The sequence below is a fragment of the Amaranthus tricolor genome, chromosome 5 (assembly GCF_026212465.1).
Source record: "Amaranthus tricolor cultivar Red isolate AtriRed21 chromosome 5, ASM2621246v1, whole genome shotgun sequence".
In the NCBI taxonomy this organism is placed as follows: domain Eukaryota; kingdom Viridiplantae; phylum Streptophyta; class Magnoliopsida; order Caryophyllales; family Amaranthaceae; genus Amaranthus; species Amaranthus tricolor.
In genome coordinates, this window is record NC_080051.1 from 12,941,771 (window position 1) to 13,013,859 (window position 72,089).

Sequence of the window (72,089 nt, forward strand, 5' to 3'; positions counted from 1 at the left end):
AAGGAAGAAATCAAAACAGACCTGCTGCCTCTGCTGACCTCCTTAGCTGATGTTCACTTTGATATTGTTGTCCCATTTGTCCCTCATTTGCCAATATATGTGTATATGTTGTATGTATTGATGAAAAGCCAAACTACAAGCTTGAGCCTCCCATTCTTATCCTTACCATACTCTTGTTTGGTGTGCATGGTAAGGATAAGAGAATGAAGTAATGAAGTAATGGGAATGAAATGTTGTAATGGCAATAGTAATGAAGGAATGGATATGAGAATTGGTAATGAAGATTCTTTTGTTTGGTGTGCATGACTAAAGAATGGTAATGGAAGATAATATTCCATTGATTGCATTTGGTTGTTAGTAATAAAAAATGGTAATGACTCTTAGTTTCATTATTGTATATTTGTATTTAAAAGCATTATTGTATCTAAATTATTCTATCTAATGATTCTTTTTTTAATAATAATATTTTTTTGGATAATTACATACATTACCTTTTTTTTCTTCATTATTTTTTTTCTTCAGCTTGAAACAACATTACCTTATTTTATTACCACAGTAATACTTCATTACCATTACCGCCTAATACCATGTTGTTTGATGGTAATGAAAATGGCCCTTTTTGGTAATTTCATTACCTTATTTTATTACCATCCATTACCATTGAAGGCATCCAAACAACCAAAATTTTCATTACTTAATTTTATTACCATTACCGCCCTCTAATACCATGTACCAAACGGGCCGTTAATTCCATACTCAAATGAATAGCTCACACATACAAACTCCATTAATGTAATTCCTTCAACATTGTAATGAGCTTTCAAGCTCCTCTATCCTTTAAACACATAATAATACACTAGTCTAAAATGGTGGATGTAGCCTCATTAATGGTAAACCACCTTAAATCTTGGTGTTATTGTTTGTTTTTATTTTTATTGCTTAAATCACCTTAATACTTGCATATAACCATGGTTCATTAGTGCACCTTCAAGCCATAATCTTTAACCTTTCGTGCCACCTTTAGGCCAACGCTTCTGCATTCATTAGTCTACTTTAACAGAGTGCGTAATTTAAATGTAGACAAAACACGAATGGTTGTTATCGAGGTTTAGCTATGAAAATGATCGCCAAATACTTACGATGTTAAGAACAAACAACAATGAGCAAAAATAAGTTTGACAAAGTAACAAACAAGGACACAAAAATTTAAGGAGGTTCACCCAATGATGGCTACGTCCTCCGTGGTGTGTAGTTATGTTTATATTATATCAAATGAATACAAACAACACTTCAATATGAAGAATTACAATTGAGATAGAGATAACAACAATAGGCTATGTGTTTGGCTTAAGGGTTGTATTTGATGTGTTTTTTTACATACTTGAAGTGTGGGTATGAGAGCCCTATTTATAGTGCTAGGTACTTGAAGATGAATGGCTCACATAAATACATAGTTAATTTAGGGTAATGAATACTATGAAATAACTCTAAGAACTTGAAAAGGCATTATCTCAAGAGTCACACACATGAGACTCTTCACCTTAATCTTCATTAACACCAATAATTCCCATGAATACTCTTCACCTTATTACACCCTTTTGGATTCCACAACTCAAGAGTCACACACATGAATTCAACCCTTTAATGTGCACTCAAGTCACACATTAGTATAGTATCATTTATAATCACATTAGTATACTACCATTCATAACAAGCTATCAATAGCCTACTCTCTACTTATGGGTTCTTTGCCAACCTTTAGGATTCAATTGATGAGATTATCTTAATTGGAACCTAATCCACTAATAAGATTATCTTACTATCTTCTCATACCACGTTCTTTCCCTAAAGAACGGTTTACAAGTTCTCTCTTAACTAAAGATCTATTACAATTGATGAGAGTTAGAAACAATTGAAGAACAAATTACAACTCTTAAGTAAATTCTTAACGTTATAGATTTGAATAGAATTGTTGAATCAACATCCTACTAGTGCTGATGAAGCTTCAAATATATAGTATGCCTTATACTCGCTATTGCATAAGAATAGCTTCATCTACTTTAAAATCTAGGTTTAGTTGCTTGTTGGATTTTAGCTCCAAAGCCTTGGGCAATATGCAAATTCGAATTTAGCTATTTGTTAGGCCAAGGTTTCTTTAGACCAATTCCAACCCTGCAATGTTAGTCCTAAAAGTATCAGTAACCTAGTATTTAAATTATTTTCCTAAGTCTATAATTTATATTAAAAATCGATGGACCAATTAAGGATTATTTAAAGTGAAGTTAAATTTTTCTTATTTTTTTATTTTTAATTTTAATTTTAATTGTTTTAATTTTTTAACCAATTAATGATTATTTAAATTGAATTTAATAATGAATTTATGAAGTTAAAATTTTTTAATTTTATTTTCATAATGTTTTTCTTGTTTCAGAATCAAACTCTTAACGTTTTAAAAATTATAATTTTCAGACCACTATAACGTTCATTCCACTGTGATACTTTTACAATTAAAAAGGAATTTATATTAGAAGTAAAATCTTTGTTTAGTAGAATTAATGTAATCATATGTGCGAATAATCCGTGTTATTGATAAATTAAAAATGCTTATTATTATTAAGTTTAGAATATTAGTAAATAAGAATCATCATCATCATTATCATTCTACCCAGTGTATTCCGCTCATAGAAAAACTATGGACAGGGTCTGGGGGGAAGGATGGCAACAACTCATATCCATAAAGGAGAGCGCGGCCAAAGGAGTCCCCCGACTCGAGAACGATAAAGAGACATTAGCAAACAAGAATCAAATAACTTAATTTTTTGGAATAACTTTATTTTTTATTATATTTTTCTATCTTTTATGTTATTTTGGTGAAATTATTTGTTTAATTCTATTATGAACTTATTAATGGATATAAAACATATAAAGATATAAAATGTGATGCATATAATTACGGAGACTAAAGTAAATAAAATGCATACACACATAATATTGCAATAAGTAGAGATAAAACCATCCATATAGGCGATAATAATGCTATATTAGCCAATCCATATAGGTGGTCTTCACAAAATAATACTATCCAGTCCATATAACTAGGCGGCCATCACAAAATAATTAATATTAGCTAGTCCATAAAGGCGGTCATCGCAAATACTAGCCAGTCAATATAGGTGGATTAATATAAGGAACATAAAGATTAAAGGCATTATTTTAAAAAATTATTTATAGATTAATTGTCTGAAAGTGTTTAATACTAGTTCTTTCGTCTTCGTTATTTTTCCTTTATTACTTTCTAGTGGTACTGTAGGATCATTAGTAGGTTTTACTGACGGGTTATCGGTAAGATGTATTGACTAATTAGTAATTCGTTGTGTTGGTGGATTAATTTTTAATTAGGATTTGCATTGAGTTTTCATTCGTGTGAGTATTATTTAAGTTATGTCTTTGGAGGTGGTTCAAACCACTATTTCCTGGATTGGTTGAAACGATTATACGGTTTTTTTTAAGAATGAAGTATAGAATGGTATTGGTAACACATTGAATAATAATGTTGTTACCGTTTGATTATGGGTCCACCATTGTGACTAAAAAAATATAGTGCAAGGTTTTGAGAAGAGAATAAAAAATTACCTTTTTGGATTTTTTAAAGGGAAAAATGGTGCAAATATGTTCAGAATTAGGTAGAATATAGAAAGAAAAGTAGTAGGAGGGAATGCATTGTACTGCTTATAGAACAACAATTATCACTATACATATTCAAGCACTATTCATGTACTATTCATATAGAAAATCTTTTGCTCACCGACAAGAAAGCATTTATCTATATCTATTCCTGACAAAAAAAAGTATTTTATGATGTACTACTACCTCTTTATTTATTAAAAAGTTACACTTTTCTTTTTTATATAAAAGTGTTTTTAATGAAAATCAAAAGTGTAACAAATTAGAAAAAAAAAATAATTCAATGTGTTGACACTTTTGCTAGTTATTACTCGATGTTTAGTAATGTTATTCATTTTGAAGTATATGAAGTAAGATAGATAAAATAATGGCAATATGTAATAAGAAAAATTACCGTGAACAATATAATATTTTGTTAATTTCTCTATAATAATATTAACTATTGATTAACCATGAATAATACCAAATTTAAAGAGGTGTTTCACTAGAAAATAACTAACATGTTAAAAATCAAACTATAGGTGATTATAAGACAAAAAAATGGTAAATTAGTTAATAAACTAAAATTGGTATTATTCTAGAAAAATACACCTTAAGTTGATATTATTCATGATTAATCGATAGTTAATCTTATAATAGAAAAATTAACAAAAAATTGTATTATTCACAGTAATTTTTTCTATAAGAACAATCGAGAAGAACATTATTCACGATCAAGTACTTATACTCCGAAATTTTCCATTTCAAGAAAAGGAAGGAAATAGGATCAAACTCTTATGACTCATGAGACGTTGACATCGAACCTTTATACACAAGAGTACCAACCATTTAAAGTACTTTTAAACATACATAAACGGAAACATATATTGATTTTTAATAAAAATAAAACTGAAACATATCAAAAGAAAACGTTGACTATTTGGATAATGGGTGGCAAATTATTTTTTTAATTGAGGGTTAGTTAGAAAACTTTACACATAAAAAATAAAATTAATTCTTCCCGTAAATTTGAGAGCCGAACTTTTATCACAAACATAAAACTAAATTCTTCATTCACTAAGTTAATTATAATCAGTTGTCAAATAATTTTAGAACCTTATATGCTTATTATATTATTTGAGGTCCTAATTATTTCATATCAAAATCGGCCTTCTAGCATATTATCTTGATATATAAGAGATATTTATGACGGAGTAAATGATACTAATTTTAATTAAATTTAGATATAACTTAAATATTTTGCTAAATAATATGAGTTTTTAATGTTTTTTTTGTAAAGTAGTTTTTATATCAATAATAAAAAAACAAAAAGTGTATTATATTATTTATTACGCCTTAAGCTTTTAGGAACCCTTTCAATATTTTGCTTTGGGGCCAAAAAAATAAACAGGCGGCCCTTAATATATTATATACTCAAACACAAAATATATACTTCATATATATATATATATATATATATATATATATATATATATATATATATATATATAATTTACGCTTTTTACTTTGGGCTCTATATAATCGAATACGTTAAACATGCTTAGTTGGATCCTATAAAATTTTTCAACACAAACGTGGTTCCCACGTACATGTGTATACACACTTAAATTAAACGTCAACGGCTTCTTCCACTTGTAAGGTGTAGTATAAATTTGCAATCTTAAATCTATCAGCATTCACTGACCTGAACTATAAATATTTGTGTCTTTAAAGAGTGAAAGTTTCAATTAAAAAGAATATGGGTTTCTTTCAAACTATAAACAAGTGCTTGCTTCTATTGTTATTGTTGTGTACTTTTTTTGGTGCTTCCGCTCGTGCTTCAATCTTTTTCTCAGGTACTTTCATATTTAAAATCATTATTTTATATTAATCAAATTTATTCACTCTATTCTTTTGAATTTATCACTTGTGTATTGTAAATCTTATTTTATTTGATTTAAATCGAATTAAATTAATATAAATGGAGATGGTATTTATGATCAAACAAGTGTTCACATCTTTCGTAAAAAATAAATATGTGCTTTTACTATTTATTTTTCCTACTTGAAAATTATTCTCCTATTAAAGAAGAGAATTGAGTAAAGGTTCAAAATTGTTGAATCAACTATTTTGCACAAAATTTAATGCATGGACTTTATTATTAATATTGTTATTTATTTCGAACTTTAAGTAATATTTGATGTATCAGTCTTACTTTTTCATTACGTGAAATTTTATGTTGAAAATAAAATTAAATTAAAAGTGATCTTGAATCAATAAACTTGCTAAAGATGAAAAAATAAATGGATATTGGCTAAAATTGGTGACGTTAGATAGATTTTTTTTTTTTTTTTGAAAATGACCCTAGATAGTTAATTTAGTCCATTATTAAGTTGCAAAAAAAATTATAAGGTCAATAGAAACAAAGTATATATAGTTATATGAGTATTAATTTGGAAATTTGAAAATATTATAATAATCTCTAAAAAAACACCATGTTTGGCTTTTTTGTGAGTTCAAGAGTTGCCAAAACCAAGGTAATTGAAACATTCAGAAATACTCATTCCCATTGTCTTTCCCACCGATAGTTATAAATGCATTTTATAAAAAATTATTATAATTCTATAATAAAATTTTGTATACCGGGATAAATCTAATAATATATTATATGAATATATTTTAACTTGTTAATGTCTAAAAAAATAATACTCTGATATAGTAATAATTAATATGTGTACAGTGTAATCATGTAATATAGTTGTGAGTAGTATAAGTAAAACAAATTAGTTATTTTATTCTAAGAACAAAAAATATTGAAAAGAAGAAGGGTTTTTATGTGTGTGTGTGTTAGAAGGGTTTTTAATGAATTAACTATGAGATCCAATTCACACATATATAAGATATAAGTGAAAGGATGATATTATGATTAACATCATATTATTGAATATTACATCACAACTTAATTATTATCCAGCACGTTATTATTCATTAATTAAAATATATTAATAAATTAACAATTAAATTATTATGATGTTAATTATAGATGAAAAAGGAATAAGAGTGACGAAGCCAAGAGCAAGAATGTTGAGGATGTATTACATTGATGATTATGGCAATCCACAGGCTAACAGCGGACATGATCCTGGCAATCGCATGGGCAGCGGTGGTCGACATGGCAGAAGACGATCAAATCGTCCCTAAACTTTTTATTAATATTATTATTAGTATTAATAACTTGATTCCCTTCTGAACTTTTAATTAATTAAGATTAAGATAATAAAGTTGTTTATTTTATTTTATATAATGTTTGCTTAATTAATCATATATGTAATATGTACGTAGCTGGTTGACTAATTAGCTAATAGTTAAATCCTAGCAATGTGATAATGTATGACGTGATGTAGCAGTTTATGTTGAGAGAACTCATCTTATTTGGGTATATATTATTATATAGTCAAACTTGTTGCATGGCCTTTTAAGTTAATGTATTCCTACTATTAATTAATATCTATGTTATCAATTAATAGCTTTTTAAAAGATAATCAATAAATAGTTAATATTAGAAAATGTTAGAAAATAAACAAACTAATAATCAAAGACAAAAATAACACATAAATTACTTGGTTTATTGATAAATATTAAATAAATCAAAATAATCATATATAGGTAAAATATAATAAGATTTACTTAATGTACATTAAATATCTAAATGGAATAATAAATCTATGTCCAGGTGGCCCAAAGATACAAATATGTAGTTCAAAATAGAAAATTCAAAGACTTGCTATATATATGAACAATTTTTATTATTTTTAGTCTTTTTTGTCCTGTAAAAATATATTAATATTATGAAAACTGATTGATAACTTAATTTATAGACTTAGATATTCTTAAATTTCATTTGAGATATTGGTTAAAAAATATTCAAAGACAATGTTTTAATTAATAGGTATGTAAAATGTTTCATTCATTTATTTATACATCACTATAACTTAGTATTAAGATTTTATATGGATTTATCTCATTTTGAGTAGATCACATACAAAAATTACTCCTAATGTTTTGATATCGTGACAATAAGTTTTAAAATATGTTAGATGAACTTCTAGACTTCAAAAAAGACCAAAATTGTATTCTATTTTTGTTGTGTATTGTTTTTGAATCATCAAACTACATATAATCCTTGTTCTACTCGGGTTGACCACTATAATTTTTAACAAGCTTAGTATACTTATCCATAAAAGTATGATACAAGATATTCTAACACTAATGGCTTAGCTTTATAGGAGTATGTATTCGCTTTATATCTAACTTTGTTACTACCGTTTCCATGCAACACATTACACATGAAATATCATATAATTTATATTATAAGATGACAAGGAATGAAGAACAACACACTTATCTCAATGTAGCTAACACTCATTTATAGATGAATTTTGTATTTTTTTTTTTTTTGAGTTGCTTAGTGGGTTTTGGCGTTCTGCTATCTCAAGGCATTCATTAATAGTAGAAAGCGGGAGTTATTCCTATTTGATAAAGCATTAGATTATGAGTAGTTGGCGTGACTCAACTGGATTATGTCATGAAGATTTAGTAGTCCCCTAGGTGAGATCCGTCGGGATCACTGTATGGGGGGGTATGAGCATACTTTTGTCATTGGGCGCCGAATGCTCGATACTGCCTCTTGACCGAGGTGTTACCAGGCGGGCTTTGAAAACCCCAATATGGTGGCCTCTTCACTGGGTTAGTACCCCAGTGTGTTTTATTTTCCCGAAGGTAGGATTCGAGAGGGTCGGCTGGAGGGGGTTTGAACTCATACTTTTCCATGGGCGCTGGATGGCCGATAACGCCCTGGCCTTGTCACTATGCCATAAAGTAAAGAAAAGATTCGCTACTCTTGAATATTTTTCGATGGATTAGAAGTTCTGAAAAGGAAATGGTGGAGTAAATAGGAAGTATTTAGATAGATGAGTAGAATCTTTATTGTCGTGCAATGTTATTATTCTATTCAGTTATTATGTGGTTCTTACTACTATAAATTCGTTGATTATTGACGTGTACAGTTTGTTTGTATTGTTGATGGCTTGTCTTTGATGGCCCTGCTATGACACGTTGGTCTATGATCTTACGTTGAGCAACGAGGATATCATAAACATTAAAGGTGATGGAGTTTTTTGCATTGCATACGGGGGGAAATAAGTGAGAATCTTGAAGTGTACAAAAATCTTACTATTATTAATTCTACATGTAGTTTCTTTTTCAATTAAGTTGTTTATGTTTGAGTTTGGGGTGCATGTCCCCCTTTGTATAAGTTATTTCCGCTGCGTTGTTTTTTTTTTTTTTTTTGGTTTGTATGATTTAAATAGTTTGTTGTTCTTTTTCTTTCTTCAAACTCAAGCGTTTACATTGGAACTACAATCCATGCTTTGCATGTCAACCAAGGACTAGTCGATGGTCATTCCGCCATGATATTTTGTTATAAGGCCGATAATGCCTCTTCTTTGTTATGTTTTATTGATCGTTGTTTTTTTTAGTGTGTCCAACTTTGGAGCAGATGCTGCCGAAATTTCCCCGCAATCTTGTTTGGGAGTTTCTAATTCCTTTTATTAAATCATCCAAAAACTTTCCTTTTCCTTTTTCTATATTTATTTTATATTTTATTTTTAATGTAACACCCGAATTTCCTCCGTTCCCTTGTAGTTTTGGTTTCATATAGAGAGTCGAAAATTCAGGAGCGTTACATAGGTACATTGAGGCTATACAGGATATGTATGACAGAGTATTAACTGACATTCAAACAATGATGGGGATAACAGAGTCTTTTCCAGTCAAGGTAGGATTACATCAGGGATCGACATTAAGTCCTTTTATTTTTACGGTCATTATGGAAGAGAATTCTAAATCGATCTGTGAGACTGTATCATGGTGCATGTTATTTGCTGAGATATCGTATTGGTAGCAGAAACTAAAGAGGAAGTTAATAATAAATTGGAAGAGTGGTGGGCAGTTTTAGAAGTTAGAGGATTGTGCATAAGTTGTACGATAACAGAATATTTGCAATGCGAGTTTAGTGAGACATCGTAGATAGGGGAGCCAGAGGTGACCATTGGTAAAGAAGTAGTTGCAAGTACAACCAAGTTCTGGTGTTTGAGATCAATTATTCAGAGTAATGAGGTGATTGATGGAGATTTTACTCATCGAATACAAGAGGGTTGTCTCAAGTGGCGAGTATACTATATGATAGGAAGTTTCCAAGTAGGTTAAAAGGTAAATTTTATCGAGTTGTAATCAAGCTTGCTTTGCTGTATGGGACAGAATGTTGGCCCGAATAGAAGACTTTTGAACATAAGGTGGAAGTTACAGAAATACGTATGTTGAGGTAGATGTAGGGCAACACAGTGATGGATAGGATCAGGAATCAATAGTTTAGAAAGAAACTAAAAGTTACCCCTATTTCAGCAAAGATATGTGAAAATAGATTAAGATGGTTTGGGCATGTGCAGAAAAAGACTTTTGACGCCCCCGCGAGGAGGATTGAAAGCATCATTGTGGAGAATAAGAGAAGTCGAGGAAGACGGAGGGGAGGAGAACGTGGGAGGAATAAATAAAAAATGACTTGCATGATCTACACCTCTCTGCAAACCTGACTAAGGATAGGAGTTGTTGGAGGTGCCTTATCCATGTCTTAGACCACTTACCCCATTTTGCCTATCTGTTGATGTTCTTGTTTATTTCTTTGCCCTTTACATATCATTCTTTTACTCGTTTTTATCTAGTTATAATATTTGTCTATATGTATTTTATTTATTTCCAATTTGTTATGTTTAAGGGTCAAGCTTGTATAGTAAGATACAAGCTAGTAGTTTAAGTTTCACTAACCCTTCTTCGTTGCAGAGAACTATCATTCTATAGATCAATCTCGAGCGGGGGACTCTTTAGTCATATCCTCCTTTATGGGTATTAGTTGCCACACCCCTTTCCTTCTCAAACTCTGACCATAGTATTTCTATGGGCGGGATACATTAGGTATAATGATGATGATGATGATGATGATGGTTTGTTTTAGTACATCATTCATCAATTTGATTTTCGCCTTTTAATTGGTCAAACAAGCATAAAAAAAATACTTGGTAATAGTGTTTAAGAAAAAAAAATATGAAAAAATTTATCAATCGTTCATTGCCAAACACACCTTTAAATTGAAGTAGAAACCTTTACTTACACTATGTTTGGATAGCAAATTAGGAGAGAAAAGAAAGGAATGGGAAGGGAAAGGGAAGAAAGGGAAAGACGGGGAAGGGATAAGGAGGAAGAGTGTACATAGTTTGTTTAGAAGGGAAGGGAAGGAAAGGGAAAGGGAAGGAAAGGGTTTTCCTTCCAAATCTTTCTACCTTAGGAGAGACTGTGTTCTTAATAAAACTTGTCCATATTTTTCTTCCAAATTTCTCCCCTCTAAATCTCTTCCCTATTATTTTGTTATCCAAACAAGAAATTTCTCCTCCTTCTAAATCCCTTTCCTTCCTTTTCCTTTATTTCCTTGAATCCAAACACACTCTTAGATTTGATAATCCTATTTGCATGTAACCGTCACATAGAATTTCATGACTGAACGAACAAAACTAAATACCTTGATCATTATGACAAGATGTTTTATATTAAAAGACCATAATACCCAAAAGTCAAAACTATCACTTGTTCCACAATTCTTTATATGATAATGTCAACTGTAGGTCTGGTTTGTATACCCTTTGTTGGGAAACTAAAAATTCCCAAGAAACTTGACACCAATTTCAAAAAAACAAATGGAAAACAGAAATTGACAGCTACAAAGTTTACCAACAGAAATAAACTTTTATTACATGAGTGATTGCTATCCTCTCCCAGTTATCTCTATAAGTGAACAGCTGAACAGTATGAAATACCGAAGTATATATTTGTGATGCTTTTCCTTATTTCCTTGTTTGTACTGGCTCCTATCACCTACAAAACGATTATAGTGGGAGAATCCTGAGATCGATACAAGTTCCGTAAGGGAAAAACACAACACTCATATGCACTTCATGAAACGAGAGGATTGCTAGGTACTCGATCATAAATTTGTCAAATATGCTGTTTTAACATGTACAGGAAGAGTATCATTTTTCCTATCAGAGTAATGTTCGTGATTGTATTTCTAGTAAGACATCGCACAACTACTACGGAGCATCTCTTCGAAAATCATGCCAAACTGTTAAGAGGAATTGGACGATGAAATCACTGATTCCCATCTCCCAAATCCCAATGGTACAATTATTTGATTTACTTCACCACTGTATACAATGGTGCATTCTAAAACGTAAGCAAGTTTATAGAGGAGATCATCCTCGGAGTTATATAATTTGTAGTTTAGTCTTGCGAAGCCCTCGGGTTAAGCAATCAAAACTTGAAAACTGATGTCAGAAAGAGCTCATTAGATAATCCGAACTTATGTTAGGCCGACAAGAGTAGGATATCAGAAAACATAAAAGGAAAGAGAGTTTCTTACCGTGGCTAGATCTGCTGCTATGCCAGTTTCTATATCCGGCTTATGTCACGGCCAAACAGAAAAGTAGTTAACCAATTAATGGCCACATAAAGTCGATTTCTCCAGCTTAAAACTCGAGTAAGATATGCAGAGCGCCAGATAAACCAACTAGGGAAACCTTTCAAGGACAAGCCTTTCGCATCCTGTAAAAAATGAACTATTGAGTGAGTAATGTGTTAGCTGTTCCTAGCTAGAAGGAACTTAAGGTTTTTACTCCCATCACCTTGCTCTGCCTAATGTCTACAAGTGCTTTGTATCTTCCAATAGTTGCCATGGATCCTAAATGCTTGTACACAAAAGGTTCTCCCAGATCAATATCCGCTGCGCTGTTTGCACGCCCTCCACCAGCTTTACCAAGCCTATTTAAAGACTTCGCCAAATATTTTCCTTGCCGCTCTGCTACCTGTTGTACGAAGGAAAATTCTTTATTTCATTTGGAACAACATAAAGGATCAAGCGCGTCAAAATTTTATCAGACCTCAGCTCAATGTGACAGAAGCTAAAGGAAAAAGAAATGAAATAATAATCTTCCTAAAACTGAAGTCAAGAAATTGCGAGTGTTTTATCGAGTAGATTTATTACCTAAAATCGACCTAATATGTACCTATTATAATCATGTTGACAATCCAATTATAAGTCAAGGTGATAAAGATACTGGCACTTTTTAGTTTGTAGGGGGTTGAAGGGTTCTGATATAGATGGGCGAGAAAACGTTCAGCTCGAGTTTTACCTGGGCCAAAGCAGGGAGAACAGGTTTGCCGGTACTTTCAAGGAAACCAGCACAATCACCGATTGCATACACATCTTGAACAGAAGGAACACGTAACCAATCATCGATGCCAATCCTACTCAAAATTCAAACAACTGAACAATTTCAGAAAAAGAAGATTAAGTAAAATCTATAAATTCATAGCAAATATCTGACCTTCCACCAGGTGACTTTTCAACCTCAAGATTCTTCACAAAAGGTGAAGGACCAACACCAGTAGACCACACTAAAAGCCCATAGGGAACTTCCGAGCCGTCACTAAGAATTAACTTGTCAGGCTGTACGTCTTTGACAATTCCACGGACTAGCCGAACTCCTGTCTGAGAAACTATGAAATTAAAAAATGAATAATAAAGTGAATTTTTACAGTTACATCAATGCCTTTGCACTAGTGTTTAATAAACTTCTAAAACAGATTCACTACCGCCAGTTCAAAAACCAGTTCACATAATATAATAATATTCATATAAACCCAACCAAACTATTATAAATACAATTGATGCCCAACCCAAAAAGATTGGAGTACTAATAGTGAAGCTCACGAAACTTTGCATTTTTCTGCAGCTACGAATTTTTAGCTTTTTAGGCCAAAGTAACATTAGGTAGCCATTGTAATCAATCTGCAAGCTGCAAAAATTTACTGATAGTAACTCAAAGTAAACCTACAATAATGCTAAAGTCTTATTTCCCAACAGTGCGGAGTCGGCTAAGTGAAGCAAAACAAATCTATGTAAGAGATCGCTCATGGATATTCTCCTTCACTCATTCCAACTTTCAGTATTTCATGTCATTGTTCAATCATTGTACCTCTCCCTTTTCTTAACTCCTCAAAGTTTCCACCTTACACTTTTCTAACTGATCCATATTTTAGTGTTCTTTGAAAAAGAACAAATCAAAGGAAAAAAAGTTCTCCCATTTAGGCTTCAATATTTGACACATAAAAACTCTTCAGTATGTCTTCATTTTGAATTATATCCTTTAAAGCATGTCCAATAATTTATCTTAACATACGCATCTTGATTACCCTCATCTTCATATAATGACATCTTTAGAAAGTATAACATTATAATTATAACAATACAGTAGTGGTAATCTAATGAACAAGGTGTCAAATAAAGGATGCATTATATAGTATCGAACGTGATGTAAAGGTTTTCAACTTTATCAAACCGATATTACCCGAACTGTAAAGAACCGCATTATCTTACAGAATATTTCATTATATTGGCTGATCTTTAGTGGTATGACAATTGTATCATCTGCATTGCCACATGCGCATCACTGTGATCATTATCATGATCACGACCAAAACCACATTTTTGTACTATGCTAATGACACTCCCCAATAACAAGAAAGTATCTTGGCTGCATGAAAAAGACAGCTTTACTTTAAATGGAAAAGTTGTGTCAGTAACTTAGGGTTTTTTTTTGCTTCATCCCTTTCTTTTCGCCTGCATTAAATCCTTAGACTCCCATCTTCTTCTCTTTTCCTTTTCCTTCCCAGTGGCAGAATCAAATATTGATTCTGCCACAATTGTTTCTAACATCAAAGTTGCAATTTTGTAGCTTGGTTGACACGGATAATAGTCAAAAGCAGGATTGGGTGACCATCTTTAAGCTTAATGCCCGTTCTAAACATGTACATCAGCACATCGTTCCATTGTCAAAGCAAAAGGCAAAACCAACTACCTCATCAGACGAGGAATCTGATCTGGCTGCCAAACAGCTCTCAGGGAGCACCTTGATGCTAGTGTGCTTCAATAGATATATAGCTTCATAATTGATGACAAAAACAAGGCAGTGCATGCAAGTCATTTGGAAAACACTTTCAAGTTTCAAGGAAAAAAAAGTAACATGGGTTGTCTAATCTATCTTGGAACTGAGTATACAAACACCTACCTTTGTGATTTCCATGAAACGAACACCTACTGTATATAGGTTGAAGGTACTCAATTGGTTAAGCTGGGGCCTGGGTGCGAAGGTATGGGAACAATATTAGGTCCTCAAGGAAGTTGCAAGTATTGAACATGCCGATCCTTTCTCCTCCTTTGCGAAGGGATGTTCTATGCTCAGTTTTGCAGGAAAAGAGCATGGAGGACCCTGCAAACTCCAATCAGGTCCAAGCTATGATTAATGCTAAAACTGTCTCTTCCTCAAATAACCAACCTAATTCATGCTAACAATCGAGAAAAAAGAAACAAAATTATAGAGTTTGAGGAGGAAATAACAATAGCAGCCAAGGTGGAGGTTGTGGCAGAAACCAGAAGTATCCATCACAGGAGGAAATAACAAATTGAGCAACGTATATCTGGCCATCTCCAACTTTCCCATGTGCAACTGCACCTTAGCAGCATTTTCTGGCAGCAAGGAAGTAGGATATCTTTGGTTCCCATCCTACTACACGTCTACACCACAATCTTTCTAAACTGCCACTAACTGCTCCCTTGCCTATAATCCAACCGACATTGAGGTGGTATTGTCCACTCTCACCAAAATAATCCTACAATAAATGTAAAATGTTTTGTACACTTCTAACGTCGTCAAAAACCTCATTTCGGTTCACAAATTCATTAACGACAATATAGTTTCAACCATTGTATTTTCTATGAAGGATTTGCACAAATTGTGCCACTTAATGAGATGTGAGAGCTTGAGGGATCTTTATCCATTCACCTTCCCAAATTGTGCCAACCCATCAATTTTTTTTCAACTTTCGATGTTATTTTTTCCATTGTGAGGTATTCTTGTCAAGGAAGTAGCAAATCAATTAATTAATTAAGCCCAACGCTCCTTTGTTATTCTTGCCTCTTTCAAAATCCATCAAATTGTCATATTACGACCTTTTTAACTACTATGTCATTTGATACTATTCATGGTGATTTGACGACATCTCCAGTTTTAAGCTCATCCCACCCTAAATTTTAGTTTTTATTTCTTGAAAATCACAGTAATTTCTTATACACATTCCATATTTCTAAGAATAACAAGCTTCCTCTATTTTTCACAAAAGAAAAGTGTATCAAAACTCTATAAATTCTATTTCAAAAGGAAGGCAAGATGTTTTAAAGTGACATTGGCCTTAATATTGACAAAAACCCCTTTCAAAAAATTTTATGATCAAAATGTCATGCATGTTTTTCTCGTGTCCAGATATTTTGCACAAAATGGCAAGGCATAACGAAAAGATTAGTGCCTTGCTTACTTATTCATCCTTGTCTCCTTACTTTTGGCATCTTGTTCTCAACATGGTAATTTATCTTCATAATATCCGTCCCACAAAAATAACAGAATCATTTATAAATTATAGGCACATCGTTTAGGTCATTTACTAATTATAGCAGCAAAGTTCATTTTTTATGAATTATACCCACTATAAATCAAAAATTACATCTATTGTAACCATGTCATCAGAATCCGATGATGGAACTTTTAAATGACCCAATGAATTAATTTTTTAACCTTTGACTTCACTTGTTTACATTTGACTTACTAACATAACACATCCTACCAAACCCTAGTTAACCCACCCTCCAATTTTTCTATCTCCACCCTTCAACCAACCATTCTCTCTCATTGCAAACCGGCCATTGTTGAAGGTAAGTTTCTTAGACTGTAGCTTAATTTTATCTTCTTTAACTATATAAGGGACTTTAATTGCAACATCCATATTATTTAAGGTAAGGGCGAAGGGGATTGGAGCAGCTTGCCCTTGCCACTGGATTTTCAGATGCCAAGTTTTACTAGATTCCTGGTGGACTTATGGGGAATTTGGTGGCTACTTTCTTGCATTTATATCTCTATGGACCATTTTTGTATTTGTATATTCGTGATTTTACTAACTCTTCAGTTGTATCTTTTTTCTTAATCAAGTGTTTTACCTTATGGGGGATCTGATGATGTACAATGAAGTTAATAAGTTGGGTATAAGCCGTATAACTTAGAATTGATTGTGTAAGTGTTAATTTTTTTAAAATAATTTCAGAAACTAGGAATTTTCTTTTGCACATTCTAGAAAGATATTTCTTATTCCCTGGGTTTTGATTTTTTTTGAAATTCTCTATATGAAAAAAAATTTAATCTAGGGTTCGTTTTCAATTTGGTTTGCAATTAAAGTTCATTTTAGAGTTAAAGAAGATGAAATTCAATTTCAATTAAAGGAACTTACCTTCAACGATCGCTGGTTTGCGGTGAGAGAGAATGTTTGAAGAAGATGAAGGGGACAGAAGAATTGGATGGTGAATTAGCTAGGGTTAGGTAGGATGAGTTGTGTTTGTTGGTCAAATGTAAACAAGTGAAGTCAAAGGTTAAAAAACAATTCAGTAGGTTATTAAAAAGTCTGGTTATAGGATTCAGGTAACATGTTTACAATATATGCACTTTTTGATTTATAGTAACTATAATTAATAAAAATAAACTTTGCAGATATAATTAATAAATGAGTTAAACTATGTGGCTATAATTTATAAATGATTCAAAATATTTAGATAGAACTCTTCACAAAAACTCTATCTGGAAATTGTCAAATCCTAATTTTACATTTTCGAATGCTTATGTTATACTCTTTACCCTTTCTACTGATACGCACAAATTCCAATCCCGTTTTTCAAACCTTTGTGCCTTCGGCTATGAGGATATAAGTGTAACGACATCTCAGGTCGAAAGATGATTATATCTCGACCATAATGCAAAAACAAGGTCACATAGAATCGGCCGCGTTGTAAAGGTTTCAAAAATATTGAACTTATAACCCCGGATCGTAAAGGTGTAAGCTGTAAGAAAAATGTTTCTTCGGTCGTATCAATAGATATCTCATACTTTTGACTGATACTTAGACATAATGATAACCGTATTACTCCCGTTACCGCATAACTATTTCGTTATAGCAATCGCAATCATTATTGCAATTTTCTATTATGATCTCGACATGTATATTTAATGAAACTTTATTTCATTCTCCAATAGCTACTACTATGATTTCCTGTAGATGGCCAGCGTCCTTGGTTACTTCGTCACATGCGTGAGCATGCACTAAAAGGACCATCTAAGCTAAAAATTCAAATTGATATTTAAGGCCCCAAGATATGTTAAAATACTTTATCATTATTGAAAATGCAATCCTCACTTGTTTTCTCCACTTTGCTAAAGCTTTGCAGATTAGATTTTATGTGAAAGAAGAGATATTTCTTCTCATACAACAATAGTCTCATTTCTATGACTCTTCACACTTAATCCAACTACATTAGAATTTTTATATATATTCCAGAACGATACACCTTGCGCACTTTAAAACTAAGCTCTCAAGAAACTTCTAGTTCACAAGAACACTTAATGTATTTTAGACAGATGAAATCACTCTTCGTACTAGCTTAACCATTTAGCCGCAGCAAACTTTTCTCCACGTATACATCGTGGCATTTCTAAAACACAGATTTGAACAACCAATTTCCTCATATACTCAGGTTGTGACAAATATCAAATACTGAAAACAACCACCACCCATACAGCTAATTCAGTAAAACTCCATTTTACACAACTATCGGGGCAGATTAATCCTTAATGGTTTACACCTGGAAGCCCCAAGTTGCCCATATAAAGCTCATATTCTTTTAAATCTCACTCAAGACAGATAAAGCTTGGGGCGGAATTTTAAAATCAGTCTTAGCCTAATCCAAGATGAAATATTAGCAAGTCTTATATAGCTCAAAAAAATTAAAAGAATCATGAAAATCCAAGTATATTTTTCCCACCTCACAATCAATCACTAGCAAAGACCAACAATATGCACAAATGTAGAGTAAAAGAATTTGATATAAAGAATATAACAAATTTGATGATAAAGATGTCCAAAGTTTGGACATGATTAACATCTTCCATAAACATATATACACAAGGAGAAAAACATTGGTCAAGGAGAAAAATATTCTTTGGAAAGATAAATTTCTTACCTTAGTCAGCTGTTTGACAGCATAATGCCTGAGACGGTCATCAAAGGAAGATAGGATTTCATTTGCCTGCAAACAGATAGAAATTTTGCTACTCAATAGTTCATTATGTGTAACTTATGGATTATAATGTAAGATTTCTTATAAAATAAATGGTCTATATTCAGCAGTGTAAATATGTAATCAAACACAATGCAAAACTATCTCGGTCATAACAGCACCAACTTTAGTTTTTGCACTGTCTGAAAGCTCAGTGAATTAAAATTGTGATCCATATCATTAGGCTAAAACTATAACTTTGGCAAAATAAAAGTAGATGTAACAGAAAGAACTTATCAAACAACAGCTAGTCAGACCTCAATCAAGGTGACATGGACATAGTTTTTGACATGTGCATATCTTTGACGGACATCCCTCATTATGAAATCACTGAGCTCGCCACTGAACTCAACGCCAGTAGGACCACCACCCACAACAACACAATGCAGAAGTCGTTGCTTCTCCTTTTCAGAGACACCTAGCACCACAAGAAAAAACAGACAAATGCATAGTTAAAAATCAGCTTACTTAAATCAGGAAGGAATGAACCATGCAGTGTCCTCCATACCGGGTATATCAGACAACATCAAGTTCAAGAGCAGTTTTCTTCGGATCTCTTGAGCATGATGAACTTCACGAAGAAAAATTGCATGTTCATGCACCCCATTGATTCCAAATGTAGAGGCTTCTGCCCCTGATGCAACAATTAATTTGTCATATGATATTTTGAACTTCCATGGATCCAATGACTGAGCTCCATTCGTGACAGTCTCACAGTGTACCTAACATACATAGAACCAAACCTGAATTAATCAGAGGTGAGCTCAATCAATCAACAGAAATAACAGCACAGAAGAAACATCTTGATTAAGCTCATATGCAATGCCAATATAGCCTGCACTCAAAACATGTCTTGTTCTTAGAATGTATAACCACAAGTTCACAATTCCCATGTCCTATTTAAAAATTTTCCATAAACATCTCCAAAGAAACAAGAATTGGCAGCTAGCTAACCAGCATTGAATATACCAAATATATACTTATTATTATTCCTTCAACTCACTTATGTCTAAAAAATCTTCAAAAAACTACACTTATGTCTCATACTCCTACATGATAATAGACTATTAGAAGTATCTGATTTAGTATTCACTAACATTTAAATGTTTAAAATATACCAAATAGATTAGTTACATTTCGGATCAATCAACATAACAAATATTCCTGATTACAAAAAACATTATATTTCCGCAATAAACAATAAACTCATGATCCAAAATTCAAAAGGTTCCAACTTAATAAATAAATTGAATAAAATAGGAAAGTAATCCCTTACCTCATGTTCTTTGGTATCAACAGATGTACAATTAGCAAGAAAATAATAAGAACCAGGTTCACTCGAAATAGCAGGTTGAATCCTCCCAATAGGCTCAGCAACAGACCTAAATTCAAGAGTTCCAACACATGTTGATGCTAACAATGGTGTAAAAACCATATGATTTCTTGGTGATACACAAACTATATCATATATTTTGGTATCAATCTCCTTCATGAGCCTACATCCAGCCCATCCAGAACCCAAAACAACCACTCTAGGCTTTTCTTCGGGCTTAGTGGGTTGAAGTCCTGCATGGTATGTAACAGAAGCAGAAGTACAGTACTTAGAAGGAAAATGAGAGTTGTAAAAGGTTGATGATGAAACTGAAAACTGGGTTTTGGATTTCAGATTAGAGGGTTTAAGGATGTTTCTTAAAAATGACATCTTTAATCTGATTTTTCTATTTTTAGAAGGTTTGCTTGTAATTTATTGTTTTGATGGTGAAATGCAAGAGATTTCTATCATAGTTTAAAAGAAATTTATTTGGGTTTATTGAAACAAATTGAAGTTTATTCGTATTTGTCTTCTAACTCCACGAGTTTGGTGCGCAAGAATTGGAGAAATGGTCAAATCTCCCAACGTAGGAAGATTCTTTGGGGAGTTGGATCTTTAGAGCGTGGGTGCGAAATGAAGCTGCCTGATGCAAAAGGTTTACAAGTCTAGGATGACTACTTTGGTCATACTCAACATTGTATCAGTATATTCTCTCTTCATCCTATTGAATTTGCATCATTTTTCAATTTAATCTGTCCCATTCAATTTACATTATTTTTATTTTTGATTAATGCCCAACTACTTTCTTTTAATCGCATTAATACATGTTAACATCTTTTAATTTCATCCACACAATTCATATTTTCTCTCATTTATTACTATTTTTTTTAAAACCACTCATCTTTCTCTTTGATGCAAATCAAAGAGGACGGAGGGAGTACTTTCATTTTGCTCTGAATAAATGTTGGCATTTTTTTATATCTATATCTCATTCGGATTCGATTTCTCAAACCTCCTGCGGAGTCCGATTATGACATTGTTTTTTCAAAAAATCACAATTTTTTTACAATACGTAAATTTCTTAAAATATTATCATTTGAGTAAGCTATGATTTGCTTAAGTTCTACTTAATAAATACTCCTAAATGTATTTTCAAGTTCCAACACTTCAACTAAATAACTCAAATATACTACAATTCGCTTAAGTTTTACTTAATAACAAAAAACAAGTCATACCAATGATGTCTTTCAAATTGGCACAACAAAGTTAAACATTGTTGAAGTTTGGGAGAAAATCCTTCTATGATGGGCTCCAATAACTCAACCACTAATGAAAAACGCATAAATAATAGTCAAAAGGCACATTTATATGTTTATACTACATCTAAAAATTTTACAAATTTGATTGAAATAAATTAGAAAAACAAATATTTAAACAAGTCAAAATCAAATGTCATATATTGTCATAGTCGAACTCAGAGTCAAGTCAGATTATCAGATTTTTCTAAGATATGACTTGGAGTCAGAGTCGAAGTATATAAATGTATTTGGAGTCAGACTTCGATCATTCCCTCAAATTTGACTTGGATTATTTTTCTTGGATCAAGTCAAACTAGGTTAGATACATATTGTCATCTCTACTTGTGGGAACTTGATGATCGGGTATCGTCTCAGTTGGAGAAAATGCCACTTTTCAAGTCCAAGATTCGATTCTCACTTAGCATCCTACCTTGTAATTTAATGAAAGTCTTGTTACGACTCAGTTCATACTCAAATAGTGTGGAGTAATTTTTACATGTCCTTATTTTTTACTTAAATCACTTGATTTTGCTCTTTTAAATGAAAATATGCCTAATATTTTATAGATTAAATTGATATAAAACTTTCTACAATACACAAAGCATCCAGGAGAATATTTGAAAAAAGGGCATATTGGTTCCCTACCAAACTTTTTATGAAATTCTAGTTTGTGTTTAGGAACAAGCATTTGATTTTGTTCATGTAGAAAACTGAACAATCAACACACTCAACGATGATGTCAAGAGTGTCTTTCAAGTCCATAATAAGTGTATTGTTTGCACTTTTTTAATACTCCTTAATGATAATCGTTGTTAGTAATTTCGTGCTTATTTTGAAGATTCATGCTACTCTACCCATTTTGGTTATTCATGTTGATTTTGAATGGTTTTGATTGTTTTAAGCATAATTCTTATGGTTTTTAATGATGATGGAGTTTACTAAGAGAATTTTAAGCTCGGTTGAAGATGTTTTACAAAGAAAATGAGCAAAAGAGTAGAAAGTGTTTATAATGTAAAAGTTTTGAGATGAAATTTGATACATGTTCACTAGTTTAGTCATAACTTTTGATCGGAAGATTGTACTAATGCAAGGTTTGCGGCATTAGAAACTAGACTTCAAGAGCTTTCCAACGGTATATTATATGCCTATACGACAACCTAGGAAGAAATGACGACCGAAGTTTGTTACGATTTTCCAGCACGAAACACCGACTCGGCTGGAGTGCAATGGCTTTTGAAGCCTACTCGGCTAAGGATCTTAATTGGTTGCACAGGAATTTCTTCCAACGTTGGTTTTCCAATCTTTTAATTAAGTTTTCATTAGCAATAAAGCCTCTTCTAGGATAATAAGGGGATTAAAACCCCTTCTCCTTCTTCGTCTTTCTTCTTGCATTTTCCATCTTCTTCTCTATTGAACACCATTTTTAATTCTTATAAGCTTTTAATTTCTTGTCATTTTAAATTCTTGTCTTTGATTTACTTTATCATTATTAGTTTAATATTTCTTTATCAAATTTGTATTAGCTTAATCTTCCCTTATCAAAGTTTAATTTTTTTCTTGGTAATTTTTTTTTAATAATAGTATTGTTTCTTATAATTTGTCTCTCTTAAATCATATTTTAATTATTGTTTTTCCTTGCAAGTTTCATTATTATCAACCTTCAATCATGCTTAGTTTCATTTCAGGGTTATTATTTATTGTTTTCATCATGAATAGTGAGTAGATCTTTTTTCTAGGGTTAGGGTTTAAACCTATAATTCAAGTATGATATGAACATTGAAAGTGTATAAAGTTAGGATTAAAGTGATTAAATTGTGCTAATAACCCTAAATTAAATATGCTTTGTTAGACTAACCAATAGAACTAGCGTTAAGATTAGGATTAACTTTGCTTTAGGATAAATTTTGGTTAAATTCTTATTAATTCATTCAATAAAACTAGCGTGTAAGAATTGAATTAATAGGGTCTAACTCTCATAGTTAATCAACAAAGCGAGAGTTTGAGATTAACAAGATCTTATTTAATCACATAATTAATCCGACATTTAACAAGATCTTGCACCTCTCGTTGAGGATTTGAGAAAGATGTGGGATGAAGACGTTTCCGTGTTTGATGCATATGCTAATGGGGAGTTCACCTTGCGTGCAATGCTTTTATGCACCGTTAATGATTTTCCGGCATATGGAAACTTATCGAGGTATAAGAACAAAGGGAAGAAAGCATGCCCAATATGTATCGATGACATGGAATCCACGTAGATTCCTAAGTGCAAACGCGTATTCATGCACCATCGAAAGCTCCTCCCACGAGATCACCAATATCGTAAGAAGAAGAAGATGTTCAAAGGGGAGATTGAGGACCGTGTAGCTTGTCGACCGTTGACCGGTTATGAGGTTTATGAACAGGTTAAGAGAGTTGAGACTGTATTTGGTAAAACAGGGTAAGTGAAAAGAGGTAAAGACCGATTATGGAAAAAAGAATCAATCTTTTTGAAGCTTCCATATTGGAGAGATCTACAGGTTAGGCATTGTCTTAACGTTATGCATATAGAGAAAAATGTATGTGATGCCATACTCGGGACTCTCATGAACATTCCGGGTAAGACAAAGGATGTTAGGGCCGTGCAAGATTGGTTTGAATGTAAGGGTCTTCGTCCGGAGTTGTGGGCACATGTTAAGGTAAGTAAGAAAAGAAATAGAGCTGATGAAGTTGGTGGCAGTAACAAGGGAAAGGGCTGTAAGAAGAAGATGAGTAATGAAAAATTTTATTTGCCTTCAGCTTGCTACACATTTTCCAAAGCAGAGAAGCGGACATTTTGTGAGTCTTTGTATGGCATTAAGGTTCCGTCTGGGTACTCATCCAACATGAAGAGATTTGTGAGCCTAAATGGTGAGCTGAAGTTAGGAAGCATGAAATCTCACGATTGCCATGTAATGATGCAAGTGTTCTTACCAATTGCAATCCGTGGAATACTGCCAAAACATGTGAGATATGCTATTACCGAGCTATGTTCGTTCTTCAACACAATTGTAGTAAATTTCTTAATCCCTTTAAACTTGATGCTCTTCAAGTCGACGTGATTGTAACTTTATGCAAGTTTGAGATGTATTTTCCACCTTCTTTCTTTTACATCATGGTTCATCTTATTGTCCATCTCGTTCGTGAGATCAAGCTTTTGGGTCCAGTTTTTTTAAGGTGGTGTTATCCTTTTGAAAGACACATAGGTGTTTTATAAAACAAGGTGAGGATTCCAGCACAACCCGAGGGGAGTATGATTCAAGGCACTGTGAGCGATGAGATTACTAACTTTATAGCCGAGTATTTAGCCATGGCAAAGCCTATTGCACTTCCCACCTCTCGACATGAAGGAAGGTTTGAGGGAAAAAGGAACAATTGGCTCCAAATCGATCACACCTCCTCGAGACAGTCTTCTACAAGCACACTTGTATGTGTTGCATCATATTCCTGAAGTCCATCCTTTTTTAAGTAAGCATTTAGATATATTGCGTGCAAAATATCCTTGTAAATGGGATAGGCGATGGATGCAGTTGCATAACAAGACGCTTATTAATTGGTTTCATAATCGAGTAATAAGTGAAGAACTCAAGGGTGTATCAGAAATTATTAAGTGGTTTGCTTTTAGTCCTCGTGATGATTTCAACAAATATGAGGGTTACGATGTCAATCACTTCACATTTTGGACTGAGGGTCAACATAAGAAGTCATCTTATCTACAGAATAGTGGGGTTTCTATTTTGGCGTCATCTACATTTTACGCGAGTGCCAAGGATCAAGCGTCGGTTGATGCTAAATTGATATACTACAGGCGGGTACATGAAATATGGGAGTTTGATTACTCTACTTTCACTATTGGTCTTTTCAAATGTAAGTGGGTAGATAATAATCAACGATGCATAAAAAATGACGACCCTTATGGATTCACTCTTGTAGACTTAGCTCGTTTGCGTGATAGTGAGGAGTTATTCATACTAGCCACACAAGCCAAGCAAGTATTCTACATTGTAGACCTGTCTGATAAAAAATGGTCTATTGTTGTACCGGGAAAAAGAAGCATCCTTGGTATAGGTGATGTGGAGGATGAGGAAGAATATGAAGCTTTTGAAGACTCCCCGCCCTTAATCAATCCAAAATCAGTGGATCAAGATGATGTAGATGTTGGTTATATGCGTGTAGATCACACGGAAGGAATACATTTGAATTAAGTAATTCACAAGGTATGAATTTTAAGGTTTTTAAAGTTTTTTTGGCACTTTCGCGCACAAAGTAGCTCAAATTGGTTTGTTTTGCATAAAACTTTGCACACAACACTATTTGGTATATATTATTGTGTTGAACGTATTAGAATTGTAAATCATAGTCATATTCTTAATATTACTTGGTAAGTTGTGATTTTAAGGTTCTTTTGAGCTTTTTTTGCACTTTCTCGCATAAAGTAGCTCAAACTTGGTTTGTTCTGCATGAAATTTTGCACACAACACTATTTGGTATATATTATTGTGTTGAACGTACTAGAATTGTAAATCATAGTCATATTCTTAATATTACTTGGTAAGTTGCGATTTTAAGGTTTTTTTTAAGCTTTTCTGGCACTTCCACGCATAAAATAGCTCAAACTTGGTTTGTTTTGCATGAAACTTTGCACACAACACTATTTGGTATATATTATTGTGTTGAACATATTAGAATTGTAAATCATAGTGATATTCTTAATATTACTTGTGTTCTAATATATTTCTATTCATACACTTTCAAATACTGATATACAATGCATCTTTTCAGAGACGAAATTGTCCCCGAGATTGAGACCTCGAATAATGAGCAACATAGTCATGACACTGAAGAGAACCAAATTGTGAGATACGAGCGTATGATGCTTATTATACTAAACTTAACAATTTTCAAGAGGCGACTTCTTGTTCTCTTTTGTTGCCTCAGTTAGGTGTTGCTCGTGATGGCGAGTTAACTGAGGTTGTATATGGTGTGGCTCAGCTAACAAAAGAGGTCTAAATATTGCATTCGATGCCTTTTACAAGTGGCTACATCAGTGTGACCGTGGAAACTATTCTAAAGGGGTTTGAAGATTTCTCACTCCCGGTTCCAATGCCAGAATGGAGCCTTGAGAAACTATCAGACGCCCTAGGTAGTTTCGTCATATGGCCATATACTTGGGTCCGATTCACTAACATGGTAATAATCATTTGTACCTTATTTATTTTTATTTTTTTAATTGCATGCTTACGCTAATTTAATTGTATAATTTATTGTATAAATTGAAATAGCAAAAGAGTCCAAAGGGATCTAGGAGAGAGATCGATTCCTCATCAAAGGTGTCGACTGGGTCAAAGTCGATGGCAATCACTCCAATTTTGACTGATGCAAAGCTAAAAGATCTCTCTCAAGATTGCAAATGGCTGCACACTTGTGCATCTCGCATAAGTGAGGAGGACCCAATCATTCTAAACCTACAGAAGGAACAATTCTGCTTTATAGAGAGCCCATTTGTAATTATTGGTCCTAGTGACATTGGGCAATTTTTGAGAGGAGAGATGTTGAACGTAGCTCTTATCCATGTCTACATGAGGTGATGTTCATCATCTTACAAGTTAGGCATTGTTGTTTAATTGTTTTAATAACCGAATTACTGACAAAATTTTCTTATTCGTTAGTTTAGTGCGGCTTACGAGGAGCTAAATTCTTGCGAACGTCTAATAAAAATTGGATGGTTTTGTCATGAGTCGATTTCGGGTACTAAAAGTGTAAATGATCCAGATGACGTTAAAGCATACATTGAGACTTCTTTGACTAATTTCCTTGCATCTAAACACACGTTCATTCTGGCTCTATATGTGGAAGAGTAAGTTTTATTTTTGAAATTGAACTTATCTTTTGATTTTTAAGTTCACATAATCTTTAATTTGTTGATTTTAAATTTGCGTTTGTAGTTTGCATTGGATACTTTTGGTCATTTTTCCTTTAATGAACACTGTGCACGTCTTCGACTCATTACAAAAACTTCAAAGCCCGCCTCGCAACACAAAATTCAAAGCGTTGTTGAATGCGTACGTAATATTAATTATTTTACCAATTTGATTTAGTTAAGTGTTATATATATATATATATATATATATATATATATATATATATATATATATATATATATATATATATATATATATATATATATATATATATATATATATATATATATATATATATATATATATATACATATATATATATATATATATACATATATATATATATATATATATATATATATATATATATATATATATATATATATATATTTATATATATATATATACATATATATATATATATATATATATATATATTTATATATATATATATACATATATCTATATATATATATATATATATATATATATATATATATATATATATATATATATATATATATATATATATATATATATATATATATATATATATATATATATATACATATATATATATATATATACATATATATATATATACATATATATATATATATATATATATATATACATATATATATATATATATATATATATACATATCTATATATATATATACATATCTATATATATATATACATATCTATATATATATATATATATATATATATATATATATATATATATATATATATATATATATATATATATACAACACTATTTGGTATATATTATTGTGTTGAAGTGGTTAGAATTGAAAATCTTAGTCATATGCTAGGAATTACGTGTTAAGTTGTGATTTTAAGGGTTTTTTAAGCGTTTTTGGCACTTTTGCGCATATAGTAGCTCAAACTTGGTTTGTTTTGCACGAAACCTGGTACACAACACTATTTGGCATATATTATTGTGTTGAAGTGGTTAGAATTGAAAATCATAGTCGTATGCTAGAAATTACGTGTTAAGTTGCGATTTTAAGGGTTTTTTAAGCGTTTTTGGCACTTTTGCGCATAAAGTAGCTCAAACTTGGTTTGTTTTGCACGAAACTTGGCATACAATACTATTTTGTATATATTATTGTGTTGAAGTGGTTAGAATTGATAATCATAGTCATATGCTAGAAATTATGTTTTAAGGTTCGATTTTATGCGTTTTTTAAGCTTTTTGGCACTTTCGCGCATAAAGTAGCTCAAACTTGGTTTATTTTGCACGAAACTTGACACACAACACTATTTGGTATACATTATTGTGTTGAAGTGGTTAGTATTGAAAATCATAGTCATATGCTAGAAATTACGTGTTAAGTTGAGATTTTATGGGTTTTTAAGCTTTTTTAGCACTAACATCTATTTTCTCTTAGTGCTTTCGACAACCTTCTAATTCCATTGATTACGGCTACTACACTCTCAAATACATGGACGATATTTTATTACATTGTACATTTTACATTATTATTGGATTATTATTAGTATTAAACGAAAAAAGAAAAAAAAATTTATAATATATGCTGCGGGCCTCCAAAAAGCCGCATCATATAGTTTAAGACTATATGCTGCGGCTTTTTGGAGGCCCGCAGCATATAGTTAAACTATGTGCTGCGGTTTTTTTGTGGCCCGTAGCATTTGGTGTACTTTTCTGTTGCGGTTTAAAACCGCAGCATTTAAAATAGGTCATGTACTACTATCACTAATGCTTGGGGCCAAAACCGCAGCATATTATCGCCAAAAAACCGCAGCAATAAGGTTTTTTCCACTAGTGCATAATAGTAATACCAGAAAACTAGATACAGAAACTACAATAAGATCAGTCAATTTTTTGTAAAGGAAGGGCAACAGGAAGCACAAACAGAACAGAACAAGAACCAACAGAACTGGAACCAGAAACTACAACAATATCAGTCAATTTTTTGTAAATAAGGGCAACAGGAAGCACATAGAGAACAGATTAAGAACCAACAGGGGAACAGCAAATGCAATACCCAAAACAACAGAAAGGGAAAACCACTTACCAAGTGTAGCGTAAAACTCATGCAATTTTTAGACAAATTTTTGAGATCTTGAAAATGAGATGTTTCAAATATAAACAACAAGTTTAAAAATTTTGATGTTGTTTAAAATGAAACATTTGTACTCATGTTTACAGTAATGAAAAAAGTGATTATTTGTTACAAAACTCTCAGATTATTGTTAGTGTGAAATCATTGAGCAAAAAACGAACATCTTTGCGCTTAAAGTTCAGGAAAGCAATCCAAACCCTTATTCTTTTGTTCGTTTTTTTTAGTGGCAAATAAATGTGCTCTCAAAAAATAAATCATTGAGCAAATGAAAAATGCATCGAAAAACCCTAAATCAGAAAAATCATTATTAGTCATAACACACCCACATGAACAGAAACATACTCAAAAATGGCCCAAGTTTGTCAAGCCAATCTTCATCCTCACAATCAGTGTTAGAGAAAACAACATCTACAGAAGAGTACTCACGATCCGGATAAAGATCAAGCTCAGGAGTGTAAATGGGTTCACCTTTAGAGTCTAGCTCTCTACCCCACTTTGGATCTGTTTCAACTGAAGAGTAATCGTCCTCATATGAGTCAAAAAACTTATCATCATAATACTTAGGGTTTAACAGAGGTGATTTGGGGATTTTGAGAAGGGAAACATCAGGTGAGGTTAGCTTCTCCAGAGGTGAGTTAATGGCAGTTTTAAGGTTCTTGAGAGTTGAGGTTGTTGGAGTCTTAGGGTTTTCCATGAACAGAAGAACAGAAGAGGTAGAAGAGAGAAGAAAGAGAGAACAAAAGTGACCCAAATACACGAAGAAGAAAGCAAGAAACCCAGATCTAGGGTTTGAAGAACAATGAAGGATTGGCTTGAGGATGAAGATGACGAGGAAGATAAAGGGAAATGGGTAAACAGGCGTGGGGTGGGTAGGTTAGGGTTAAAAAGGGAGAGAGTGATTAAATAGGGAAAAAAGAGAGTAAATTAGGATTGTTTAATTGATTGTTTAGGGGAAAAAGAGAGTAAATTAATTGAGTTTAATAAGAGTATAAATGTAAATAAGTTAAGTGAAGTAAGGGTATAAGGGTAAAAATTCCATGCCAAAAATTGAAATGGGATATTTAGGGTAACTTGACCCTAAATGGAAATGGGACATTTAGGCTGAATAGGAGGGAGTACAAAGTAAATATAATGTAAAATTCCACATAAAAAGTAGGGTAAGAAATTATACCATACTAACACCACGGATTAGTACTAAGTACTAATTAAGGAAATAAGAAGATAAGATCCTCCAAGTATTGCTCCAAAATAAATACTCCAAACTCCAAGCTACAAGCTCTAAATGCTAGTACTTTCAAGCTCCCAAAATAAGTGCCCAACTCCAAAAATAATGATCCTCTAACTACCCAAAGTATTCACCCTAAAATGATGATAATTTAAGCTAAATAAAGAGTGTTTTAAGTTCCATCTTCTAGAATTTCTTCAACTAATAATAAAGGTAATAAGTTAGTAATATTTTAATGAAGTGAAAATATAAGAAAGAATGTTAAAAAGATTTGATTATGGTGGTGTAAGAAATTTCACAGCTAAGGGGTTATTTACAATAGGTTTTGGACAACGTCTAGTTCATAAGTTGTATGAAAAAGAATGTTACGAGTATAGAACAAGGTTATCTTGTGAAAGTGATTTGGAGTATACAAGAGAATATGTAAGATAATAGAATATGTAAGTGAATGTGTAAGATTTTGAGTGTGTAAATGGGTGTGTAAGGAGATTGAAGTGTAGAAGAAGGTTAGCTTGTGTGAGAAAATAGCAGTAGCTTGTATAAGTGATGAACATCATGGGGTCAAATAGAATGGATTTTAGTTCATCACATTTTTGTTCTGGTTTGTACAAGTGGGTGTGCTAGAATAATGGGTAAATTTGATTAAGATTAAATTATGAAAATATGATAGTTTATTTGGAAAATTTTGCTTAAAACTATGCTTAAAGTTAATAATAAAATATGGCTAATTTTAGGTATAAAATAATTAAATAAAAGTTATAAGGTTAAAATAATAAGTAGTAAAGCTAATTTAAGGAAAGGAAATTAAAATGTTACTTTTTAGCAAAATCGTAAATATAATAATAAAAATTTACTTTTCGCAATAGAAAATAATAAAATAATATTTTAGTAGTTATAAAATATAATTCTAAAGAAATATATAGTTAAAGTTTAACATTTGTAAGAAATTACAAAATAAAAAAAATAGTTTAAGAATTAAAGATGGTTTGAATTGAATAACCAAAGAATTTGAAACTTAAATGGAATATTTGGAATAATTATCTGAAGATTAAGATTAAGAATTTTGAGTATGTTACAGCCACTACGGGGAATTGCGTGCTTTACCCTTGATGATCTGGACAGGACGAACAACGTCTTAGGTCGAAGGTTGCCTTAGAATTAGCTATCCTGTGTATACCTCTAAATTTATATAACAAACTGGACTAGCAATGACATGCCTTGGAGGATTGAAAGTCAAATATGACATGAACTTGTTAGAGCCTTCGTATGCTAGAATCATTGCTTGTTACTTAACCTTTATGATGCATTGTATGAGGTCTCTGACGTATGATGGTTGTTGTGTTCTTTGGAACATACGATGATGTTTTCATTTGACAACTAACAGGTTAATAGTAGATGGGCATAGAAGGGAGAGAGGTGGACTCTAGGAACCTATGATATTATTCATTTCATTCCTTTTTTTTTGTCATGGACTTTACATTTTGTTGGAATTTAGTTTTTTCGCATGTACTTTAAATGTTAGAGTTCGTTTTTGTTTTGGTGAGGCCGGATGGTTCTCAAGATGTAACTTTTTAGATTTCCGCTAACATTATTTCTTTTCTGTTTGACGCTCATTTATTTCTTTATCACTAGAACGTCGCCGGCCCTATAATCCGATTTAACTTAAACATCCGATGTGTCATCCAGAATTCATATTTATATGTGAATATTTGGTTCACTTTAACTTCGACTTTAACAATTGGAAAATCAGAAAAAAAGGAGCTTTGCGGCTTGTTGTAGGACTCGCGAATCACGAGTTGGTTCAGAAACATGGAGCGCACTTCGCGTAAGGCTCTGCGCCTAGAAAAGGTTCTGGAGTGCTGTCGCGACTCGAAACCTGATGCACAGCTCACAGAGATGTCAGTTTCTCGTTGGGCTTTTTTTTCCGCAATGTGTTTTTGGCCTTTTACTTATTAAAAGTAGAGGTTTTTTTTGCTTGAGCCTCAAGTAAGTTCCCCTGATTAGTCTTTACATGACTTGAGGGAAATGAGATCATGGGATAATTGGAGTTTACTCCTACACCTATATAAGGAGGTTAAATCAGAATTTCGTAAGTATTGAAATTTTTGCTGTCACTTTTTTTCTCCATGTTTTATTCTCTACAAGTTTTTAAGAGCACTCTCATTGGTGTTAAAAAAATATTTCCTCACAAATCTCTCTATACACTTTTCCTCTCATCCAAATCAATTTATCATGTAAAAATTTTTGACGTAAAATATATATCCCATCAATGAGAGAAAAAAAAAACTTTTCTCACCACTTCTTAAATACTAATTTATGTAGAATTAGGAAAAAATAAAAAATAAAAATTAAAGCTTATTAAAATATAGCAAAATGGGTGTGATTATAGAGCATAAAATTTTATGACCAATAGTATGTTTATATATATTTTTTAATATATGTATAAATAAAAAAACCTATTTAAAAAATAAAAAAAAGATTGTTTGGACATGTTTCAAGTTCTTATATGTTGGGTGAACAAAGAAGTTTTCTAAAAATTTCCCACACAAGTAGTTGTTTTTAGAAACATTGAGAATTTTTTTGTGAAATTTCACCATCGGGATACACTTTTACCTAAAAAAATTCCCACTGAAACAAAAAAATCCAAACCATTGGGATAGCTCTAAGAGTGAATAAAATTGATAACTTATTTTCATTTTATTTCTAAGTTTGCTCATTAAAACTCTTGTTCTTCACATTGATTGATTATATAGTGCTTATAATTAATTGCAAATCGTTGCATCTCAAAAGTATATTTTAATTTTTTAACCCTAAACACCAAGTTGGCGAATTTTTTAGGAAAATAAGATTGTATCTCGGTTTGGTATTAAGTTTCAGTGGAGGTCATTATTTATTTCAAGTAATTTATTAATTGTAGAATAATTTGCGAATTACAGTTTTAAAGCTCTGCACTTTTGCGAATTACAGTCCCAATATTTAATTTTTGCAAATTACAACCACCAAAACATCAAAGTTTACATGTTCAGGCCAAAACACAGAATTCAGACCAATTTGGTGGTCGAAATTTAAGGTTAAGTGGTCGGAGTTCTATATATTTAGCCTGAATTTGGCAAAAAATAAACATTGACCTTGTAATTTGTCAAAGTGCTAAAATTTTTGAGGCTGTAATTTGCAAATTATTCTTAATTATAATTACAATTTTTAAAAATTTGTTTTGGATTGCAAAGACTTATAATTTGAATTTGATGTTTATACTCTTTTTAAGTTTTATATTTGTAAAACTTATAACAATTTAAAAAAAGTTACTTTAGATTCTAACACCAATAGAATGAATATGCTGGACTATTATTAGGAACAAACACAACAGTGAAAAAATCCTATCCTACTACAGAAAAAGCTGTGAGGTTCATAATTTTTTACTGTATTTAAATTGACTACTCAATCAAGCTTCTGCTTTTAATTGGAGCGTAACAATCACGCAAAATCCTAAACAAAATTAAAAAAAAAAAAAATAAAAATAAAAAAGAATTTTCAATATCGGTACTAAATGGTTAGGCAGGTTTTTTGATGTGCATAATATGAATATGATATACTGGTCTACTAACAACTCCCAAGTCCTATTAAGCTGATCATTCGCTATTTGCCAATTGTCAATTGTCAATTGCCAATTGCCAATTGCCTTCATCTCTTTCTAATGTCCATTCCACGCATCATAAAACTGGGATATTTATCTGTCGTCATATTTTTTTTAATCTCAGAAAATCAATACTTATTACTTAAGGTAAATGTAACATATTATATTTTTTATTTATTAATTTTGATTAGTGAAAATTAAAAGATAACACAAATCTAAAATGTCGGATGATTTACTTCATTAAAATTTTTTAAATAAATAAAGTTATATTAATTTTGTTTTGATTACGCTCACGTAACCTAGACACAAATTTGAAATGTCGATAGATTTAATTTCGATTCAATTATAGAAAATAAAAAAATAATTTCTTTTAAATTATACTTCCTCTGTTCTTTTTTACTTGCAACATTGTTGACTTCAATACTATTCATCAAGCAAATTGACTTTTATATTGTCGGTGATTTATAAGTTAAAACATAGTCATATAAGATCTTGTTTGAATCGTTTCGATTTAAAGTTTGTTAATTTTTAAGTTTTCATAATTTTTCGATATGTATAATTAAAGATATTAACGATTAAATTCGTACATTGGGAAATGTGAAAAAGTAAATAGTACAATTAAATAAAAACGGAAGAAATAGTATGCACATTATTGACAATCCTAAAATTAATGGATTATTTGATTTTTCTAAAAATACTAATTTCACTCTAAATAGCATAAGTTTATATAGATAAAAATTATATTGAGAAACAAAAAAAGGCCGAGTTGCACAAAATGTGTGAGATGTTTCTTTTTAAAAAACGAATTTCAGAATTAAGTCGAATTTTAATCGATTGACATTTTTTTTTTTGGCAATAAGAGAAATATATTAATTTTAAAAAAAAAAACTTTTACAAGATAGGCTATAAAAGGAACATTTTCCTAAACACACACCGGAAGCAGCACCAAACAAGAAAGCCAGACAAACAACAAACAATTCAGCTCAAACAGGCTTAAACTGAGTACAATTTAAATTACAAAAATGAGGCTACTTCTACTAGCATCATCTAGTCTAGTAGCAACATAAAATATGATGGTGTGAGTAACTTGACTAGAGACATAATATTTTTCCCAAACACCTAGACATTACAACACCTGGTAATAGAGTCTCCGTCCATATCATAGAAGAAATAATAGATTTGCTATTTCTCCTCCAACACTCATTGGTCATACTCTTCACAGCCATACCAAAAGAAGAAGACCAAGGGAACAGAAACAAAAGAGAAGTGAAGCGGTGCACCTTTCAAAACTTTTTACGTCCGTGTCTACGTTGCATGTATTTTATTTAAAACAAAATTTTTTATTTTAAATTTTTAAAATTAAATCGAAATCAATTGATCAACATTTTAGATTTGTCTACAATGTGCTTACATTAATTTAAATGAAATTAATAAATCGACATTAAAGATTTGTATATTTGTTGCGTTTAAATTAATCGAAATTATTTAAAACGAAAATTCATATGTTGCGCTTATGTTAATCAAGTGTTGAGTTTGTGAGATTTGAAGAGGTAAATGAGTTAAGAAAATTTTTTAATAGAATGGGGTAAAATTAAAAGTTTATGAAGTAAAAAAAAAAAAAAAAACAATGTAATAAAAAAATATACGATAAAATTGTGTAAAATATTTACCACTTATAGAAATAATTATACGTACCAACAAAAAATATTGTACCTTTTTGGATATGTTGAAGTAACCAAATATTTTCAATACGGTTTAAAATGAAGAATTTCACTTCAGGAAAGATATTTCAGTGTGTATGAAGCATATTAGTAAACATCTCTTTATCCAAGTCACTTTTATTTTTTTATGACAAATAAATTATTTTTTTGTTTAAAGTTATATAAAATAATTTTATATATTTTTATGTTAAATTTAATTTTGAAGTGTGTTATTAATAATTGTAATATTATAGAAGTATAAATTAACGTAATATTTATTTTTATTAGTATAGATTGGTATGTTATTTTTTTATTAAAAATACTCATAGTTTTGTATTGTATATTTCATGTACGAACAATTTGCCCTTTTATTCAAAATAAATAAATTGGAGTATAAATATAACTATATTAAATATAAAATCAAATTTTTTGTCCTTTGTTGTGATTTATTTGTCATCAACTAAAGTTTCACATTTTATGTAACGTATACAACTATTCAAAGTGAATTGAGATATAACTGGAGTATAAATGTTAAATTTATTTCTTGAAATTTTAATTCCTTAACAATACAATTATGTCTGAATTTTTAATAAAATTGTGCATCACACGGCCACTATCTAGTTTTAAAATAAATTACACAACTAACATATACTTTAATTGATATACATATACATGTAGCGTCATATACATAATATACATATACACAATCGTAAAAAGGTTGTAGCCAATATGTAGTACTCATATAGAAATATCGTATTGCCAAATGTGTCAAATTAAATAGAATTTAAGGTGTTTAAAATATACTCAATAATCTGATATTTATCCTATTTTATAACCGAACAAGACTTGACTTGAATTTTAAATAAATTTAAAATTACATAAAAATCATTGTGGACACAAAATTCGATTTTAAACTGACTTAAAATCGATTCAAACACCCAATTAAACATCTCTAAATAGAGCATTTATTTATAAGAGGGAACCAAGAAATTACTAACATGAAGTCATGATTCAAACACCAAACAATTTATTGTATATTTCCAAAAATACTGTTAAGTGTCTTATTTGCATTTTAATACTATACATGAAATACTCTTATGTTGTATTACTTCTAGATTCTTAATCCATACTTTTGCTCTTTCATTGAATTTACAATATTTTTTATTTTGGTCCGTTCCACTTGATTTGCATTATTTCTATTTTTAAATAATAGCCCACCGTTTTCTTTTAATCTCATCTATATATTTTAACTCTTTTTTAATTTTATTCACATAATTCGTTCTCTTTTTTCATTTATTACCATTTTCTTACCATTTACTCACTTTTTCTTTGATGCAAATCAAAGAGGACAGAGAGAGTAAGATATAATATAATCACGTGAAATTTTATTTGATTTTTCTCAATACAAATACTTTAATTATGAACTTATTATAATTTTTAATAATGCTCAATAAAAAATATTAATGATAAAAATATTGCATTAAGAAATTTGCCACTCAAATAGTACAATTATTTAGACTAAATAGGAAGAATTATCTACATAGTATTTCATAATTACATATCTTTTAAATTTGTCCCCCTTAATCATTTTATTTGAGAAACAAATAAGGTAGATTATAAGAGAGGATGGAGTATATATATATAAACAAATACTCATATTTTAATAAATAAATAAATACTTGATTGTCAAGTAAAATGTTTGAATTTGTTTTTTTTACGGATGAAAACGATCTCAAACATAAATTACTATTTCACTCTTTCTTTATTCTATTTGGTAAAAAAAAACTTAATAATTTTCTATTTTTAACCCGTTTTTTATTCACGCCCAATCATATCATTTAGTAATTTAGTGAATCAAAATAATTTGTTTCCCAAAATGATCGGTCTCATCACTCCATTTCTTTGCTGAAATTAGTCATATGATTATGAAGAAAAAATGACATATGAACACAAAATAATAATAATATAATAATAATTACTCTTAAAAGCCTATTTAATAACCCTCCTACCTTTCCATGATCTTTAATTCCCATTTTCATTTTTGACCACTTAGGGAACTGTGAAGTGGAGAGGCCACAAGAGTAAGAAACTGACGATTCATACCCACAAACGAGGTAATTAATTCATTTTCTAATGACTACCTTTATTTTATTTTATTTTTTTTTGATTTGATATTTCCAAAGATCTTTAATTTATTTATATATTCATTTATATATTCACTTCTTTACTCAAATTTAATGTTTTTTCTTTTGTTGTTAGTTTGATCATTTGTATGTTCTTTCTCTCTGTGCTCTCTGTAAAATACTCCTACTTTTCTTTTGTATTCATATTCATTTCATTTGCGCATAGTAAAAATATTGGATCTTTGTCATTTTATACAAAAGATTTACAACCATAAATTTCTAATCTTCAAGTTTAGATTAATTTTTTTTATTTTTTTATTTTTTAAGTATAAACCTTCAACTTTGTTGTTTGTATCTAACCTTTTTCTCTCTCTTTTATCTCTTTTTCTTGCAGAGGTTTTTGAGGGAAGAAAAGGTCTCATTTTTGTGGGATTTTTGAAGAGTTTTTGAGTGGATTTATGTCGGAAAATTCCATTCTGGAATTCACAAGAGCTCCTTCATTGAGGCTCAACCCAGTCATTTTTTCTTACTCTTGTATGCTTCTAATCTTCTGCTGCTGTTGTTCTTCAATGCGATTGAGGCCTAAAAGGTTTGTGGGTTTTCTTCTTTTTGCTTTAATTTCAATACCCATGTTTTAGATTTTTGTAAAATATTTTAAAATTTGTTCTTTCTAGATTTTATTTTAGGGTTTTGATTTGGGGTTTTTGATTTTGCAGGACTTGTTCTGGAGTAGAGTGTTTTGGGGGTTTTCATATAAAAAGATTCATAGATCTATTCCTTTTCTTCCGAGAAACTCTCACTTGATAGAAAGTAATCATTTTTATTTTCCTTGATTTTTTTTTTATTTTCAGAAATTTTGCAGGGTTTTGAGGGTTTTAGCCAAAGAGGATTACTTTTTTTCTTTTCTGTTCTACATCTAGGAAGAAATCAAACCAAAAATGTTGGACCTTCAAAACCCATTGTTGACCCAAAACAGTTTTTACAACAAGACTAGGAGTACCAAACCCTTAAGAAAAGTTAGGGTTATATGTCATGATCCAGATTTGACTGATTCTTCATCTGATGAAGAAATAGTAAGTAAGAGAAAAAGAGTATCTGGATCAAAGAAACAATTTATTAAGGAGATTAATTTGCCATCAAATATTATGAACAAGTACCAATTAGTTGCTTTGACTGAGAGTTCTTGCCATAGTAACAATGGGAGCAAAAACCCTGAGAAGAAAAGAAGGGTTTTAGGCATTCCCAATACCAAAAAACCATCTTCGTCTAAGTATAGGGGTGTTAGGCAAAGGAAATGGGGAAAATGGGCAGCTGAGATTCGTGACCCGATTAAATGTAAGAGGGTCTGGTTGGGAACTTTCAATACTGCTGAGGAAGCTTCTAATGCTTATGAACTTAAGAGGAATGAGTTTCAATCTGTTTTAGCTGAGAAAAGCCAGAATGCTTCATGTTCTGTTGCTACTACTAATACTACATTATCTGCTTGTCATCAATCCCAAAACCCCACTATTTCCGAGGAATTGGAGAGTGTTGTATCCCTCAACTCTCCTGCATCTGTACTTGAAATGGATACATCCGTTTCGCAGATGAAACCTTGTACCGATGATGAGGAAAAGAAGCAATTTAATGAGTCTTCGATTTGTGTTGAGGAGAACTTGGCTATTATGACCTCGATCGAGGAGGAATTCCAACTTAGTGAATTATTGCATGGTCTTGACTTTAAAGAGGAGCTTGATTCGTCGCTTAATCTTGGTGATTTAGAACTGTTTACAGCAATGGATGCATTAGATGATGATTTTCAAATTGGTGGTTTTGATTGTCAAGACACAACGAGTGTTCTCCCTGAGTTTACGTTCGATTTCGATCTTGATAATCTCGGCAATGAGTGGAATGATGAGTTTGCTGGATGGATTGATGAAACCCATCATGTTGCAGCTTGCTGCCCTTAAGTTTTGTAGCTAGTAAGTAATACTTTAGTAGAATATATTAACTTTGTTATTATATAGGAAAAGTATTCAGTTTTGTATAATCAAATCTTAGGAGTTTTAAACTTATGCTCTTGAGATTGATTGTTTTTGAGTGAGTTGAGTTGAGTATTAAGGGTTGTTTGATGAGAAAGTTGAGACTATGTAGAGATGGATGAGGAATGAGTTTTTGTTTTAATTTTTGAAGTGAGAAAGGGTGGAATCCTATGGTTTTCCTGTGCTGTTATAGCAGTCCATTGGATTCTTCTCTGCTTAAACAATGTTATTATCAACTATGGTATCTGTTTGTAATTCTCATTTTCTCTTTATCTCAGTTTTCACCATAATAGATAAGACTATGCAAGTATTACAAGAATAAGCATGTTTGAACATGTCCTTATATATGATTGATCATTTTCTTATGATTTGTGCAACTTCATGAACTTGATCTGATACTTGAGGCTAATTCTATGGGACATAGATCGGTCTGAACTCTATAGATGGGAGCGACTATGAGCTAATGAAATACTTTTTCTGGATTTTATTAGTTGCTATTTGGTATATATATTTTTATGTATAATGTAAAATATACTCGAGTGACATTTTATTTGATTCGTCTTAATGCGTATTTTCATAATATTAACTTTTTAGAATGTTTTATCATATGAAATTAAAGATATTAAAAATTAAAATTATACATTAGATAGCGTGAAAAACAAAAATTTAACCAGTATTAAAAACCAGAGGAAATTACGATTTTTGTTGTTTGTGAAAAATTGTGTGTGCTTGTTTTCAACATTAAAGACGAGTAATAGATGGTTTATGGGATCTTTATGGTTATAAAAGGGTGAAGTAATGAAAGTTAGGACATAAAGTAATGATATTGTTGGGTAAAAAGGGAGGGAAAATGAGGTATCTAGAATGAAGAATGGCGGGAAAAGGAAAGGGATGGATGTGGGCTGTGGTAGTATTAGAAGAGTAGGAAGAATAAGGGTCACTTATTTTGGTTGGAGTAGTTTCTAAGCAAAGCTGTATTCCAAATATCATGCGGCATCAGTAAATGATAGAATAAATTGGCCCCCTTAAAATGGCACACCTGTCATGTGATTTTGTCAATATGGCTTTCTGACTTCTGTGTTAGTTAGGTGAGGAATGAAGTCAGTCCCTATGCAATTATGCTTTGGATTTTTCTTTGCTCTTTCTCTTTATTACCATCCTTCTTATCCAACCATTACCATGCACATACCATGGATCATAGGGATGGTACCGTGCACATGCCATGGATCATAGGGATGGTTATGGTCCGATCATCCAAGTTTCTATTGGATCTACCTCAAATCTGCTCCTATATATTTAATTTAGGTTCAATTTTTTTTGAGAATTAGCGAATTGGGTCTAGTTTCGAGTCTAAAATATAAGTGGGTTTGGGTCTGGGTCTAGGGTCTTCAAACCCAAACTCAACCCAAAATTTCTCTTTATTCCTGTTTAAAATCAAGACTTTCTCTCTCTATTCCTGTTTAAAATCAAGTCTCGCTAGACCTATTCTAGACCTATTGAATTGTTTAGTACTCGATCTATTATATAATCCAAAATTTATTTTAAATTGGTTCTAAACTCACTAAATTTAGTTTTGTGTATAACTCAGAATCTACTTTAATACCAATAAAACCTTAAAATATAAAAATTTTTGAAGTATGAATAATTGAATTAAGATTCATTTAGGACTCAGATCTATCAAACTTGGTCGGTCTGGGTTTGGGTCTAAAGTTTTAGGGCCTAAGAGTTTGAGTTCGGGTATGACTCGACAAAAAATTAATTGGTTTAGACTTGAATTTAATTGAACTCGATATATGACCATCCCTAGATCATACGTCATGCTTAGGGATGGTCATGGGGCGGGTCTGGCTAGACCCGGACCCGGACTCTTTTATTTTTTATGGATCCAGACTCGGATCCGGACCCTTAGGGTCCAAAATTTTCAAACCCAAACCCTACGGATCTGACGGGTCTAGGGTCCTTAATGGGTCTTATACAAAGCCTCTTTAATTTGTCAAAATTGTACCTTTTGCGAGTCTTTTTGTATTTTTGTAAGCAACTTATTATCGTATTACAAACACTTGTTCGAGTCCATAAATTCAAATACAAAATAATTGCTAAAACGTAAAAACATTTGTCCAAATACATAATTAAAAATCAAATATAAAAGACTAAATGACAAACATAGTGAATCAAGTGAATGAGAAAAATATTAGGGACTTAGAAGGCAATCAAGTGAATCAAGTAATCAACTGATCAAGGGCCCAAGACATTATATTATTATATATTAATAATAAAGAAATTAATATTAGAATTTAAAAATCAAAAATTTATTATATAAAATTTAAAAGTTTAGGGTTCGGGTCTTCACCTTAGGACCCGTACCGGGACTCGTCAAATATTTTTGGATCCAGATCCGACCCGCATTCGATGGATTTCAAAAATTTAGACCCAGACCCTTAAAAAAGGGGCGGGTCCGGAACGAATCCAACAGAATTCTGGACGCATGACCCCACCAATTCATCACATAGGTAACTGGTGATCAAAATGAGGAGAAATGAGAGAAATAGGTACATCAAATGAAAAAGCAAATTAAATATGTAATTATAGAAAAAAAATATAGCAAATGTAATAAGATAAACTAAAAAAAGTGGTGAATAATTTATGGGCCAAAAGCCAAAAGCAGTAAAAGATTTATTGGGTTTGTTTAGGTCTAACTCATTGTGGTTATTCACGCCAAATCGAGTTGACCTAACATTTCATCACTTTATATTGTTCTAAGCACTTAAATAAATGGGTATGTACTGGCCTGACAGAACTCTATTTACAAGCTGGTGAATTTTGACAAATCCTATTAAGGAGGTAACTTTGATTACTCATTAGATTCTAAAATGGATCTTGTCAAGTTAGTTACGAATATGTAAATTGGATCAAAGTCCAAGTCACATTGTATTCAAATCTACATGGATTCAGTACTCTGTTTAAATTATATTGAAGTTCGAGTTGAGATCAAGTTAAATTTACATCAAATCAATATGGTTTGGCTTTAGATTGATTACACTTGACAATTGCTTGTTGAATCAAGTAAGATCTCAAGTCACTTAAAGTTGTATTAGATTAGATTTTAATCGCGTTGATTTAGGGTTGGACTTAATAACAAGCTATGTGCACTACAATCTACATGCTCGATTAGCCTTAATTTGGGAATGACTTTAGCAAATCGTGATTGGTTGGATGCATATTGGATTCAAACCCAAAATAGTTTGAGTAGGTAAAGCCTGAGATGCTTTTGTGGGAGACTAATTATTAGGATCGGAATCCTACCTAAGATTGATGAAAAAGGTAGGATCGAAATCGATAGAATCAGATCGTAGGATCGTATAATCTTACAAATATGCATTAATATGCTTTGGATTACTGATTATTAATTATGTTTGTTTTCCTTTTTAAGTTTTAGGGTGTAACTAAAAACTAATTTGACTTCATCTTTTAAGTTTTGAAGAATAATACTTTTAGTAGTAATTTTTTAATTGCGAATCAAGAAAAAGTTAAACTTTATGGTGATATTAATATAATTATCACACACACACACACATATATATATATATCGTAAATCAAGATTGAGATTCTAACAACTATGGTAACAACTAACAATGTCGTGATACTTTTTTTTCTTTTGTTCGCTGTTAGTAACAACGAACAAACCTGATCTTAGGCTCGGACACAAAGACGCTTATTTTAGGAATTAAAATTTCCTGAAATTTATTTTGAGATTTTTTTTACATAAAATTATTTTATTTAATTTTTTGAGTTTAGATTAGGTCATGCTCAAGTAAATAATTTAGGGTCCGTTTGGTTCAGTGAGCAGGATTGGAATGGTATGGAACCCCATACCAGGATGGTATGGATTCAGAACCCCATACCAGACTAAAACTGTTTGGTTCAATCCTGTAATAGATATTCAATCCATTCACACTGTTTGGTTCAATTATGGAATGGATTCTCTGTCCAGTTTGTATATATATAGATACATACATACATTTATTAAACACACAAATACATACACACATATTATGTTTAAGTAAATTACAACCGAAATGTGTTTAAGTAAATACAAATTTGAAGAAGAAACATCCCCAAATCAAGCTACAATTAGAGACAAAACAACCCAAATAAAACATACTAGTTTTCCCTCCAACTTCACCAGCTCTAAATCTCAATTTCAACTAACATTTAAACACAAGATTAGCACAAAATATTCCACAATCAGACAACATGTAACACCCCGAGATTTTAATGATGTAATTATTTAATATTTTAATAGTTTTTAAAGATTTTAAAATTATTATTTAATTATTTCCGAATTAGTTTTAATAAATTTCCTTCGCGGATTTAAATGTCAACTTATACATATATATATATACATATATATATATATATATATATATATATATATATATATATATATATATATATAATATATATATATATATATATATATATATATATATATATATATATATTTAAAATATAGTTACGATGTCTTAAATAAAGAGGTTCGAACCAAAATGAGTATTTTATTAAAATGTGTGAGTCTCTTAGTTGGGCCTCGCAAGAAAAATAAACCGAGATAAAAATAAAAAAATAAATAAACCTAATAATAATAATAATAATAATAATAATAATAATAATAATAATAATAATAATAATAATAATAGTAATAATAAAAACAAGTATAAAAAGCCCATGAAACCCTAAATACTAAGCCAGCCGTCATTCTCCCCCCTTCTCCTCCTTTCTCTTCTTCTTCCTTCCTCCCTCACTTTCGCATCCTTTTCCTTCCCGCACAGCAGCCCAGCCGCCCACAGAACACCACCAGTAACTCCCCACATCCTTCCCACGCCGTAGCAGTTGCCGGCACCTCACCTCCGCCAGCAACCAGCCGCCAACAGCAACCAGCAGCAGGGTTGCGATTTCCATAATTAGGGTTGATATTAATTATCCAAAATTTAAAGAAAATGAAAAATTTAGAGAATTTAAGACATACCCAAGTTGAAATTCAGCAAAAATTAGGCGTAATGAAATCTAAAAGCTCTCCTTTGAGATTAGGGTTTGAATATGGGATGGGTTTGAATATGGGATGGAATGGAGTTTGAAACTTGAGGGGGTAGGAGGGTATGGGATTCTAGAGGATTGGAATGGGATGAGAATCCAGAGGGTATGACATCCCAATGTAAAAATGCCTAACCAAACATTAAAATGGTTGTGATACCATTCCATACCATTAAAAATAAACCAACCAAACATGCCCTTTGATTGTAATCATAATTTTTGAATTAGGTTGATTACAAGTTGGATAAAATCAATTTTTTAGTTACCTTTGGTAAGACTTTGTGCAATATTGACAGTTTAAAGTTGGATTTGAACAAAAACAAATAGGGTTTTAGCATGCCTTTGGTAAACCTTCCTTCACGTTTTACTTGTTTTGCCCCTTTAATATCACAAATTCTTGTGAGAGACAGTCTTTTGAGAGATCATTTTTAATTGGATCGGTCTATTATATATTTTTTAAAATATTGTAAGTAGACATTAAGGTTGATGTAAATAGACATTTAAAATATTAAAAGTATGAATTAAGAATACAGTAAGTAAGCATTAAAGATATGTAAGTAGACATTAAGAATACGATAAATAAAAATTAATCTTTAATGAATTGGGCTTGAAATATGTCTCTCAAAGAAACGATTTTTCAAGAGACTAGCTGCGGGGAACTATTGGAAGAATAAAGCAAAAAGTTTTTAATCAAGTCCTAATACTGAATTATTGATCATTAAAACGACTTTGGCGCATCAATTCAAATGTTATTGTATGATTGAAAGTTTAATTTCGAGTTTTTACCTATTACAAAAATTAGTATATAATATGCATGCTTTATTTTATACTTGTAATTAGAGGCGGAACCAAACTTTTTATTATGGTGTGATTACATTATTTGCCCTACATACAATAATTAATGTTGAGTATTCCCGCCTTTAAGTGTTGTGTTATTATATATTCTCTTCGTTTCTTAAACAAATTCTGACCTGAAATGTTTATGAGAATTAAGAAAAAATGTAATATTTTAGATGATAGATAAATTATTTTATTTAATAATAAATTTATGCAGGAAAAATGAGTACCATATTAAAAATATTAATAGAAAGTTAGTAAAAAAAAAAAATGAGACTACAACTATTAAAAACTATTTTATAAAATTAGTGGAAATATGTGGGACCCATAAGCAGTATAAGTTGGATTTGATAGACCGTCTCTAATTGGATTGACTCATTATATAAATATTTTAAAAAAATCGAAAAATATTATATACCTGCACGCTTATTTGGTAGGGTTTTAACATACCTCAAGTAGGCATTTAGAATACGTTATGTATGAGTTCACAGTATGTCAAAAAGGCATTAAGTTTCAACTTTCAACTGCTTTCCTGAGAGACGATTTCTTTGTCTCTTAGTCCAAGCCCAAATGTAATTTATTTATAAACACAGGCTCCTTAACCTGTTTTAGCTTATTGAAGTTGGTGTTTTACCTATTGAAGTTGGTATTTCAACCTATTTGAGTTGTTATTTAAACTCATTAAAGTTGGTATTAGGAGTTGGTGTTTTAATCTGTTAAGTTTTTGTTTTGACCTGTTAAGTTGTTAACATACTGAAGTTGATATTCTAATATATTGAAGTTATTATTTTAATCTATAGAAGTTGATATTTTAACCTATTAAAGATGGTGTTTTAACTTATTGTAGTTGGTTAAAACACCAACTTTACAATACAAATTTCAACAGGTTAAAATACCAACTTCAATAGGTTCAAACACCAACTTTAATAGATTACCAACTTCATTAGGTTAAAACACCAACTAAAACAGCATAAAAAATCAACTTAAACAAGTTAATATACCAACTTAAATAGGTTAAAGTACCAACTTTAATTAGTTATAATGTCACCTTCAATAGATTAACAACTTAATATGTTAAAATACCAACTCTAAATAGTTTAAAATACCAACTCCAAATAGTTTAAAATACCAACTTTAACAAGTTAAAACATCAACTCAAATAGATCAAATATCAACTTCAATAGGTTAAAACACCAATTTCATTGGGTTAAAATAGGTTAAGAAGTGCGTGTTTGTTTTTAAGTATAATTTTTTTTCTAATAGAATTGGGTCTATAGAGATGCATATCTCACAGAGCCTATCTCTTTCAATTATTTGTGATTAAGAATACGTTAAGTAGGCATTTAGGATACCTCAAGTAGGGGTTTAAGATATCTCAATAAGTAAACATTTATACCTCAAGTAGGGTTTTAGGAAACCTCAAGAATACAATTAGGATACCTCAAGTTGGGTTTAAGGTATATTAAATGCATACTTAACATACTGTGAACCCCTACTTGAGGTATCAAAAAACCTTTCATCACTATCTTAAATGTCTACTTGAGTATCATAAAACCCTGCGTGAGGTATCATAAAACCCCTTTATCATACTTAACATATTGTCTACTTGAGGTATCATAAAACACTACTTGAGGCATCCTAAATGTCTACTTAACATACTATGAACCTCTTCATCATTACCTTAAATGCCTACTTGAGATATCATAAAAACCTACTTGAGGTATCTTAAATAATCCCTACTTGAGGTATCCTAAATGCATACCTAAGGTATACCAAATGTTTACTTAACATATTAAATGTCTACTTGAGGTATCGAACGGGATCAGTGTTGCGATTGATGAACGATTGGGAAAAGGGATAATAGTGAGGAAGGGGGGAAGATAGTGAGGGAAAGGTGGTGTGGCTAGGATTGAGGCTTTTGACTTTTTTTTTAATGAAAAACTAAAAAAAGGAAAAAATTTATAAATAATATTAAAGTTAATAATATTTTATGTTTTCTAATAAAATTTGCTACAAATTTTATAAAGTTGAAAACTTTAGTCTATCGTTTTGAAAAACTAAAAAAACTATTATCAATTGTATTTTTCTAAAACTGGTTGCTACCATATAAAATCTCCCTTAAAAAATAAAATATATATTAAATGATCAATAAATAGTCAAAAAGAAAATTTGAATAATTGCTCTGAATTGGAGAAATTGTATAATTTTTATACTTAAGGTTACGAGTTTAGATCTTGGCCTCTCATTTTTAATGTTAAAACTTGCTCCCATATTCTCCACTAATGCAAAAAATTTTTGTTGTTTCTAAGAAAAACTTTTATGCATATTAATAACATATTAATAACACATTTTTTATTTAAAAAGTAAATTTTTTTTTATTTCGTATTTTTCCTTTTTTAAGGAAGCTATATTAGTAAATTTTTAAATTCACTTGTGTTTTTAAGTATACCTTTTATGCTCATTAGTAGTGCTTTTTCAATGAAAAGTAGACTTTTCTAACAAATGTTATTGAAAAAACCTCATAAATTATTTTAGCAAGTCTTGTATGAGACCGTCTCACCGTGAGACATGTCCAAACAAGCAACCTATAGTAAAAAAAAAACATTAAAAAAACAATCAAATATGATTTCACACTTGGATAAGAAGCAACTTTTTTTAAAAAATTGTTTAGGCTGATCCAATTAATGCCATCTCACGGTGAGACGATTTCAATATATAATTAGTGAAATTATTTAGACTACGTGAGACTTGAACCCACACCATGTACAAGTACATTGCTCTACCTATGTTGATTGCTATTAGCCTTTCAAACAACGTATAAAATATACCTTTATAATAAACACAAATTAAACTTTTATAAACAAAAATTAAACCTTTATGAACACATGTAGACCTTCATATTGAGCTAATTAGCCTTAATATTTAATTTATTTTTATCGTCTTTGATTCATCTTAATGAAGGCTTACTAATTTTAACTTTTTATAATTTTTATTATTTATAATTAGAGATATGAACGTTTAAATTAGTATATTAAAAAATGTGAAAAAGTGAAATACGATTCACATTTTTAGAACAAAGGGAGTAATAACAATAAAATACAATGAGAAGTATGCATTTAAAAACTTACAAATAAAACAAAAATAAAATAATAAGTGAAATAAAGCCAAAGGAAAAAAAAAAATCTTATGCTCTAATTCAAAATTTACTATTTTAGGTGTAGATAAGTAAAACTTTAAAAGAAAAATTAAATCGCACTACACACATTCTATTTTCTTCAACCTTAATAGTTGTTTAACACAAGAATTAAAAGCTACAACATATCAATATCAATGACAGACTCAAAATGTCATTCAGTTTGAGGCAACTTATCCATGAAAGATTCAAAGTGTCATTCAATTTGAGGCCTCATTGATAAAAAAGTAATAAAAAGTTTTGTTTTGTTTTTTAAAAGTACGTGCTATTGTTAGTTATCATGTAAATCGAAAACAAATTAAACCAAAAATCATCTAAAAAACACTTTTTATGAGCAAATAGTGTTTGTTTGTTTGTGTTCATTTAAATGAAAGTAATGTTACTATTATAGAATTAAATCGAAAAAAGATTACAATATAGATTAATGACAAACAATTTTACAAATCACGGTGACTAGAAGTCTAGACTCTAGAACCCGCATGGGCACTTAACGCTAAGCCACAAAATAGACCGAAAAAGAGAAGACTATACTATGTAACTCAGTCAACGTTTGAGTCACTACTCCCTTTTCATTACTCAGTGTGAATCCTCAAATTTTTCTCTCCCTGACAAACTCAAAAAAACGCGGTATTTCCCGTTTTCCATCAATCACGCAAGCTCCCTAAGAGAGAAACTCAAATCCTTTCTCACCAATGTAAAAATGGCCGATAAATCTCCATTATCACCATCTGAAGCTATCAATCGCATTCTCGAACAAATCTGTGTCTTCTCCGACGACTCAATTCCATGGGAATCACCTCGTAGATTCACTGCTTACGCTATTAGACTTCAACGAATCGTTTCCAACATTCTTAGACTTTCTCCGGAGATCCTCGCTTCGCCGTCGGTGCTTACTTCTCTTAAAGGAATTTACGGTGATCTTGTTAAAGTTGCTGAAACGTTATCGGTTTATAGAGAGAGAAGTAAAATTTATGTACTTATTAATTGTCGTTCGCTGTGTTTCTCACTTCAAGAACGAACTACTGGAATTGGTGGTTGGCTTGCGTTGCTTGAAACTGGACTAAAGGATTTTCCTGATGTTAAGAAGAAAGTTTCCGATCTTTCTAGAGATATGAAACAAGCTCAGTTTACTGTATATTTTCTTTCTCTTTTATTTCTCGTTTTTTTTGATTTGATTTTTGTTGATTTGGTTTGATTAGTAATGTGAGAAACTTTCTTTTAAGCAACGCTGATGAGCTTTTTCGCGTGTATGAATGTGATCCAAGTAGGATTTTAGTATGAAATTGATGTGGTTTTTACTAGTATTTGCTAATTATGGCTGGCTATATACATTTGTGTCAAAATGTAATTTCATGTTCAAGTTAATTAAGCTTGTAAAGGTTCATTTTAATTTGCTGAAGATATTTTTCTAGCATATGAATGTGATTTTTGTTGATATTATTTGATTAATCAAGTGAGAAAAAATCTGTTAGTTATCGATTATGAGTTTGTTTTGAACTATTATTTGTTTTCTCATTAGCTAAGCTTGTAAAGGTTGATTGAATTTATGTTGACCAGGATTTTCTGCCGTCAAATTGATGTGTTTGGTTGAATATAGATTTGTTCTTGTTTTGTTTACTACGAATTTCCTCCTTAATTCTAAGGAAAGGAGAGAGTACTTTAAGCTATATACTTTGTCAATTATAGTTTATTTTTGTCATTAAATTAAGCTTGGAAATTATGAATGTGATTTTACAATTTAATTATTCGATTACTAGCTCATTTTTGTGATTTCTATAGAGTTGATGTGCATGGTATAATTTATAAACTACCCTATCCCACTTATTTTGCAACACTAGACCCAGACGGTCTAACATTGAAATCCAAAATGTGGCTGATTGATGGGACAAATGAGTATTAAATGTATTTTTTTTTTCATTATGCCAATGACATTAAGTGGACAAGAAAGGAACCTTACCCTTATGATAACAAATAGATTGTTAACAAAAATTATATGTAACTTTGCATTAATAAATGGTACACATGATTTGATGAAACTAGAATAATTGGAAAGTATTAAGTACACCTAGTGCACCAACAATGTTGTGCACAAATGTTGAAGTGATTCTTGTATCTCATTTAGGTCATCTTTTTTTCATCCATCTATCTTTTAAGTTATCAATTTTCTCTTTAGAGTAACGTTGTCGCTATTACTCGATTGGCCTATTCTTCATTAAATCTATCATTTGCTATCGTTTGAGTAACACCTTATTCACTGAATCAACCCATATTGTTGATAAAGTAACCCATTAGTCTCATTGAGTTTACCTTGAGTAATGGGTGTAAGTTAACATTATTGTACGCCTAATGTATGGAAACTTAGATAATTCAGTTCCGATTTTTGCTTATGAACTACTAGTGAGTGTCAAACTGTTTTCTCATTTAGTATGTCAATGCCAATGTTTTGCTTTTGCAAATTTATGGCTAGTGCCTCACCTGAAAGGATTTTATCTTTCAAAAATTAGGAAGAAGGAAAAATGAAATTTTGTTTGAACTATATTGTAAAGGAATAAGGGTTTGTCATTAGTCTTTCAACTTTGTAGTCTTTAAGTTAATCATAGATAAAATCAATATCATGACTCATGTATGGAAAACTGCCAAAAAATTTTGCTTATTTATTATTCACTTGTGCAAATCAATGATAGCTATCAACTTTATTTTTTTTCCTCTGACAAAGATATGACTTGATAGCTGATTGGTTTCAATTGAATATTCTCCCATTTTTTTCACCCCCCTACATTTTTGTGGAAAGATCAAAGGGACGTAGGCATAGGGATAGATGTAATGAAAAACTAATGAAATATTTGCTTTCTTTTTTACATGATTGTGTAATATCACTTCTGAAGTTTTTTTACATTATGCTAAATGTGCCTGTTATGACGGGAAATTATTGTATGACGTTGTAGGGTTGGAATTTGGTAAACCAAGTAGCTTTTTTAGGGGTTTGAGAATTTGAGTTAGAATAATGACTTTTATAAATGAAATGTTGGTTTAGGTGACCGAGAATGAAGAGAGAGTGTACTGCACACTGCAAAAAGAAGGGCAAGGACGGCCAACAACCAAACCAGTTCAAAGTGCGATAATTATGGATTTGGCTCGGGCATTAGGGATCGACTCTACTAACCATGCTGAGTTGATGGAGCTTGTTAAGCTCTCAAAGAATGATCTTGCTCGCTCAAATTCGGTATCTGAGAGGCGAATTGTCATGTCTTTGCAGAGAATTGTTGACAATTGGTTTGTTGAACCAAATATTTCAGCTTTAAGTTTAGATTTTGATAAGGAAGATGAATCTCAAATTTTGCCTTTCAAGAATTTTCTATGTCCTTTGACTAAGGAAGTTATGAAGGATCCTGTGGTTTTGGAGTCAGGGCAGACTTATGAGCGAACTGCTATTGATTATTGGTTTCAACGCTGCTTGGAGGATGGTCGGGATCCTACATGCCCGGTTACGGGTAACGTGCTGAGTTCATTAGAACAGAAACCAAACATTGGTTTAGCCGGAGCTATTGACGAGTGGGTAAATAGAAATGTTGACATTCAAATTAACTCAGCTGTGAAACATCTGAGCAATGATCCACCATCTCTAGATTGTATTGAACAAGTTTTGGATAGTATTTATAAGATATCTGAAGAGCATCAATCTAGCCGATATAAAGTTAGGAATAATGGTGTTGTCGTTTTAGTAATTAATCTTCTCAAGAAGTGCTCTAAGAGCCTCAGCTCTACAATGAAAACCAAGGTGCTTATGGTTTTACTTAGTATGGCAAAGGATAAAGATAGCAAGGTGAGTGCATACTCTTTCATTCTTGCAATGCTCCTTTTCATGTTCTTTTACGGCTTTTTCTTACTATAGATGTAGGTATGGATGATGCACTAATTTTTATGGGCAAACTCTTTGGAATCTTTTGGTTGACTGGGTTTTTGAAGGGAATTCTTAGGACTTGTGCTTTTGAATAAGAAAGAAACTTTGTAAAGTGTTCTTAATCTCACTGCACTCTTGGTGGATTCTTGTGGTTGCTGGTTACCTTTGGAATTTTACTTTAATGAAGCTATTTTAGGCCTAAAAGATCTGCGCTGTTTGATTTGGCTCTCTTTAATCTCAGTAGTTCTAGTATGATTTAGTAGTCATGTAAAAATATATTGAAAACTTTTCTTTAAGTTGATTTGTAGAAGTTGATTTCTAGCCTTTAGGTACTATTTGAGAAGGGTTTTTGACTTTAAGTTCTGAATTTTCTTTTTTACCAAACCTTCATCTTTGAGTACTTTGTCATGATGCCCCACCCCAAGACTATTTGGTGCGTTAAACATGGATGCTTGGGCAGTATTTCTAAAAAATAATTACAGAACCCAAGGGAACTTGATGCATGAGTTTCGAATTGTTTTAAAACTTTAGAGTCATCTCACATTACTCAGTTGAAACTTAACCAATCTGTCATATATTTCTAAGAGCTAAAAAGAATGCTTAGTCCAGAGTTCTGAAATAGGATACAAGTCCCCGCTGCATTATATTATATGACGCTGATGTATTATTATCCATTTATTTTTTTAAAGAGATTTAGCCAGCATCATAGAGATATTTAAGTTCACCTGTTAAGTGCATCTTTTTTTTATTTTTTTTTATTTTGACTCTTTAGATGCTTTTTAAGTTGTATTCCCATGGGCAAACTAGCCTCTTCTCTTTCCTTTTTTTTTTTTGTGTGTGTCTAATTTGACGTATTCTCTCCTTCTTGCAAATGGTGTCATGTGTTTGTGGTCCTAGTGGAGATGACATACGTTTATGCTTATTATAAATTTCATACGTCAGATTTTGACTTATTTTTTGCCATAACCTTACTGTAATTACAGATTGACTGTTTAATCACTTTCTCTCTGCTCGTCCTCTCTCTTTTTCGATAGATAATTCTGAAGTTCTTATATAAATATTGTCCTCATTAGTTTTAATGTCTCGTTTTTGACTTCTAGTTAATGTATAAATTCCAGAATATTATGATTGGAGAAGGCGTTACAAAATTGGCAATAAGTAGTCTCGTTGGGATAACGGAGAACGAGAGAGAAACTGGCCTGAGGTTGCTGTTAGAATTCTCGCGTAATGAAGAATATTGTTCTAAAATTGCATCTGAGAAAGGTGCATTTCTTCTTCTTTCCAGCTTGGCGGAGAATTTGGAGTATCCAGTTTTGTCCAATTTAGCAGAGGATGTGCTAAAACGTTTAGAAGTAAATGATGATAATGTAGAACAGATGGCTGCTGCTGGACGATTTGAACCTTTACTTAGCCGGCTTTGTGAAGGTGAGTTATTGTGAAATCTTACTTGTCCGTACATATTTATTTACATACTAATTGCTGCATAGGAGGTGCTTTTTTCTCCGTGCCTCATGGTGCCAATTCAGTGCACCTAAACTTGGCCCCACACCCTATCTATCTTGACTGCTTTTTGCTTCTGTTTACAATGTATTACTAGATGGGTTTCATTCAAACATTCCATCATTCCATAAGGGTTAATCCTACTGCCTATAGTTTATGACAGCTATTCTGTGTATTCGATCATGTTATCAAATATCATTGTGTTCATGATTGCAGGTTCCCGCAGCATCCAAATAGAGATGACATCATTGTTGGGGAAGATGACTTTGACAAAGGGTAATAAAGAACAAATTGCAAGGCGAAGTGCAAAAGTGCTCGTTGAAATGCTGTGTAAACCTGAAACTCGAACAGGAAGTCTTCATGCTTTGTGCAACCTTTCATCTTTGGACGACAATGCAACTGTTCTTGTTGAAGCGTTTATACTTCCTGCTGTCATAGACATTATCCTTGTATCTCAGGATGCCCTTCCAGAGCAGAAAGAGATGGCCTCTGAAATTATTGCCAATATTGTGTCTAATACAGGTCACTGGGAATTGGCTGAAGTTGACAAGGAAGGACATACTATGCTTTCGTCCTTCATTGTCTCTCACCTGGTGCAACTCTTAGCTCAAGTAACCTCTAAATGCCAAGTGTCTGTCCTTTCTATACTCTATGGAATTGTTTCTTCTCCCAAGGCATCTGGTAAGTTCCTCCTGACTTCTTATTTATGCACTGTTTTCATATTTCTTTTAGCATGAGATGTACAAGTTGTTTTAGATCATATTCTATGTTTGGAAAGAAAATTCTCTACGAAATGTTCAAATCCCTGCCCATATTATGGTGTTTTGGCTTCTTGAATTCTGCTTGGATTTTCATGTCTTATGCAATATTTTGTGCGTTGTTTTATTTCAAAATAATTTTCAAACTTGCATTGTGCGTCCCCCTCTTTTGATTTCTGAGCAGTTTATGGAGAGTTATTGCTACACTGACATTGTTTTGTTCAAATGATATATAAGAATAGAATGGTGTAATGTATTTAGCTAAACACATGTTATGAGACTTGTCCCACATTGGTTGTGTAGGAAATCCATAAGGTGTTTATAAATTGAACGGACTCTCATGCCTGCTAATCTAGTTTGTGTAACGATGGTGCAAGAGCCGACTCGGTATGGTGGCTTAGGTAAAGGTGTAATGCCAACAACAACCAATATAGACCTAACCAATGAGGATTTTATAAACACCTTACGGTTTTACCAGATAGGCGAGTCTTTTCACTCTTTTGGCATGAGCTATCCTGTTTGATCTAAAAAAGAATGGAGTAACTTCAACCTAATTTAATTTTTTCCCAGAATGTTTGGTTCATTATTACTCACTAGACCGTTTTATGTTTTCACAATTCATTATTTTTTCCATGATGATATGAAGATTTTTGGAATCTTATGATTTAAATTTTCCTTACGAACTGAAATCACAGAAAACTACTGCTAGTTTCCCTAGAATTTATAAAGGCTAGCTCTCTCTCAAACTATAACCTAAACTAAATAAATTTTCTCAATTCATTTGTTGATCTTTTTCATGTCCATTTTTGATGGAGCCATAGATCTATAATGCTTTGGTTTTGGTTTATAACAAAGCAAACTGGCTCTTCAAATATATTTTTTGCCCTTTATATATGTGAAATTGCAAATTTGTTTGCAATCAAGGTTCAATTGGAAATAATTTCTTTGTGATGTGCACATCTGACCCTGCCTAGGTTTGTCGACGCTTAACGACACTGGTAATGCAATGTTGTTGCTATCATGATCCTTTCTCTGCGTTCTTTCCTGTTTTTATACATTACATGGCTCCCTTCTTTACCTTCTTAATTGCTTCCCTAATCTTTTCCTACTAGTATCTTATAGCTATAAAATAGTGCTCTACCGATAATACCCTTCCCACTGGGAAGCTCATACAATCTTTATGTAGTCTTAAGTGCTACTTGTAAATGGATTTTCAGCAGAACTAAGTGATGCAAGGAGTGAATATTTAAGGTCTTATTGTCAGCATGTCTCTTAGTCTCTTTTGCTATTTTCTCTCTTCAAATGTACCTCATATCGTCGTCATTTTTTCACTCACCAAGACACCATTTTTAGCCATATATAAATGTATTCAATACCATCACCACTAAATCTGGCTATGATGATGCTCGATTCAGCTCCTTCCTCGGCCATTCTACTTGAGAAGGTTGTCTCTTCTCCGGCTTCTCAAAACGAAGTTGAAAATGGGTGTTAAGGCTGCTTGGGTGATACGGAACCGTACCAACAGTAGGGTTTGTATGTAAAAGTTTGACGCTTTATGAGATTTTCACCAAGGGTGCTTTGAGTAGCGGTTCGAAAGTAGGGCATTTTGGTTTAAAAGGCGGGACTTTGGTTTGGTTTGATGGTTTGAAATTGAGGATTCAGTTGGGATGATATTTTGCCATATGGAATTAAATTCAACTTATTGTGAATTTAAGATAGGATAGATGAGGAAAGAATAAGAGTAAAAAAAGAAAAGATTTTTTTTTGATGGGAAAGGGGGATTGTGTATGGAAGAGGGAAGAATTTGGATTTAATGATTTTGAAGTAAGAAAATATAATAAAAAATAAGAAAGATGAATCTTAGCTAATCTAGAAGTTTGACAAAGATAAGAAGAAAGATATAATATGATGTCTGACGTGTGGAAGAGAAGAAAATTCAGATTGATTGTCTATCAGAATTTCGAAAGAGATATGATCGAATTATATTTTACTACATTTGAAAACTTAAAATCTTTTTCTTGTAAGCCAAATATTCGAAAGTGGTTTATCATTTAATAATGTAATGTTGATTATTTGGAAGATAGTCTTGTTGAAAATACTTCACATGTGAGACAAGATCCCAAATCGATAAAATAGTGAGTAGTGGACTTGCATATATATTAGATGAGCAAATACTTCACATGAACCTCAACAATCGTATCTACAAGTCAAAACTCTTGACCCGTGGGTTTGTGGTAAACAATAGTGAGCCCACGGGTGTCCCGTGTCCACACTGTGAGATTATGTGATGAATTGTTACGGCGTAATGTCTTTTGAGCTGATTTCGTGGTGTTTGTTTTATAGTAAGCTTGAAAATAGGGGAGTAAAATGGTGATGGGCGGTTGTCATAGAGGGGCAGCCATTGGGAAAGGTGAGAGAGGTGACCGTGTTGGGTGAGTAATTGTTCCAGTTTAAGCTTTTCAAGTTACTCTCAAATAATGGAATCTGAAAACAGTGGAAGGTTGGAGGTAACATATAAGGCTTCAAATGGGATTTTATCGATAAATTTATCAATTAGCTTTTTCAAAATGGGAAGAGTTTTCTTTTTACAGTTCTTCATGAAATTTAACCAAGTGAAACTGAATGCCTTTATTATTCAGATAAGCATATGTTAGCATTGGTGCAAAGGGTGGAAATAAAATGGATTATTGAATTATAAATAAGTCATGCATTTTCTGTTTTGTGTACTATGCCAGTACATGGATGCTCAGAAATCCACTAACAAATTTGTTTGTGTATCAGAGCAGGTAGCAACCGATATTAGATCTGGGGATGTCATAAAAACCATAATGAAATATCTTGAACACCCTGCAATTGAATGTAGAATCTGTGCTCTGAAACTTATGAGGATACTGTCTGAAAGTGGTTCGGGCAGAGAATTAATTGATGAGTTCAGGCAGCAGAACAAAATCACCCTTTTAAAAGAAAAATTATTGGATGATGGATCCCGAAATAGTGAGCGATCTGACGCTGCTTGTATTCTTGCAAACCTTCCCTTGTCATATGCTGAAGTGAAGACAGTTCTAGGAGCTACTTTCCTGAAATGGACAGTTACAACTCTTAAAGAACATCAGCGCAGCCACAATGGGAGAACTTCAAGGTCACCATCTAGTATGCTAGAAGGGCTCCTTGGTCTTCTACTTCACTTTGCTCGGAATATAGACTCACAGATGCTTGTTTGGATCAAGGAACATCACCTCAATGCAATCTTCTGTGAGCATTTGAGTTTTCTTTCACAACCAAGATGTAAAGAGCTGGCTATCCTAGGGTTGCGATACTTGTCGGAATATGCGAGACTACTTGATGCTGACGGAGAATTAGATCTGTTTCCGCCACAAGGATTGTGTTCACCCATGGTATTCATTTGTGGCAGAGGACCTCCCGAATTCTCGACATGTCCAATACATAATTCTCCCTGTGAGGAACACAGTGAATTGTGTTTGCTCAAGAGTGATTGCATCAAACCCCTGGTTGATCTAGTCTCAGATGAGCAAACTGATGTTCAAATTGCCGCTGTTGAGGCTCTATCCTCACTTATCCCAGAAACTTCCCTTAATTTCAGGCGCGCTGCAGATGAACTCGATCGCCTTGGTGTTGTAGATGCAGTAGTTAATCTTTTCATAGAAGTTAGGCCTGGAGTGCTTCAAGAAAAGGTAATATGGATGATTGAGAGACTCTTAAGGGCAGAAAGCATAAGCCAAAAACACGCACTTAATCAGACTTTGGTTCAGGCATTAGGGGAAGCCTTAAAGCTCGGAAACGCAAACACAAAAATAATTGCTCAAGATGCTCTAACTAACTTGAAACAGTTATCTGGGGCTAGTGGGAAAATCTCCGGTCCGATGCGTGCTTGGAGGTAGGTTTTCTCACTTCATCACTGTATTGCTTCTATCTTGTATTTTTGACATTAACTTGTGGGTGTATATTAGTGAAACCCACAGCTTCTTGTATATTTCACTAATTGTAGTCTGTACATAATGTAAATTGTAATAGTAGAAATCTGTTGATGTACTGTTGTTTTCTTTCATGTATCAATGTGGCTTCCTTTCTGTTTTATACACTTATCAACTTTTTTTTATATGAATGTGGTTTTCTTGGTATCTGTTATCAGCTTCTTTCAGTTTCAGGTGACATTGGCTCGTCCGTGAGCCGCTCACAAGCGGCTCACATAAGAGAACGACTAATTCTTCCTCCATCCTTAATCCTTATTAATTTGCCATTGATCATCAGTGGATAGTAAATTTACAAGGATGAAGGGAGTAATATATTAGCTCTCATGGGCACTCGTTTGTGAGGCGACTTACATGGCAAATAGTAGTATTTCTTGACACAGTAATACTTAGTTTGAAAAATATTATTTTGTAATCATCTACTTCGTACCACTCTGTCCCCACTATTGTTCCCCAGTAGTTTTTGGTACGATGATTAAGAAATAAGAGAAAATATAGAGTAAAAATAGTGGAGTAATATTCAAAAATATAATTGAAATAAATTTATTAAGGCGAACCAAAATATAAAACGGGGCAAATTGAGTGAGATAAATGATTATTTATATTTTCTTTTGACACTGTGATATTCTTATTTATTTTGCTCTTAAATAACTAGTAAACATGGGTTTAGTTTATTAAATTAAGTTTAACTTAATAAAATTATTGATTTTAGTTCATATATGACTTATCCATGGAAAAAGAAAAACAAATTTTAGCAGTCTTATATAAGATTCTCTCACCATGAGACGAACACATATAGTTAGTCAATTTTTCTAATTGTTCTCTTTAACGTTGTGAGTGATCGTTCTAAAATTATAAATAATCACTTTAAAACTATAAAAAAAAACTACGTGGTCACATTATTAGTTTCACTTGTTCCACAATTTGTGAAACTATTTTAGCAGGTGTATTACTTTTTACTTGTATTATGATTATGTACTCCATAATTAATTAGTAAACAAAAAAGCTTAAGCCAGAAATAATTGATCCAGGCCCTACCAAAAAAAACAAAGGGGACAACTACCTGTTGCACAATTCTAATTAAATGTGGTACTTCACTACACTCTACAAGCCCTGGAAACTGCAAAATTTACCACTGCTAACAAATTCCCCACAAAAATTGACCCTTCAAAGGGCATGCCTTTTATTTTTACTTTTCCATTATTTTTTCAAAACACTAATTTTTTTTATTTCTTTTTTTTTTTGGTAATTTAAAATCAGCAGGAGTAGGAGAGTAGTAGAATTGTTGACCACAAAAACTCATTCATATTTTAGGCACATCATTTATTCAAAACTCCAACCCGCCCAATTTTAGCATCTATAATCTACATAAAGTCATATTTGTAGCTTTCAAATTTTCTTCTTAACATTCTTTCCCATTTTTAAGCAACTTAATTATTAATACAATTACATCTACTTTCAAGTTTTAACCCATCCAGATTCCAGACATAACTCCTTACACCACTATTTTCTGCCAATGCTACTTAAACTTTCTAGTATAAAGTGTTAATAACAATAATTACAGCTTAACATGGACAATTGGTCTAATATTAACTTGGTCCAACTTTATATAGTTTGTCTCACTTCTTTTAGGATTAAATATACAACTCGTCTTTCGAAAGACCGTTATTTTGAGAGACATTTTTCAGGTCCAACCCTCTAAATTTTAATGTCTACTTAAATTATTTTTAATGCTTACTTACAATATACTTAATGCCCACCAAAAAAGTATTTAAAATGTCTACTTACAATATTCTTAATGCCTACCGATAAATTTAGTCTACTAGCCTACTTACCATATCCTTAATGCCTACTTACAATATTTTTAATGCCTACTTAAAATATACTTGATGTCTACCGAGTAAGTACTTAAGTACTTATAATATTTTAAATGCCTACTTACAATATTCTTAATGCCTACCGAAAACTTACTCTATATTTTCCTCTTTGAGTCAGTCCAATTAGAGATGATCTTTCGTCTCTCATAAAAATTTGCGTAAAATATATTAAATTATAAATTGACTAATATTGAAAAAGAGAGGAGACAACTAAATTAAATTGGAAAGAGTACTTATCACGAACGTAAAAACAAAATGGTTCAAATTAAAACAATATATTAAAAATCTTTTTCCATTTACTAAGAAAAAATATAATTATAACTCAAAAACCGATTAAGGATATAAGTGAATTTTAACCCGATCCAAAATACTATACTTAAAACCGATGAGATAGATGGAATGAAGAGCTCTAGGTCTAGTTCTTATCTTTTCCAATCTCCTAAAAAAGAGTCGTTTTACTGATCCAACATAAAACTTTGCTTTTTTACTCTTTGCTTCTCTTTATATGAAAACAATCTCATTCAAATTCTCCCCTTTATACCCTTTTCTTTTCCCTCCTCTTCTTTTCTGCATGTTCCCATTCCTTTCCTACCTTCCACAGCTTGAATTTCAACACTAAAAAGTAAAATTAACCAAAACCCATTTCACTCATATTCTCTCTAAAAATGAAGTTTACTCCTTCTTCCTCTGTTTCATCTTCTTCAGCTTCATCAACTACTTCTTCTTCTTCTTCTTTTAGGGAAAATTTCTGCACTGGTAAAGGTAATACATTGGGATGTTTTGTAGGTGTTTTGAGCAGAATTCTATGTTCTAAAAGTTTTCCAACTCACCCTTCTGTTGATCCAATTGAAAGGCACAAGAATCAAGATTTGTCAAAAATAGAAAATTTTGTACTTGATGGTTCTACAACACCTAATGTAGTAGCTAAATTAATGGGGTTAGATTCAATGCCAGAGTTCAATTCAAATTCCATTGTAAAGAGTAAATCATTTGTTTCAGAAGATTTCAGAGAAAAAACAGAGGAAATGCAGCATAGAAGAGTCAAAGCTTCAGTTTCATTTAGGGAAACTCCAGATTATTTTGAGCTACAAGATGATGATTTCTTTATTTTAAGCTTTGAAAATAAGAAAAAAGGATCAAATATGGAGAATTCTGAGATGGGTAGTCAAGGGAACAATAAACATAGAAGGAGGAGAAAAGATAAATGTGGTAGAAAATGGAGGAAAAACAGAAAAGAACAGAGTAAAGATAGAGTATTTTCAGATGAAGATAGGTTAAGTTTGAAGATTTTTCCACCAAAAATTGATTGTTTTTTTGATGTTCACAAGCAAAGTTACCATCTTTCTCCCTTAAAAGAGAAGATTAGTTGCAATAAAGAGGAATTAGAAGGAAATAAAGCAAGGAAAAAGGATAAGAATGAGAATTGTTCGGGAGAAAGTAAAGATGAAGCTGAGTGTGATTCAGAAAATTTAAGTCCAGTTTCTGTTCTTGATCATAATTCTGAATTTATCAGTGATCCTGAAGTTACAACATCAGGTAAATATTTTTTTTAAAGATCTATGTTAATCCTAAATATTTTTAGTCTAATTATGCTTTTTTTAATTTATCAAATTTAATTTTCTCTTTGGTGACATGATGTAATTGGAATCATGTAAGGCTTTAAAAATGATTAATTGAGGCCCTTTACTTTTAAAGGGTGCATAGAATTGAGTACCTTATTCATGTTCAAATTCACAATTTGAATTGTTATATTCACAATTTGCATTTTCACTTTAATTATATTATTTTCACACATTTTTGTAATTCAGCCATAAATTTTAAATTTAATGGTCGTATTTATAGATACGTTGTATATTTCACTAGTAGTTACACCTCTATACTCTTAAGAGTATGTAGTCATGTAGATAGTAGAAGTATTATTTTGGTGTCTGAATTCTTACCCATCATGTCATTTTCACAGAAGAAGAAGCAAGATTGAGAAGGTCAGAATGTGACAGCATAAATTACAGTCCATCTCAAAGTAATGAGAATGAGAATGATGGAAGGGAGACAAACAATAGAAATAAAGAGAAAGATGTTGGGTTCAAAAGAAGAGATTACAAAAAGCATGAAAATGTTGAGATGTTGAGGAGAATATGCAAATTGGCCGAGAATGAGGTCAATAATTCAAATTGGAAGTACAGGAGAATGTTGAGTGGTCATGAGTTGGAAGATACTGCTAAATATTTTGGTCAAAGGATTTTTGACCAATTACTTAATGAGTTGTTAGATCAACTTGTAGGATTTCAATATCACCAAATTTGATTTTTTTTATGTCTATTTTTTTTTAGAAATTTTAGTGTTATCATAATTATTTTGCTATATTTTTTTTATATAAAAATTTTATGTTGTAGAAAAAAAAATATATAACAAGTTAATCGAAACAAATAGTAAACTGTATTGAAACAAAAAAAAAATGTATTACTTGATAGACTCATAAGAGTATTTGAATTCTGACTCCTAGCTTTAGAGTTCATGGGTGAGAAGCATACTAATGTTTTTCCACATTGTTCTTTTGTATTGTATAAGTATATAGTATACTGCATAATTATTTATAGAGCTAAAGAAGATAATATATAGAGCTAATTCTTGCTTTATTGTTTTTTATTTTATTTTTTTTAAACAGTATGATTAGATAGCAAATCCACTTTGCATTAGACTAATCTCTATTTGTCACTCGTCTAAGCATGTGTTTCCTTTTTTAAAGTTTGACATGAACTACATTCATGATTCATGTTTATTTTAACAACATAGCTGAGTTTTTCACATTGGCAAAAATAAGAATACATTGGTTTCATTTAGGATTTCTTTCTTTCATTAGGTCATGTTTTCTTTGCCTTTTTTTAATGTAGATCAATTTGTTTTTTTTAATTATTTTCATCCTTACCTTTTTACATCTATTAGTTTAATTTGATTCAAATCTACTATAAATGTTGTTTTGGTCAATAGAATTTATGAGGGTTTAAAAAGAGATGGAAAACGAAAAATAATACACTTATTGAAAGAGGTTGCTGAAAGAGAACCCCTCAACTCACGAAACAACTACAAAAGAAAAGTGAAACCCTAGAACAAGCCACAAGTCACAAAAAAGCAAGACAAGGTGATGCAATAGAAGTATTACAGCCTTAATGTTTTTGCGAATTACAGTCGTGATGTTTTTGTTTTACGAATTACAGCCTCCAAAGTAACGTTTTCACCACTTTTCAAGCCAGGTGACTGGTTTCGTACAATTTTAACCGTTGACCACACTTTTTACCTTTGACTTTTCTTATTTTGTTTTTATTTTTTTTATTAATATTTATTATTTTTTCTCTTTTAATTCCTCCATTGATGAAACTCCATTGAAGCTTAAATCCAAAACCCCTTCTCCTTTTACTCCTCAATCCTAATCACCTTCTTCTCTCCTTCATCTTCATCCATAAAATGTTCAAGCGAAGCAAAATGGGTAACTTTTTTTCACCCATAACTCGCCGGAATCTCGCCGAAAAATTTGTTCTATAGATTTAGAAGCTTTTTCATAGTCCCCTTCAGGTGGAATTGACCGAACTCCGCCGGAATTTCACCGGTGAATTTATTCTGGTACAGTTGAATCCATACAAGCTGATTCATGAATTTAAGCTCAGATAAATCAGCTTCTAAACTATTATTTGAAGCACCAAAACGCTGTAATTTCAGCAAATTTCGAAACCCAGTTGGGATTTTCCCGGTGAGTTGATTACTGTAAAGCTCGAGTTGCCATAGATTTGTAAGATTAGAAATCTCAGGTAAAATTGACCCAATTAAGAAATAAATGGATATATTCGAGATTAATTAACTGATTTAGGTTCCCAATTTCAGGTGAAATTGACCCGAAAACATTGCAATTTGTTAAATATAACCAATTCAATTCCTTCGATTAGGTAATATGTGTTTGAAATGGGGAAATATCAAAAGGGTTTTCTCCTAAACTAAGTTGAATAAGGCCTGTCATATTATTGAGAGAAACCCATGGGAATTTCTCAGAAAACCCACTTGAATTTAAGTACAAGTATTTCAATCTACTTAAAGAAGAAATATCAGGGAATGAACGAAAGAAAAAATTATTACCCAAATCTAAATACTGATGATTAGTACAATATCTGAGATGAACAGTAACATTTACGTACAAGTATTTCAATCTACTTAAAGAAGCAATATCAGGGAAGATTAATTGATGAAAAAAAGTTACTCATTCAGCTTGGCTTGAACATTTTATGAATGATTAAGAAGCAGAGAGGAAGATGATTGGGATGGAGGAGCAATGGAAGAGGGGCTTTGGATTTAAGCTTCAATTGAGTTTTATCAATGGAGGAATAAAATGAGAGGAAGGGGAAGAAGGAATTAAATGAGAAAAAAAAAAAATTCATAAAAAAAACTAAAACAAAAAAAGAAATAAATGTCAAAGGTTAAAAGTGTGGTAACGGTTAAAATTATATAGATTCGGTCACCTGGCTTGAATAATGGTCAAAACGCTATTTTAGAGGCTGTAATTCGCAAAAAAAAACATCAAGGTTGTAATTTGCAAAACCATTAAACATTAAGACTGTAATTCGCAATTAATTATAATATAAACCAAAGAAATGTAAATAACAATCCGACATGCACAAAAAACGATCATGGAAAAGATAGCTTACCTATAGTCTAGCATACAAATTCAACATCTTCAACTAGATTAATCCATCATCAAGTTCATAAGATGTGCAACTCACTCCTAATTTTTAATTTGCTCCATCCATTTTTTCTTAGATCTATTATAACTTCTCTTTCAATCAACTGTGATGTTTTCCATCCTTCTTATAGATGCGTCGGTGCTCTTTCTTTTTCAACTATTCAGAAATTTTATTCATTTAATTATGAAGCAAGATTAACTTAGATGGTTCTAACTCCATGTACTACTCATCACAAGCAATCTCATGATCTAACTATATAACTAAATTCATATAACAATTCTATAATTTCATTCATAATACCAACCGATAATCAACTCATAACTCAAATGATCCCATTTGACTATGCACAAAAATTAAGAAATGGTCAATGGGGCTTAGAGCTGTTCAAAAGTGACCCGATCCGAAAATCCTAACCGAAATCGAAAGTAAACAGACCCGAAATTATGTTCCTTTTTTAGGTTTATCGAATCAACATTATCCGAACAGAAGTTGTACCCGAACCGGTTGATAACCGAAAATTGGAAAGCTGTAAATAAATGGGTTAAACAGGTTTTTTTCGGGTTTAACCATTCAACTTGAACCTAATCCATTTAATAAACAGATCAGGTCAAGTTGATCTATTTAATTAATTGGGTCAAAGATCTAAACCCAAACCCGGTAATTTCGGGTCGGTTTCAGATCAGGTCAGCAGGTCGAATCAACTATTGCCAGCCCTATGGCCGATACATAATCTTTCATTCAAAATCACTTAATATAATTAACAAAAGTCGATCATTCATGTTCTTAGTCATCCAATCTTCCCAATTTGTCAAAATTCTTCAACACTAACATCATCAAGATCCTACAAACCAAATTAATTCATTAATAGATGCAATTTTAAAAAATTTTAAATATAAGATTATAAATTTATAACGCAAAATAAATACTATATCAAGAATGTCTATTGTTTCCACATCCTCACCATCTTCGTTGATAATTAAACAAGCATAAGTTCCTTCAAAATCAACTTCAATAACGAAAAATAAAATTACATTACTTAGTAAAAAAATAGACTAAATGTGCAAATTAGTATAAAATTACCTTTGAGATTATCAACCATCCAATTTTGCAAGCACATCAAAGCCTCCACTGTTTGAGAATGAAGCCTAGAACGGTGAGCGATGACTACCCTTCCACCGTGCTAAATGCACTTTCCGAAGCAACCGATGAGATAGGAATTGCAGGAATGTCTTTGGCAACTTTTCTTAAAGTTGGGCAGCTTTGGTCTCTCCTCTACCATGCAAGTATACCAAATTCATTATCCTCCGGCAAAGTTCGACTCTCTAAGTATTAATCAATTTCACTTTTAATGGGCACATAATCAATTTTTTGTCTCTTAGTCCTAGCAAAATCATCCTCATCACCAAGATCCTCAAATTGTGTTTCCACAGGTGAACTTTCATTCACATTACATTTACTTTTATACTCATCGAAAAGATTAAAAAGAGTATTTCTTACTCTTTCCACTTTAGCATTGGCATCATCTCCATAGAATTTCTTAAAATAATGCACCACATAATCCATCTTATTTCTCGTATCTAAAATGCCCGCAATGGCCAAAAGCTCATTAATATGATCCCAATATTTGTCAAACTTTTCAACCATTTTCTCAGCCATTTTTCTAATAATCTCACTATTGTCATTTTGCCTCCACTTAGTTAATGCAATTTTGATCTCACAAACATTACGAAAATACAAATTTGAAGTTGGATGCTTTCTACCAAAAAAAACCTGAGTTGCCTTATAGAATATTTCCAACTTTTGACAAACAAGAGTAGCTATATGCCAATCATGATCACTAGGCACATCAAAATTCAACCTTCTATGTAGATGTTTCAACTTATTAAAAACTTCTTTAAAAGGCAAACAAGTGTCAAGCAAATCATATGTGGAGTTCCACCTAGTTTTACAATGAAGACTCACCCTTTTAGGTTTAGTCACATTCAAAAGGCGACAAGCTTCCTCAAACTTTTCAATTGTTTTAGGAGTAGACATCCAAAATGCAACACAATTTCGAACTTTGCAAATAGCAAAATCAATGACATCTAAACCATCTCTCACAATCAAATTAAGAATGTGAGCACTACACCTCATATGCAAATATTCTCCACCCAATATTAAAGAACTAGTTTCTAGTTTATCCATCAAGACATTCATCATTGCATCATTTGTGGTAGCATTATCAACAACAATAGAAGAGATTTTCTTTTCCAAGGTAAATTGAGAAAAACAATCTAATACTATCTTGGCAAGAACCCCTTTGTTATGTGGATATAGAACATAACAAAACGTAAACAAAATTCACACACCAACATGGTTTCAAGTTTAAATAAAATTCACATAAATAATTAAAAATTCAATAGCAATGAAATTTAAATGAAAGGAAAAGAAATTACCTTAGAGTTCTATTATGTAAAACCCATTCTTCATCAATGAAATGAGAACGTCACAGCCATAACCCTTTTTTTTGAGTAGAGGGAGTCCACATGTCAATTGTTATTGCAATTCTACCCACATTATGCTCCAGCAAGACTTTAAGAGAGTTCCTATCGGTGTTGTACATTTTTATCACATCATTTTTCAATGTGTTTCTCGAAATCATCATAAAGTTGTCTTTTAAACTCCTAACAAAGTTTTTAAAACCAATGTGGTCAACCATTGATAAAGGATACTCATGCATTACCACCATTTTCATCAATTCTTTCCTTGATACTTCTTGATCAAAAACCACTTTCTTTGGCTTTTCATTAACTACTAAGTAAGTAGATCCATCGATTTCTCTTTTCACTTTTAATTGTGATTGATTAGCTGCAAGGTTTAAGTGTCTACTTGAACATGTTTTTTTAGCATGTTAAGAAGATGTGAAGTTCCACTACTCCCTTTGTAGGAAAGTGTTTTCTTACAAGTCTTACATTTTTCCATTTGTACACCATTCACATGTACAAGGTCAACATAAGTCCATGCTCCTGAAGTTAATTTCTTACTCTTAGGACTACTTCGTTTTGTAGATTCATTTTCAATCTCAACATCAACATTACCCTCAAATTCCCCATATGATTCATGAATATGATCCTTAGTAGGTTAACTAGAACTACCATCATTTTGATTATTTATTTACTCAACAATACACTGTGATAAATTTAGTAGTCATCAATTGGAATATTGGATTTAATGTGATAAAAACAAAATAAATCAACAACTCAATATAAATAAAAAATTACCACTAAACTCAACATAAATCAAAACAACTAAACTCAACATAAATCTACCACTAAACTCAAATAAATCAAAAACTACTCAATATAAAAAATAACTCAATCAAAACAACTAAACTTAACATAAGTCTACCACTAAACTCAAATAAATCAAAAACTACTCAACATAAATCAAAAGAATTGTAGGAAAAAAAAAAAATCAAAATTAGGGTTTATTACCCTCAAATCCATCGGCCGCCTGTGAGGACGGGGGAGAAGACCCTGTCGTGATGACTGTGAGGAGCAAGAAGCGACTAGCCGACTATGTCACTAGAGGAGCCATAAGTGGCTGTGGATTGTGAAGAGTTGAGGACGTGGGAGTGGGCCGTGCTCGTGGCCGTGGGAGTTGGGAATGGGGATAGGGGATTGGGGATTTGGGTTTCGTGTGAGAGTGGGAGCCTAGGGGGGGAATGGGAATAGGAGTAGTACAGTAACTCACTGTGTTAGGAAAATGGGAATAGTAAGATTATATGTATTTAATATATAAAAAAATAAAACGGGTCCTCAGATCCGCGGGTACGTGTCTGGGTATTTTTCTCAGATCCGGATCCGGACCTGTGAAATTTAAATGGATCCGGATCTGACCCGCATCCAACGGGTCTATTTTTTTAGGATCCAGATCCGTGAAAACGAAAACAGATCCAAGGATTCGGGTCGGGTCTAATACCCATTGCCATACCTAGATGGAATGTAGAGGGTTAGATGACTGCGCTGAACATCTCTATATAGTCTAGGCGTGGACATTGGTGGAAGCCTTTGGTAATGCGACATGCTTTATAGCATTTGTGTGAGCCACCTTACTTGTACTTGATGCGGTAAACCCGCCTACAACCTACTTGTAACGGCCCGGTTTAAGTAACTCGGAAATTCATATGAAAATACAAATTCTGGTCCACTCCTTGGGCTCCAGAGAAAAGATCTCCTCTAGAATCGTTAACATTGCTTCGATAAAGAAATATAACTAAAACGGAAAACAGTACCAGCGTGAAAGAAAAATAAGTCAGCGGAAGCTCTTACGTACAACTCGAGAGCCTAAAGGCCTCTAGACAAACTAATTGAAATAAGCGGAAGCGAAAAGAAAACTACACTATCTCATGTTACATAAGTTTGGAGTTTCTTTCTACTCATAATCCAAATACAAAAAAAAAGTAAAAGCATAGTCTTGATGATTACGGTTTCTAAGTCGAGACCTCACTTCAGTCCTCACCTGCAATCAACCTACTAATCGTCGTAAGACAACACACAATAGGTTCCAAGGAAACAAACCAATACACGTCAGAGACTTCATACAAATATCAACCAGGTTGAAAACAAGCAATGTGTTTATCCTAGCGTGCATAGACTATAATATATTCATTATTAGTTAATCCCAACTTGTAACGTTGCCCGTACTGTTCGGGTCGTTCAAATATAAATCCAAATCTTTTGGAGGAATACACTTAGGAGAGCTAATCCCAAGGCAACCACCTACCTAAGACGTTGCCCGTCCTGTTCGGGTCGTCAAAGGCTAAAGTATGCATACCCCCATGGTGACTGTAATGATCCAAAACTACCATGCGAACAATAATTATAATAATCCAAACAATTACGTTAACCCCTTTGGGTAACATAATCCAACCAAACGTCAACCCTTTGGGTGACAAACGCATAAATTCTCAATTTCCAATTAATTTCTTTCAAATTATTTGAAGTGTCTAATCCTTATGTGATTTACAATGTCTCGATTAGAAATGAAACAACACTACTTGCACAACCACATAAACAGTATAGTCTAAGCGTGTACGTTTAAGCGCTGCAACCAAAAGATGTTTAATCACGATAGAAATTTCACCCTCTTATGAATCGAGGTCCTACATAATACACACACACAAAACGATCACGTATTAAAATGTGTTCACACCTTTAATCCACTCCATACTACCTAAATATCACTAGGATTTGATAATTTTAAATGTTTTCATCAAATTCCTAACAGTTCCAAATTGTAAACTTTAACCAGAAACTTAAATGATCGATTTGGACAGTTTAGAAAATTCAAATGAAAAATCCGACTTCGCCGTTGCGTTTAGAACGCGTCAATTACCTTGGGCACCAAATTTCATAATTTCTAACATCCAATTACTATTTTTAATTATTTTAAGCGTTTAGCGAGTTTTTAACACATCGGTACATAAAACAACAACGGAACACGACTAACATTTCCGGGTCGGCACCATCAGCGAGGCAGAAACTGCTGCTGCCCGGAATATATATATATATATATATATATATATATATATATATATATATATATATATATATATATATATATATATATATATATATATATATATATATATATATATTAATTTCATTATTATTATTATTTTATATATACATTATCAACCCCTTAAATCTCATGACCAGAATAACTCTAGCAAGGTCACATTCAAAAAATCCTTCAAGAGACTTACAATTTCATAAATTATGATAATTAAATTAAATACTTAATTCTCTTAACAAATTAAATCAGGAAG

At 31.9% G+C, this 72,089-nt stretch overlaps 5 protein-coding genes across 6 annotated transcripts; 4 read left to right on the forward strand and 1 right to left on the reverse strand.

Moving 5' to 3' along the window:
* The first annotated feature begins 5,376 nt into the window (after positions 1–5,376).
* LOC130814237 (uncharacterized) lies at positions 5,377–7,129 on the forward strand. Its single transcript, XM_057680320.1, has 2 exons — positions 5,377–5,519; positions 6,707–7,129. Exons 1-2 carry the CDS (start codon positions 5,423–5,425, stop codon positions 6,862–6,864), a joined length of 255 nt encoding a protein of 84 aa, XP_057536303.1. The 5' UTR covers positions 5,377–5,422; the 3' UTR covers positions 6,865–7,129.
* A 2,274-nt stretch (positions 7,130–9,403) lies between these two features.
* LOC130814238 (internal alternative NAD(P)H-ubiquinone oxidoreductase A2, mitochondrial-like) lies at positions 9,404–20,996 on the reverse strand. Of its 2 annotated transcripts, none has more exons than XM_057680322.1 (9): positions 20,316–20,992; positions 19,548–19,761; positions 19,297–19,457; positions 18,944–19,009; positions 13,155–13,318; positions 12,960–13,074; positions 12,453–12,632; positions 12,191–12,372; positions 9,404–11,673 (listed from the first exon to the last, which is right to left on the reverse strand). In XM_057680322.1, exons 1-8 carry the CDS (start codon positions 20,739–20,741, stop codon positions 12,220–12,222), a joined length of 1,479 nt encoding a protein of 492 aa, XP_057536305.1. In that variant the 5' UTR covers positions 20,742–20,992; the 3' UTR covers positions 9,404–11,673; positions 12,191–12,219. The 2 variants fall into 2 exon arrangements, with proteins under 2 accessions (XP_057536305.1, XP_057536304.1); XM_057680321.1 differs by having other exon boundaries at positions 10,884–11,646; positions 20,316–20,996.
* A 17,418-nt stretch (positions 20,997–38,414) lies between these two features.
* On the forward strand, positions 38,415–40,726 carry LOC130814239 (ethylene-responsive transcription factor ERF118-like). Its single transcript, XM_057680323.1, is given in 4 exon segments — positions 38,415–38,533; positions 38,781–38,975; positions 39,103–40,323; positions 40,326–40,726. Coding segments are annotated over 2 exon segments (1,029 nt in total). The 5' UTR covers positions 38,415–38,533; positions 38,781–38,975; positions 39,103–39,324; the 3' UTR covers positions 40,356–40,726.
* Positions 40,727–50,049: 9,323 nt separating this feature from the next.
* Positions 50,050–59,827, forward strand: LOC130814240 (U-box domain-containing protein 44-like). The gene is made up of 5 exons (XM_057680324.1): positions 50,050–50,660; positions 52,563–53,351; positions 54,548–54,854; positions 55,146–55,610; positions 58,469–59,827. Exons 1-5 carry the CDS (start codon positions 50,229–50,231, stop codon positions 59,584–59,586), a joined length of 3,111 nt encoding a protein of 1,036 aa, XP_057536307.1. The 5' UTR covers positions 50,050–50,228; the 3' UTR covers positions 59,587–59,827.
* A 2,165-nt stretch (positions 59,828–61,992) lies between these two features.
* LOC130814241 (uncharacterized) lies at positions 61,993–64,146 on the forward strand. The gene is made up of 2 exons (XM_057680325.1): positions 61,993–63,089; positions 63,514–64,146. The coding sequence occupies exons 1-2, from the start codon at positions 62,219–62,221 to the stop codon at positions 63,855–63,857; spliced, it is 1,215 nt and encodes a 404-aa protein (XP_057536308.1). The 5' UTR covers positions 61,993–62,218; the 3' UTR covers positions 63,858–64,146.
* The last annotated feature ends 7,943 nt before the right edge of the window (positions 64,147–72,089 follow it).

What these genes read in the sequence shown, in the direction of transcription:
- LOC130814237 (XM_057680320.1), top strand. Translation starts at nt 5,423, where the DNA reads ATGGGTTTCTTTCAAACTATAAACAAGTGCTTGCTTCTATTGTTATTG. An exon ending in TGCTTCAATCTTTTTCTCAG is followed by an intron (nt 5,520 to 6,706) that starts GTACTTTCATAT and finishes TGTTAATTATAG; the next exon opens with ATGAAAAAGGAATAAGAGTG.
- LOC130814238 (XM_057680322.1), bottom strand. Translation starts at nt 20,741, where the DNA reads ATGTCATTTTTAAGAAACATCCTTAAACCCTCTAATCTGAAATCCAAA. An exon ending in GAAAAGTCACCTGGTGGAAG is followed by an intron (nt 13,075 to 13,154) that starts GTCAGATATTTG and finishes AATTTTGAGTAG; the next exon opens with GATTGGCATCGATGATTGGT. An exon ending in TTCTCCCTGCTTTGGCCCAG is followed by an intron (nt 12,633 to 12,959) that starts GTAAAACTCGAG and finishes TTCGTACAACAG; the next exon opens with GTAGCAGAGCGGCAAGGAAA.
- LOC130814240 (XM_057680324.1), top strand. Translation starts at nt 50,229, where the DNA reads ATGGCCGATAAATCTCCATTATCACCATCTGAAGCTATCAATCGCATT. An exon ending in CAAAGGATAAAGATAGCAAG is followed by an intron (nt 53,352 to 54,547) that starts GTGAGTGCATAC and finishes TATAAATTCCAG; the next exon opens with AATATTATGATTGGAGAAGG. An exon ending in ACTTAGCCGGCTTTGTGAAG is followed by an intron (nt 54,855 to 55,145) that starts GTGAGTTATTGT and finishes TCATGATTGCAG; the next exon opens with GTTCCCGCAGCATCCAAATA.
- LOC130814241 (XM_057680325.1), top strand. Translation starts at nt 62,219, where the DNA reads ATGAAGTTTACTCCTTCTTCCTCTGTTTCATCTTCTTCAGCTTCATCA. An exon ending in TCCTGAAGTTACAACATCAG is followed by an intron (nt 63,090 to 63,513) that starts GTAAATATTTTT and finishes TCATTTTCACAG; the next exon opens with AAGAAGAAGCAAGATTGAGA.